The sequence below is a fragment of the Zea mays genome, chromosome 1 (assembly GCF_902167145.1).
Source record: "Zea mays cultivar B73 chromosome 1, Zm-B73-REFERENCE-NAM-5.0, whole genome shotgun sequence".
In the NCBI taxonomy this organism is placed as follows: domain Eukaryota; kingdom Viridiplantae; phylum Streptophyta; class Magnoliopsida; order Poales; family Poaceae; genus Zea; species Zea mays.
In genome coordinates, this window is record NC_050096.1 from 229,379,378 (window position 1) to 229,450,747 (window position 71,370).

Genomic DNA, 71,370 nt, shown 5'->3' on the forward strand with positions numbered 1-71,370 from the left:
AGCACGTAACGTCCAACAAGCCGCACCGCCCCATCCTCCGCCTCACGCACAAAGGCGGCCGGATCGCGGTTTTGCAAATTCAGGGCGAAGGCGGGACTCCGCACCGCCCTACCGCCATGGAAAGGCATCTGGCGAGGGCACACTTCGCCCAACGCCCAGCCATGCGCCAAGGGCCACACCCCGTACGCCACGAATTCTTCAACCAAGTCGCGCTCGCTGCTCAGACCAGCGGCGCACCGAAGGGCCCCTTCGTCCATATCCTCCTCCGCCACTTCAAAGGGCGGGTACGCTGAGTAAAAATGAGAGCACATCTCGGACACGAGGAGTCCCTCATGGCCTTCGACGGTGCCCTCAGCAACGTAAAACCAAAATTCATTCCAGTTGCCCCACTTGTTGCGGGCGCAAGGAACCAACTCGACCACCTGCATCGTGGTTTTGCCAGTCTTCGGCGTGAATGTGCACGACCCAAACTGAGCGACTTCGTCTCCAATCATCCTCTTCTGCCAGTGCAAACAATAATACTTCGCAAAAACTTCGACTGATGGCTGTCCGCCGTACGAAGTCGTCGCCCAGACGTACTTCGATAGAGCCACTATGGCATTCGGTGTCAGCTGATGTATTTGAACGTTGAACTTGCGCAGGACTTCGCCAACAAATCGGTGCGCAGGCAAACAGAGTCCGGCGGCGAAGAACGCCTCGAAAACAACCAACTCGCCCTCCGGCTCGGGGACTTCCTCCGTCCCCGGGACTCGAGCAACTCCGCCGCCGAAGTAACCCAACCGCTGCATATCTTGCACGCGGACCGACGACATCCGCGATACGCCAAAGTCAACAGAATCGCCGGCGCGCAACTCCTCCGCCATTAAACTACTCAGCGTCTCAGACGAGGCGGCGGCCGGCGGCGAGGGAACGGCCGGCGGTGTAGCGGCAGCAGAAGAAGACGAGGACGGCATCACTACGTACCGTCGGCGGCGGCGGGCGGTCTGCTTCACTCGAGCCAGATCTCCGGCGAACAAGAGCGCGGCGGGCGGACGAGCAGCAAGACGGCGGAAAGGGCGGCTAGGGTTTTCGCGGAGCGCGGAAGGTGAATTTCAAAAAGCGCCGACCCCCGCCCCCTTTTATAGGCAGGGCGCGGCTCTTCGGGAAACCCGCAATCCAACAGGGCGCGGCGCTTCGGGAAACCCGCAATCCAACAGTACGACGTCAATCAACGGTCATATCAAAAACCCCCGCGGAACCACTTCGAGCGAGGGCAGCGTCTCCGCCATCTAGCGACGTCTTCAGCACCAGGTGACTTTGTCGAACTGGTCCCTCGGAGGGCAAATGTTGGGGCGAAGGCAAAGGCGCCACCCTTCGCTCGAAGTCTTCGCTGCAGCAGCTGAGCTAACGGAGACAAAACAGGCAGGGACACCCTTCGCATGTACCGCACCAGACGAAGACTGGCGACGAAGGGCGATCCCACAGTGCAGCCCCGTCCAGCTCAGAGGCCCACGTGTGATCCGGCCCATCGTTACAGGCCCGCGTGGCCGCCGTGCTATACGGGCCTAATTTGTAAAGACATCCCTGTAATTACGGTCTGTAATCCCGCTTTATGGGAATATTCTGGGGATAATCTAGGTAGCTGAGGGCACATGCGTCCTTAGCTCAAGGCGCTGCGCGCTCAGGTACCTATAAATACCCCTGCACAGTGCCCGTGAGAGGCCAGATTAACAGAGCTTTTGCCATCTAGCGCGTATGCCCTGTTGACACCACTGTTCACCCTTGTTGGATCCCCTTGCAGCCGAGAGCAAGTTCCAACATCATGAATAGCATCAATATTAATGTCTCTACATCTAGTGCAAATGGAAACATGCTCAACGATAGATGTAGAGGGTTTGCAAGATTTTAGTTCAACAATCTTAGCATGTAAAATGTCATTTTCACTTCTAAGATTGGAAATTGTAATATTGCAAACATCTAAGTCTTTAGCCTTAGCAATTAATTTTTCATTATCATTTCTAAGGCTAGCAAGAGAAACATTCAATTCTTCAATCTTAGCAAGTAAACTAACATTATCATCTCTAAGATTGGAATTTGAATCATCACAAACATTTGAATCGACCTTAGGAATTAATCTAGCATTCTCATTTCTAAGGTTGGCAATAATGTCATGGCAAGTGCTTAGCTCACTAGATAGTTTTTCACATTTTTCTACTTCTAGAGCGTAAGCATTTTTAACCTTAACATGCTTCTTGTTTTCCTTAATTAGGAAGTCCTCTTGGGAATCCAATAGTTCATCCTTCTCATGAATAGCACTAATTAATTCATTTAATTTCTCCTTTTGTTGCATGTTTAGGTTGGCAAAAAGGGTACGTAAATTATCCTCCTCATCACTACAATTATCCTCATCACTAGAGGTTGCATATTTAGTAGAGGATTTTGATTTTACCTTCTTCCTTTTGCCGTCCTTTGCCATGAGGCACTTGTGGCCGACGTTGGGGAAGAGGAGGCCCTTGGTGACGGCGATGTTGGCGGCGTCCTCATCGGAGGAGGAGTCGGTGGAGCTCTCCTCGGAGTCCCACTCGCGGCACACATGGGCATCGTCGCCCCTCTTCTTGTGGTACCTCTTCTTTTCTCTCCTCTTGCCCTTCTTGTCGTCGCCCCTGTCACTATCACTAGATAATGGACATTTAGCAATGAAATGACCGGGCTTACCACACTTGTAGCACACTTTCTTGGAGCGGGATTTGTAGTCCTTCCCCCTCCTTTGCTTGAGGATTTGGCGGAAGCTTTTGATGATGAGCGTCATCTCCTCATTGTTGAGCTTAGAGGCGTCGATGGGTTGTCTACTTGATGTAGACTCCTCCTTTTTCTCCTCCGTTGCCTTGAATGCGACCGGTTGTGCTTCGGACGTGGAGGGGCCATCTAGCTCGATGATTTTCTTTGAGCCTTTGATCATCAACTCAAAGCTCACAAAGTTCCTATTACTTCCTCGGGAGACATTAGTGTATATCTAGGATTACCACGAATTAATTGAACTTGCGTAGGATAAAAAAATGAGGGATCTTAGAATAACCTTGACCATCTCATGGTCATCCCAATTGGTGCTCCCGATGTTGCGGACTTGATTCACCAAGGTCTTCAAGCGGTTGTACATGTCTTGTGGCTCCTCCCCTTGGCGAAGCCAGAAGCGACCGAGCTCTCCCTCGATCGTTTCCCGCTTGGTGATTTTGGTCACCTCATCTCCTTCGTGCGCGGTCTTGAGCACGTCCCAAATCTCCTTGGCGCTTTTTAACCCTTGCACCTTGTTATACTCCTCTCGACTTAGAGAGGCAAGGAGTATAGTGGTGGCTTGAGAGTTGAAGTGTCGGATTTGGGCGACCTCGTCCGAATCATAGTCTTCATCCCCCGGTGATGGTACCTGTACTCCAATCTCAACAACATCCCAAATGCTTGTGTGGAGTGAGGTTAGATGATGCCTCATTTTATCACTCCACATATTATAATCTTCACCATCAAACATAGGTGGTTTGCCTAATGGGACGGAAAGTAATGGAGTACGTTTGGAAATGCGAGGGTAGCGTAAGGGGATCTTACTAAACTTCTTGCGCTCATGGCGCTTAGAAGTTACGGACGGCATGTCGAAGCCGGAGGTGGATGGCGACGAAGAGACGGTCTCGTAGTAGACCACCTTCCTCATCTTCTTCTTCTTGTCACCGCTCCGACATGACTTGTTGTGTGAAGGGGATCCCTTCACCTTGTTGGCGGACTCCCCGGATAGAGCCTTCCCGTGGCTTGTGGCGGACTTCCCGCCAGTCCCGATCTCCCTCTTGGCGGATGCTCCCGACATCACTTCGAGCGGTTAGGCTCTAATGAAGCACCGGGCTCTGATACCAATTGAAAGTCACCTAGAGGGGGGGTGAATAGGGCGAATCTGAAATTTATAAACTTAAGCACAACTATAAGCTAGGTTAGCGTTAGAAATATGAACGAGTCCGAGAGAGAGGGTGAAAAACAAATCGTGGGCAAATAAAGAGTGAGACACGATGATTTGTTTTACCGAGGTTCGGTTCTTGCAAACTTATTCCCCGTTGAGGTGGTCACAAAGACCGGGTCTCTTTCAATCCTTTCCCTCTCTCAAATGGTCACTTAGACCGAGTGAGCTTCTCTTCTCAATCAAACGGAACACAAAGTTCCCGCAAGGACCACCACACAATTGGTGTCTCTTGCCTTGGTTTCAATTGAGTTTGATCACAAGAAAGAATGAGAAAGAAAAGAAGCAATCCAAGCGCAAGAGCTCAAATGAACACAAATGTCACTCTCTCTAGTCACTATTTGATTTGGAGTGATTCCGGACTTGGGAGAGGATTTGATCTCTTTGGTTGTGTCTAGAATTGAATGTTGTAGCTCTTGTAATGTGTTGAAGGTGGAAAACTTGGATGCTATTGAATGTGGGGTGGTTGGGGTATTTATAGCCCCAACCACCAAACTAGCCGTTTGGTGGAGGCTGCTGTCGCATGGCGCATCGGACAGTCCGGTGCGCCAGCCATGTCAGCGGGCCGTTAGGGTTCGACCGTTGGAGCTCTGACTGGTGGGGCCTCTGGTCTGTCCGGTGGGGCACCGGACAGGTCCTGTAGACTGTCCGGTGCGCCAACTACGCGTGCTCTGACTCTGGTGCGTACTGTAGCGCATTGAATGCGGTTGCAGTCGACCGTTGGTGCGAAGTAGTCGTTGCTCCGCTGGCACACCGGACAGTCCGGTGAATTATAGCGGAGCGGCCTCCCATTTTCCCGAAGGTGGCAAGTTCAGCTTCGAGTTCCCTAGTGCACCGGACACTGTCCGGTGCGCCAGACCAGGGTGCCTTTGGGATGTCTTTAGCTCTCTTTATTTGAACCCATCTTTGGTCTTTTTATTGGTTTGTTGTGAACCTTTGGCACCTGTAGAACTCATGATCTAGAGCAAACTAGTTAGTCCAATTATTTGTGTTGGGCAATTCAACCACCAAAATCTATTTGGGAAAAGGTGTAAGCCCATTTCCCTTTCACATCCTTTAGAAGAGTGACATCTAGATGTGTGTGGGTTTATGGTCAGTTTTCCCTTTGGTCTTAGATGTCGTTTCTTCAACAAAAGTTATACTTATGCTCCATCTTGCGCTTTTACACTCGAACAGTTAACCAGTACCTCTGGCATGCCAGTAGGATGTAAATCCAACCGGTCATATCTAGCATGGACTGTGCTACCTTGGCCGATTGGCAAATTCTCCCAGGCTATTGAGCATTGAGTGATGAAAAACAGTGCTGAGACACTGTCAGTGTGTGAGGTGAAATTTATGCTTGGTGTTATATACCTACCATGCTTCACAGCGCATTCTTTGATTCTGAAAATAGCATTGAGCTTAGCCAAGCATGGAGCTGTTTGATGGCCTAATCTTGTGACTGCAAATTCTGAATCTGCAATGCTGGAAGCTCACAAAATATGGCCATTGCAGCAAAGAATCTGCATACATATGTATATTTGTATGCTTATCTGTGTACATATGTCCTTGCTGGTTAGCTAATTCTTTTTTGGTCGTTTTTTCAGTGCTGTGGGTGCTTGCTGCCTCGGTGAATTGTGGCGCAGCGTGGACGAGACCACTCACTAGTTTGCCTTTCCGATCAGCGGTTAGTCTGTGCACCTATGCACGCCATTCTCCTTTTAGCTACACTATATTTTCTTATGTCCAGCCAATAGGAAAAAGTTCCACGCTCAAGAAGCATGTAGCTAGCGATCTCCTAGAGCAAAATCGACTCTCTTCTCAACATTTGGGTATGCCTTGGTCATGATAGCAACACTGTCAGCCAAAGAAGCAAAGTACTTAGAGGGGAACTCAGCAAAGAAATTAGACATTCATAAGCTATTCAAGCTGTTCCAGCTTGTGTAAGGATATTGTCGGGGACCATAATTAGGGGTACCCTCAAGACGCCTAATTCTCAGCTGGTAACCCCCATCAGCATAAAGCTGCAAAGGCCTGATGGGCACGATTAAGTCAGGGATCAGTCCACACGAGTGACTCGATCGCGCTTTACCCGAGCCTAGCCTCGGCCGAAGGCAGCCGACCTCGAGAGACTTCCGTCTCGCCCGAGGCCCCCTTTTTATGGCGGACACATCACCGGCTCGCCCAAGGCCTTGGCTTCGCTCAGAAGCAACCTTGACTAAATCACCACACCGACTGACCAAATTGCAGGGGCATTTAACGCAAAGGTGGCCTGACACCTCTATCCTGACACGCGCCCCCGGCAGAGCCGAGGTGACCGCCGTCACTCCACCGCTCCACTGGCCAGTCTGACAGAAGGACAGCGCCGCCTGCGCCACTCCGACTGCAGTGCCACTCGACAGAGTGAGTCTGACAGGCAATTAGGCCTTGCCAAAGGCGCCACGGCGAACTCCGCTCCGCCCGACCCCAGGGCTCGGACTCGGGCTAAGACCCGGAAGACGGCGAACTCCGCTCCGCCCGACCCCAGGGCTCGGACTCGGGCTAAGACCCGGAAGACGGCGAACTCCGCTCCGCCCGACCCCAGGGCTCGGACTCGGGCTAAGACCCGGAAGACGGCGAACTCCGCTCCGCCCGACCCCAGGGCTCGGACTCGGGCTAAGACCCGGAAGACGGCGAACTCCGCTCCGCCCGACCCCAGGGCTCGGACTCGGGCTAAGACCCGGAAGACGGCGAACTCCGCTCCGCCCGACCCCAGGGCTCGGACTCGGGCTAAGACCCGGAAGACGACGAAACTCCGCCTCGCCCGACCCCAGGGCTCGGACTCCGCCCTGGCCTCGGCCGGACAACTTCCGCCTCGCCCGACCCCCTGGCTCGGGCTCGGCCACGGCAACTGAAGGCAAGACTCAACCTCGGCTTCGGAGGGAACCCCACGTCGCCCTGCCTAGAGCACAGACCGCCACGTCAACAGGAAACGTCATCATCATCCTACCCCGAATCGACTCGGGTCACGGAGAACAAGACCGGCGTCTCGTCCGGCCAGCTCCGCCAGAGGGGCAATGATGGCGCTCCACGAGCTCTATGACGACGGCGGCCCCCAGCTCTCTTACGGCAGCAGGACAACGTCAGCAGGGACTCGACCGCTCCAACAGCTGTCCCTCCATCAGGCTCCGTCGCACCTCCGATAGCCACGACATCACGCCAGCAGGATGCCCAGATCTCTCCGGCTGCCACATCGGCATGTACCTAGGGCACTAGCTCTCCCTCCGCTAGACACGTAGCACTCTGCTACATCCCCATTGTACACCTGGATCCTCTCCTTACAACTATAAAAGGAAGGACCAGGGCCTTCTCAGAGAAGGTTGGCCGCGCGGGACCGAGGACGGGACAGGCGCTCTCTTGGGGCCGCTCGCTTCCCTCACCCGCGTGGACGCTTGTAACCCCCCTACTGCAAGCGCACCTGACCTGGGCGCGGGACGAACACGAAGGCCGCGGGACTTCCACCTCTCTCACGCTCGGCTCCGGCCGCCTCGCCTCTCCCCCCTCCGCGCTCGCCCACGCGCTCGACCCATCTGGGCTGGGGCACGCAGCACACTCACTCGTCGGCTTAGGGACCCCCCTGTCTCGAAACGCCGACAGTTGGCGCGCCAGATAGGGGCCTGCTGCGTGCTGACGAATAGCTCCCCGTCAAGCTCCAGATGGGCAGTCTCCAGCAACCTCTCCGGCCCGGGACGGTGCTTCGTTTCGGGGCTCTCGAGTTCATGTCCTTCGACGGCAGCTACGACATGATACTTCTTCCACCGCCGTGCGACCACGACAATGGCGGCCGACAACCCGCCCGCCGGCGGCGGAATCGACGACGTCTACCCCGCGTGGTGGAAAAGCAACATTCGGGCTCGCTCCGTTCTCTCCCCCGCCAACCGAGGAGGAGGCGGGGCCGTCAAGGCCAGACGGGAGGCCGCGCTTCGCCGGCCGTCGAGCGAATCGACGCCCCCGACGCCCCGACGGAAGGCACGCCGGACATCGACCTCGCGTTCAAGACGGAGGCAAGCGCCGTCCCCCCGCGGCACGACGACCCCGAGCAAGAAGACGACGCCGGCGCGCTCGCGGAAAGCCTGCAGGACGTCGCCCTCGAACCAGAGATGACGGCGCAACCAGTCCCCGATGTGACTACGTCGCTCCTCGTCGACCAAAAGGTAACGACTAACTCCCATCTTGCGTCATTTCGACTCGGCCTCAACCCGCCAAACGACCTCGATTTGGCGGGCGCTCTCATTGAGGCGAGTGCAACCCCACTGAGGTTCTGTATGCGGTCGCCTTGGGACCGACTGACGGACGTCTCGACCTACGGGCCCTCTGGGTCCGAGGAAGATGACGACCCCAGCATCGGTTGGGATTTCTCCGGACTTGGCAACCCCAGTGCCGTGCGGGACTTCATGGCCGCATGTGATTACTGTCTGTCCGACTGTTCCGATGCAAGCCGCAGCCTTGGCGACGAGAGCTGCGGCCCAAGCCGCGAATGTTTCCACATCGAGCTAGGGAATCCCACCGAAGGCAACCATCTTGGCATGCCGGAGGATGGTGATCTCCCTAGGCCGGTGCCTCGCGCCGACATCCCACGGGAGCTAGCTGTGGTCCCCGCTCCGGCGGGGGGTTACGACCCACAACTCGAGCAAGTCCGCGAGGCGCAGGCCAGGCTCAACGAGGGAACGGGAGCGCTTGAGCCGATCCGTCGGGACGTCGGACAGGCATGGGTGGGCCAACCCCTGGCCGGAGAAATACGTCATCTGCCCCAAGGTCTCCAGCACCGCGTCGCCAACGACGTCAGGATCAGGCCGCCGCCCGCATCCAGCGGGGTCGGTCAGAACCTGGCAACCGCAGCAATGCTCATCCGCGCGATGCCGGAGCCGTCAACCACCGAGGGTCGGCGGATCCAGGGAGAACTCAAGAATCTCCTGGAAGGCGCCGCGGCCCGGCGGGCCGAGAGCACTGCATCCCGAAGGCAAGGATATCCCTCGGAACCTCATGCCGCGACTTCCCGATTCATGCGGGAAGCCTCGGTCTACACCGGGCGCACGCGCAACACCGCGCCTGCGGCCCCGGGCCACCTCGGCAACGAGCACCATCGACGCGACCGTCGGGCTCACCTCGACGAAAGGGTGCGCCGAGGCTATCACCCCAGGCGTGGGGGACGTTACGACAGCGGGGAGGATCGGAGTCCTTCGCCCGAACCACCCGGTCCGCAGGCTTTCAGTCGGGCCATCCGACGGGCGCCATTCCCGACCCGGTTCCGACCCCCGACTACTATCGTAAATTACTCGGGGGAAACGAGACCGGAGCTGTGGCTCGCGGACTACCGCCTTGCCTGCCAACTGGGTGGAACGGACGACGACAACCTCATCATCCGCAACCTCCCCCTGTTCCTCTCCGACACTGCTCGTGCCTGGTTGGAGCACCTGCCTCCGGGGCAGATTTCCAACTGGGACGACTTGGTCCAAGCCTTCGCTGGCAATTTCCAGGGCACATACGTGCGCCCCGGGAATTCCTGGGACCTTCGAAGCTGCCGGCAACAGCCGGGGGAGTCGCTCCGGGACTACATCCGGCGATTCTCGAAGCAGCGCACCGAGCTGCCCAACATCACCGACTCGGATGTCATCGGCGCGTTCCTCGCCGGCACCACTTGCCGCGACCTGGTGAGCAAGCTGGGTCGCAAAACCCCCACCAGGGCGAGCGAGCTGATGGACATCGCCACCAAGTTCGCCTCCGGCCAGGAGGCGGTCGAGGCTATCTTCCGAAAGGACAAGCAGCCCCAGGGCCGCCCGTCGGAAGAAGCTCCCGAGACGTCTGCTCCGCGCGGCGCCAAGAAGAAAGGCAAGAAGAAGTCGCAATCGAAACGCGACGCCGCAGACGCGGACCTTGTCGCCGCCGCCGAGTATAAGAACCCTCGGAAGCCCCCCGGAGGTGCAAACCTCTTCGACAAGATGCTCAAGGAGCCGTGCCCCTACCATCAGGGGCCCGTCAAGCACACCCTCGAGGAGTGTGTTATGCTTCGGCGTCATTTCCACAGGGCCGGGCCACCCGCCGAGGGTGGCAGGGCCCACGACGACGACAAGAACGAAGAACACCAAGCAGGAGAATTCCCCGAGGTCCGCGACTGCTTCATGATCTACGGAGGGCATGCGGCGAATGCCTCGGCTCGGCACCGCAAGCAAGAGCGCCGGGAGGTCTGCTCGTTGAAGGTGGCGGCGCCAGTCTACCTAGACTGGTCCGACAAGCCCATCACTTTCGACCGAGCCGACCACCCCGACCATGTGCCGAGCCCGGGGAAATACCCGCTCATCGTCGACCCCGTTGTCGGCGATGTCAGGCTCACCAAGGTCCTGATGGACGGGGGCAGCTGCCTCAACATCATCTACGCCGAGACCCTCAAGCTCCTGCGCGTCGATCCGTCCACCGTCCGAGCAGGCGCTGCGCCCTTCCACGGGATCATCCCTGGGAAGCGTGTCCAGCCCCTCGGGCGACTCGACCTCCCAGTCTGCTTCGGGACACCCTCCAACTTCCGAAGGGAGACCCTGACGTTCGAAGTGGTCGGGTTCCGAGGAACCTACCACGCCGTGTTAGGGAGGCCATGCTACGCGAAGTTCATGGCCGTCCTCAACTACACCTACCTGAAGCTCAAGATGCCGGGCCCCAACGGGGTCATCACCGTCGGCCCCACGTACAAACACGCGTTCGAATGCGACGTGGAGTGCGTGGAGTACGCCGAGGCCCTCGCCGAGTCCGAGGCCCTCATCGCCGACCTGGAGAACCTCTCCAAGGAGGTCCCAGACGTGAAGCGCCATGCCGGCAACTTCGAGCCAGCGGAGACGGTCAAGGCCGTCCCCCTCGACCCCAGCGGCGACACCACCAAGCAGATCCGGATCGGTTCCGGGCTCGACCCCAAATAGGAAGCAGTGCTCGTCGACTTTCTCCGCGCAAACGCCGACGTCTTTGCGTGGAGTCCCTCGGACATGCCCGGCATACCGAGGGATGTCGCCGAGCACTCGCTGGATATTCGGGCCGGAGCCCGACCCGTCAGACAGCCTCTGCGCCGATTCGACGAGGAGAAGCGCAGAGCGATTGGCGAAGAGATCCACAAGCTAATGGCGGCAGGGTTCATCAAAGAGGTATTCCATCCCGAATGGCTTGCCAACCCTGTGCTTGTGAGGAAGAAAGGGGGGAAATGGCGGATGTGTGTAGACTACACTGGTCTCAGCAAAGCATGTCCGAAGGTTCCCTACCCTCTGCCTCGCATCGACCAAATCGTGGATTCCACTGCTGGGTGCGAAACCCTGTCCTTCCTCGATGCCTACTCGGGGTATCACCAGATCCGGATGAAAGAGTCCGACCAGCTCGCGACTTCTTTCATCACGCCGTTCGGCATGTACTGCTACGTCACCATGCCGTTCGGCCTGAGGAATGCAGGCGCGACGTACCAGCGGTGCATGAACCATGTGTTCGGCGAACACATCGGTCGCACAGTCGAGGCCTACGTCGATGACATCGTAGTCAAGACACGGAAGGCTCCCAACCTCCTCTCCGACCTTGAAGTGACATTCCGGTGTCTCAAGGCGAAAGGAGTCAAGCTTAATCCTGAGAAGTGTGTCTTCGGGGTGCCCCGAGGCATGCTCCTAGGGTTCATCGTCTCTGAGCGAGGCATCGAGGCCAACCCGGAGAAGATCGCGGCCATCACCAGCATGGGGCCCATCAAGGACTTAAAAGGGGTACAGAGGGTCATGGGATGCCTCGCGGCCCTGAGCCGCTTCATCTCACGCCTCGGCGAAAGAGGTCTGCCCCTGTACCGCCTTTTAAGGAAAGCCGAGTGTTTCGTTTGGACCCCTGAGGCCGAGGAAGCCCTCGGCAACCTAAAGGCGCTCCTTACAAAGGCGCCAGTCTTGGTGCCGCCGGCGGACGGAGAAACCCTCTTGGTCTACGTCACCGCGACCACTCAGGTGGTCAGCGCCGCGATTGTGGTCGAAAGGCAGGAGGAAGGGCATACATTGCCCGTTCAGAGGCCGGTTTACTTCATCAGCGAAGTGCTGTCCGAGACTAAGATCCGCTACCCACAAGTTCAAAAGCTGCTGTATGCTGTGGTCCTGACGAGGCGGAAGCTACGACACTACTTCGAGTCCCATCCGGTGACTGTGGTGTCATCCTTCCCCCTGGGGGAGATCATCCAGTGCCGAGAGGCCTCGGGCAGGATCGCAAAGTGGGCAGTGGAGATCATGGGCGAAACGGTCTCGTTCGCCCCTCGGAAGGCCATCAAGTCCCAAGTGTTGGCGGATTTCGTGGCTGAATGGGTCGATACCCAACTACCAACGACTCCGATCCAACCGGAGCTCTGGACCATGTTTTTCGACGGGTCGCTGATGAAGACGGGGGCCGGTGCGGGCCTGCTCTTCATCTCGCCCCTCGGAAAGCACTTGCGCTACGTGCTGCGCCTCCACTTCCCGGCGTCCAACAATGTGGCCGAGTACGAAGCTCTGGTCAACGGATTGCGGATCGCCATCGAGCTAGGGGTCAGACGCCTCGATGCACGCGGTGACTCGCAGCTCGTCATCGACCAAGTCATGAAGAACTCCCACTGCCGCGACCCGAAGATGGAAGCCTACTGCGACGAGGTTCGGCGCCTGGAAGACAAGTTCTTCGGGCTCGAGCTCAACCACATCGCTCGGTGCTACAACGAAACCGCAGACGAGCTGGCGAAGATAGCCTCGGGGCGAACGACAGTCCCCCCGGACGTCTTCTCCCGGGATCTGCATCAACCCTCCGTCAAGCTCGACGACGCGCCCGAGCCCGAGGTATCCTCGGCTCAGCCCGAGGTACCCTCGGCTCAGCCCGAGGTACCCTCGGCTCAGCCCGAGGTACCCTCGGTTCAGCCCGAGGCACCCTCGGCCCAGCCCGAGGTACTCTCGGCCCCCGAGGGCGGGGCATTGAACGTCGAGGAAGGGCAGAGCGGGGCCACGCCAGACCAGGATTGGCAGGCCCCGTACCTGCAATATCTCCGTCGAGGAGAGCTACCCCTCGACCAAGTCGAGGCTCGGCGGGTAGCGCGACGCGCCAAGTCATTCGTCTTGCTGGGCGACGAAGAGGAGCTCTACCATCACAGCCCCTCGGGCATCCTCCAGCGATGCATCTCCATCGCCGAAGGTCGGGAACTGCTGCAAGAAGTACACTCGGGGGCTTGCGGCCACCACGCAGCACCCCGAGCCCTTGTTGGAAATGCTTTCCAGCAAGGCTTCTACTGGCCAACGGCGGTGGCTGACGCCACTAGAATTGTCCGCACCTGCGAAGGGTGCCAATTCTATGCGAAGCGGACACACCTGCCCGCTCAGGCTCTGCAGACAATACCCATCACCTGGCCCTTCGCTGTATGGGGCCTGGACCTCGTCGGTCCCTTGCAAAAGGCGCCCGGGGGCTACACGCACCTGCTGGTCGCCATCGACAAATTCTCCAAGTGGATCGAGGTCCGACCTCTGAACAGCATCAGGTCCGAGCAGGCGGTGGCATTCTTCACCAACATCATCCATCGCTTCGGGGTCCCGAACTCCATCATCACCGACAATGGCACCCAGTTCACCGGCAAAAAATTCTTGGATTTTTGCGAGGATCACCATATCCGGGTGGACTGGGCCGCCGTGGCTCATCCCATGTCGAATGGGCAAGTAGAGCGTGCCAACGGCATGATTCTACAAGGGCTCAAGCCTCGGATCTACAACGACCTCAACCAGTTCGGCAGGCGATGGATGAAGGAACTCCCCTCGGTGGTCTGGAGCCTAAGGACGACGCCGAGTCGTGCCACGGGCTTCACGCCGTTTTTCCTGGTCTATGGGGCTGAAGCTATCCTGCCCACTGACCTGGAATACGGCTCCCCAAGGGCGAGGGCCTACACCGAGCAAAGCAACCAAGCCAGCCGAGAGGAATCGCTGGACCAGTTGGAGGAAGCTCGGGACAGGGCCTTACTACACTCGGCGCGGTACCAACAGTCCCTGCGACGTTACCACGCCCGAGGGGTCCGGTCCCGAGAACTCCAGGTGGGCGACCTGGTGCTTCGGCTGCGACAAGACGCCCGAGGGAGGCACAAGCTCACGCCCCCCTGGGAAGGGCCGTTCGTCATCGCCAAAGTTCTGAAGCCCGGAACATACAAGCTGGCCAACAATCAAGGCGAGATCTACGGCAACGCTTGGAACATCAAACAGCTACGTCGCTTCTACCCTTAAGATGTTTTCAAGTTGTTCATATACCTCGCACCTACGCAAAGTTTAGTTGTCAAGGAAGGGTCGGCCTAGCCTCGGCAAGGCCCGACCCTCCCTCGGGGGCTAAAAGGGGGGAGACCCCCTCTGCGTCGAATTTTTTCCTCGAAAAAGGACCTCTTTTTAGCAGGATTTCTTCCGTGCTTCTGGACTACTTTGGAAAGCGGATCCTGGAAACGACGAGGTACACGTAAGCAGCCAAGGCTGACCGAGCCGAGGGACTCCTACGCCTCCGGGATACGGATACCTCACTCGTCCCCTTCTGCGATAAGTAACTTGCGCTCAGATAAAGCGACTCCGTGGACCGAACGAGTCATCACGTTCGGAAGCTCTCCTGCCGAAGCAGTCCTTCAAGCTTTCTCGACTAAATCGGGGACAGGGCCTCATGGACGGGTGAAAGTACGCGTAAGCGGCAAGGCCGACCGAGCCGAGGGATTCCCACGCCTCTGGGATACGGATACCTCACTCGTCCCTTCCGCGAAAAGCAACTCTCGCTCACACAAACATCCCTATTACCGACAGAAGTCCAGATGCTCGAAACAGGAGGAAAAAAGGACGCAGCTTCGCAAGCGCGGCGAGGGCGTGTTCTTCTGGCCTCGGCGGCCGCAGAAAGCGCACGCTACAAGATGATCTGATCCTGCAGGCTCGGGTCTTCACGCCGAAGGGAGCCGTAGCACCCTCGGCATCGGCGACGTCTACAGCAAAGCCCGACCCAGCCTCGGGCGGCGCCGAGGTCCAGGGGCTCCTCCAGGAATCCGGCCCGAGCAGGCGGCTCAACCGGTTACCCCTGGGGCCTCGGGCAACCGCCTTCCAAGGGCGCTAGCCCGATCCGAGGCCTCGACTGACCGACTTGGGCGTCGGCACCGCTGACGGGCGACACGGCTAGGCTCCGGCCAACCAGGTTCCCCATTCTCGAGCCAACTCCGCCTCTGTTCATACTGATATCGCTGCCCCCGGCCTCGATCCACCAAAGGGCGGCCGAGGGGTCCCTTCAACTAAGCTAGAGGAGCCCCAGACAACAAGGCCGAACGGGCCGAGGGATTCCTACGCCTCCGGGATACGGATACCTCACCAGTCACCTTGACACGGGGCAACTCATGCTTGGTAAAGCGGTTCAGATAATAAAACAGGCGAGACTTAGTGCTCGGAAATGGGGAAAAAACACGGCTCCGTGCCGAAATTACATACACGTTCAAGCCTCGACAGCCACAATGAACGAACTCACTGGCATTCGAAGTGCCATTGCAAACGAGACTCCGGTTCCGTCCCCGAGGATACAAGCGACCTCGGGCCTGCGGGGCAACGGCCTCTGCAGTGGCAGCCATGGCCCCAGGTGAACGCAGTCACCGGAAGGCTTTTGTTCACGGTCCCACTCAAGGGATGCGAACAAGCCATCAAAGCCAAAGAGCGGGCTGCCCCCAAGCGCTCCGGTAGATCTTCGCTGCCGTCCTCGCCCCGAATGCGAGGGGGAAGACGGAATGTTGCATCCTAGCTGGACAGCAATAGTTCGCCTTCCCCGGCATGACTGGAGGACGACTCCGTCGCAGCGCGGGAGGACGATTGCCACCACCAGAAGCTGGAAGAGGAGGTGGTTCGCCGACCCGCACGTGAGGTAGAGCCCCGGCTCGCCTCGGCCCCCGCCCCAGCGAGGATGACGAACGCACCCGACGCTGAGGGCGGGACCACAGCCTGGTCTGTCTCTCCCCATCCAGGAGCTGGAGGTCACTGTCTTGGGTGGCCACCGGCGGAAGGGAGCAGCCAGGCTGCGCGATGAAAATCCTTGAAGCCGAACGATGGCTGAGAGGTACCAACTCCCATGGAGTTGCGTTCCTCCAACGAGGAGGCGGAAAGGCGGCGGATATCCCCCATCCGGGGGCTTGGAAGACGGGAAGACCCGGCGCTTAAGGTAGGAAGAAGACATGGTCGCCTTACGAAAGGAGCCTCCCTCCTTTTAAAGGCAACTCCCCCTACGTGCGCCCCCAGGCGCCGCGGACCGAGTCTTCTCCAACACGCTCCAAGGCCCTCCCCTGCGACTCGGGGGCTGGGTCCCGCATGTCATACAAGCCGGCTCAGGGCAGAAGAAGCCAAACCGCCGCGCATGGTGCGCACGACCGTCCAGCGGTTACAGGCGACCCCCCATTTTCGCCCAGACCAACGGGCAGAAGGGGCGAGCAGCCATGCAGGCGGCATGCAACCGCGCCAGATGGACGCGCTTCTCCAACTTCTGACACGCCAGCCTGGGGCCCAGGCCCACGCGTCGAGCAAATGGCACGCCAGCTGCTGCATGCAAGCAACCGCACCGCCACTTGTGCCACCATCGCGCCTCTTCGGTTACGAAGCCTATGCCACGACTCGAGGCGACCCAACAGCGCCAGACTGGCGCGTCGGTCAAAGCGACCGAAAGTGGGCCGGCAGTAATAGCGGTGGCAGGCGGGCGGGCGCAGCGGTCACGTCGTCAGCCAGGCTCACGTCCCATCCTGAGACAGCAAGAGAGCCTCCTCTCACGGCGTGAAGACGGTGCACCCGTGACCCGTTCCTCGAACGGATCACCCGCGCGCAACGGCCGCCCCGCCAACCACTCGCCCCGTCGCATTAACTCCGCGGCGGGACACGCGGCGCTTCTGGCAGGAGGAGCGCGCGGCGCTTCACCTTCGCCTTAATAACCGCGTCAGAAAAGGTACGCCACGTCGTCTGATTTCGTATCCTTTTCCGTTTTCCTCTTTCTCTATCTCTTGCAACAGGGACCGGGGAAGGGGGATACCCCGAGAGGGATCCTTCTCCGCGAAGGAACCGGGCTCCGCGCCCCCCATTACTGATCAGGGGTTCGAAGGCTGGCCCCCCGAGGGTTCAACAGCCGCCTCAGATCGCGTGGGCCCGACACCCACTACTGGTCAGGGGTTCGAAGGCCAGCCCCCCGAAGGGCTCCATGGCCGCCTCAGGCTACTCGGGCTCCGCGCCCATTACTGATCAGGGGTTCGAAGGCTGGCCCCCGAAGGGTTCACAGTCGCCTCAGACACCGAGCGAGGGATGACCAGGGGTACGTTCGATACATAACCGAGGCTCGGGCTGCGCTCCCGAGGTACCCTAGGACATATCCGAGACCAGTGGGAACGATCTTGTAACGGAATCCCATCGGAGGGAGGCATCGAGCCCTCGGACCCCGTCGCCAGGGGACCGGGTCCGGCAAGTCACCCGCAGGTACTTTTGGGCGTGCCTCTGGGCCCCTAGCCGACCCCCAACGAACGGGGCACGGACGTCCACTCGGATTACCCGCTTGCAGCTCACCGGAGACACCATGTTCGGTGCCCATCGAGGGTAACATGGCGCACTCCCCCCCTCCTCCTTGCGGAAAGGCGACGTAGGGGCGTATGTAAAAAGCCGAGTCTGTCCCTGATCGTCCTCTCGCCCTGTGCAGAGGCTCGGGGGCTGCTCTCGCAAAAACCGGCTCCGGCCAAATCGTTGACAGCGTCAACATACCAGCCCGAGAGCTTGGGCCCCGACCGTGCACCCGGGCTACGGCCAGTTCGCATAAGGGAACGACCAGACCAGCCGAAGCGTTAAGCGAAGTATTAAGACCTCGAAGGAGTGTAACCACTCCTCCGAGGCCTCGGGGGCTACACCCGGCGGGTGCGCTCGCGCGCACCCACCGGAACGAAATGCAACCGAGAAAGGCTGGTCCCCTTGCAAAAAAGTGCGACAAAAGCCTCCAAGCGAGTGCTAACACTCCCTTCGAGGCTCGGGGGCTACTGTCGGGGACCATAATTAGGGGTACCCTCAAGACGCCTAATTCTCAGCTGGTAACCCCCATCAGCATAAAGCTGCAAAGGCCTGATGGGCACGATTAAGTCAGGGATCAGTCCACACGAGTGACTCGATCGCGCTTTACCCGAGCCTAGCCTCGGCCGAAGGCAGCCGACCTCGAGAGACTTCCGTCTCGCCCGAGGCCCCCTTTTTATGGCGGACACATCACCGGCTCGCCCAAGGCCTTGGCTTCGCTCAGAAGCAACCTTGACTAAATCACCACACCGACTGACCAAATTGCAGGGGCATTTAACGCAAAGGTGGCCTGACACCTCTATCCTGACACGCGCCCCCGGCAGAGCCGAGGTGACCGCCGTCACTCCACCGCTCCACTGGCCAGTCTGACAGAAGGACAGTGCCGCCTGCGCCACTCCGACTGCAGTGCCACTCGACAGAGTGAGTCTGACAGGCAATTAGGCCTTGCCAAAGGCGCCACGGCGAACTCCGCTCCGCCCGACCCCAGGGCTCGGACTCGGGCTAAGACCCGGAAGACGGCGAACTCCGCTCCGCCCGACCCCAGGGCTCGGACTCGGGCTAAGACCCGGAAGACGGCGAACTCCGCTCCGCCCGACCCCAGGGCTCGGACTCGGGCTAAGACCCGGAAGACGGCGAACTCCGCTCCGCCCGACCCCAGGGCTCGGACTCGGGCTAAGACCCGGAAGACGGCGAACTCCGCTCCGCCCGACCCCAGGGCTCGGACTCGGGCTAAGACCCGGAAGACGGCGAACTCCGCTCCGCCCGACCCCAGGGCTCGGACTCGGGCTAAGACCCGGAAGACGACGAAACTCCGCCTCGCTCGACCCCAGGGCTCGGACTCCGCCCTGGCCTCGGCCGGACGACTTCCGCCTCGCCCGACCCCCTGGCTCGGGCTCGGCCACGGCAACTGAAGGCAAGACTCAACCTCGGCTTCGGAGGGAACCCCACGTCGCCCTGCCTAGAGCACAGACCGCCACGTCAACAGGAAACGTCATCATCATCCTACCCCGAATCGACTCGGGTCACGGAGAACAAGACCGGCGTCTCGTCCGGCCAGCTCCGCCAGAGGGGCAATGATGGCGCTCCACGAGCTCTATGACGACGGCGGCCCCCAGCTCTCTTACGGCAGCAGGACAACGTCAGCAGGGACTCGACCGCTCCAACAGCTGTCCCTCCATCAGGCTCCGTCGCACCTCCGATAGCCACGACATCACGCCAGCAGGATGCCCAGATCTCTCCGGCTGCCACATCGGCATGTACCTAGGGCACTAGCTCTCCCTCCGCTAGACACGTAGCACTCTGCTACATCCCCATTGTACACCTGGATCCTCTCCTTACAACTATAAAAGGAAGGACCAGGGCCTTCTCAGAGAAGGTTGGCCGCGCGGGACCGAGGACGGGACAGGCGCTCTCTTGGGGCCGCTCGCTTCCCTCACCCGCGTGGACGCTTGTAACCCCCCTACTGCAAGCGCACCTGACCTGGGCGCGGGACGAACACGAAGGCCGCGGGACTTCCACCTCTCTCACGCTCGGCTCCGGTCGCCTCGCCTCTCCCCCCTCCGCGCTCGCCCACGCGCTCGACCCATCTGGGCTGGGGCACGCAGCACACTCACTCGTCGGCTTAGGGACCCCCCTGTCTCGAAACACCGACAGATATGATAGATAATTAACAGGATTGCCCCCTATATGTACCTACGTTCATCGCGCTGCTGCTTGCACTTGAACCCTAGAAACTTAAAATTAGGTACCAGCTGGATAGGAATTGGTTTGCTCTGGACACGCTAGCTGTTTGGACTTTAAAATTTTGAAACTTTTTATTCGGAGATGATGTAACATGACATTCGTATTATCAGAGTAATGCTTCAGTCCATTAGGTGTTTAGATTGTGACATTTAGCCACACTTTTCTGAGGCTAAATGATAGACCAGTTTCTATAGCAGATTTATGTCTTACTTTCACAAAATTATTTTAGATTAGGTGAACTCGGTTATCCAGTCGTTGATCACATTTCTGTGGCTTCCTACTTGGGCGTTTCAGCATTTCCAATTTTTTGATGCTTATGTGCAGTTAGATGCTGGGTGGTACCCTCTGATCTAGGTTTCCTGCCTGCTGCCCAGCCTGTTTAGAGCTTACCAATTTTTACTAGGATCTAGATTCTTTGGAATTGATATTTGACATATCAGTCTCTAAAAGAGGCACTAGCCTCTACCTATGTACAGAGATATATCCTTACTGGTTGGCTAATTCTTATGGGCTGTTTTTTTCCAGTGATCTAGGTACTTGCTGTTTGGGGGGAATTTTGTCGCAGCTTGGAGGAGACCGCTCGCCATTTTGCGTTTTCGATCGTCGGTGAGTTTGTGTGCCTATACGCCTGATCTGTTTTATAATGTGTTGTTTGTTACGAGCCGATTTATTCACTAGTGTTATGTGACGTTCTTCCATACTATGCGATATATAGAGCTATGCCTGATTCTCCATGTGTGCGTGTTGCGAGATGCCACGAAGCGAAGCGCCCGAGGCACAATGCAATTGCACAGGGTTAGTCCTCACAAGTTCGCTGCTTTGTTTATGCATGCGATGGCCGGTACCCATCCTAATTTGCGATACTTCTCTTGCGGGCCAAAAAATACGCAGCCTCTTTAGATTGCCCAATCTTTGAGACAACTGATGCCATCGCATTTTTCATGGTGAAGACGAAGTAGACCCATCTAACCTTTCGGGGACCTCTAACCAGCCAATACCTGCGCTACAGGAAACACGTGCGTACACCCATGTTTTTTCAGCCATTACTTCAACAAAAAACAATATGGTGTTAGTGATGCTTATGTCGGCACAGGTAGTAGATCTGTAATGTCATTCCCTTCAACGCTTGCCGCATCCAATAGGCGATGCCGGCGCAGTAGAGTACATCACATGGTACCTGACGAGCCATTGTCAACCACGCTTCCTTTGGACAGGTCATACGTAGATGCTCTAAAAGGTGTGTATTATGCCCAACATTCCTGGTAACATTCTTCCTGCTTTGCTTTGGTGCTACCCTTTCTCTTCTTCCTGTGTAGTGCCTACCCTGAGAGGTCATACTATGGTGGACCTGAACATGTATACCCATACAGCCATGCTGTTTTCTGGTTCCAAGAGCGTGTTAAAAATGATTCCTGCTACACCCAGAGGAAAATTGTGTACAACCTTTGCTGCAGAGGAGGGAAAGTGAACCTAAAACCGTTTGAGCGTCCGCCGCCTTTGCTTGCTAATCTTTTGAGATTTGATGGAGGTACTCGCTCAAGGCGTTTATTGAGGCTTATCCGGTCCTACAATTCATTGTTTGCATTCACCTCTTTCAGTGCAGCTATCGATAGAACGATAAATAACGGCACTGCACCCTACGTTTATGGGGTGGTGCACCATAAGATTGGCACCCTACTTCCACAGCGTGGGACACAACCATAATTTGCCCAGTTGTACACATATGACACGGAACATGAGACCTAGAATAGGCTAGGGATGTTTGAGACCGATGATGGCGCTGGTGGCCAGCCAGACCCTGAAATAGCGTCGGCGCTGCTCGATATGCTGAATGAAAACAACTCGCTTGTCAAAGCGTTCTGATACGCGAGAGAGCGCCTTGAGCGTGAGGGTGATCAAAAGATAACACTCAGATTGCTAGGCTGCAACACACGCCATGATGTACAATACAACCTACCCTCAAATGGCGAGATCGCTGTCATTATAGTTGGCGACTACACGGCTGGGGAATACACATACGATGTTCTTGTGCATGATAGAGAGTGTGGCCTAAAACGTGTTTCATGCTTGCATCCAGCATACATGCCTTTGCAATACCCGTTGTTGTTTCCTTACGGTGAACATGGCTTCCATCTTGGTATTAGGTACTTTGGTGCTGGCGATGTTGGTTCATCAAAGCGAAAATATGTTACGATGCTTGAGTTTGTAAGGAGACACCTGCACTACAGGTTGGACGAGCTGAACCCATATACCTGTTACGGTAGATTAAGTGATCAAATAGATGTCGATGCGTATTCAACTATCGAGGACAACAGGCTACAGTTCATAGCAAGCCATCAAAGCGATCTACGGTCAGAAACTTTGCAGGGCATAGTTGACGCCATTGTTAAGGGCTTCGTTAATGCTGATTCGATTGGTGGTCGGGTAGTTGTTCCTGCCAGCTTCACTGGTGGTAGAAGGTACCATGTCATGAATTACCAGGACACGATGGCTATATGTAGGGTATACAGACCACCAGATCTTTTTGTGACTTTTACTTGTAATACCAAGTGGAGGGAAATAGCATATGCCTTACGCTTTGAACCTGGCCAACAACCATGCGACCGTTCTGACTTGGTCATGCGTGTGTTCCATATGAAAGTAAACGAATTCATAGCAGATATTAGAGAGGGAAAGACATTTGGTTCGATACTTGCGGTCCTATACACTGTTGAATTCCAAAAGCGTGGCTTGCCGCATATACACTGTCTTGTGTGGCTAGCCGATGGGAACAAAGAGTTTCGTGCTTCTATTGTTGACAGATTCATTTGTGCTGAGATTCCTGATATCACCGCTGACCCTTTAGGGTTTGCTTTGGTCGACGAATTCATGATGCATGGTCCCTGTGGTGCTGACAACAGAAGATGCCCATGTATGAAAAATGACAAGTGCAGCAAAAATTTCCCAAAGCCCTTCCAATATGAGACCATCTTAGACGGCTTTGGCTTTACTATCTATAAGCGCAGGCTTGATGGCAGACATGTTCTCAAGAATGGTGTGAGACTTGATAATAGAAACGTTGTTCCATATAATATGCACCTCCTGAAAAAGTATAATGCGCACATTAACGTTGAATGGTGCAACAAGTCAAACATGATTAAATATCTATTCAAGTATGTTACGAAGGGAATCGATAGAGCAAAGGTGTACTTTGAAATCACCGCAAACACGTCTAACGCGTCGCCTGGTGCGCAGGTAGCACCGCCGAATGAAATCCAGGAATACATCGATGCTAGGTATTTGTCTACATGTGAAGCATTGTGGCGCGCATTTTAATATGACATTCACTTTAGAGTGCCTTCTGTTGAGCGGCTTGTTGTACATCTTCCTGGGTTAAACCACATGTGCTACGAACCTGGCGCGGACCTACATGCATTGCTTGCTAGCTCTACGACCAAAAACACAATGCTAACTGAATGGTTTGAGACTAATTTGAGGCATGAACAAGCTAGATGCTTAACGTATTGCGACTTCCCAAAGAAATGGACATGGGATGCCTCAGCCCGATGTTGGAAATCGAGGTCTCGCTGCACAAAAATTGGCCGCATGTACTATGTACATCCTACTGCTGGCGAACTATACTACTTACGCAAGTTGTTGATGATAGTTATGGGTTCGACAAGCTATGTTGATATCAGGACGTACAACGGTCAAGTGTATGACACATTTCGTGATGCGTGCGAGGCGCGTGGGTTGCTTGAGAGCGATAATGAGTGGAAGCTGTTGTTTGACGAGGCGATCATATCTGCGTCGTCGTACCAGCTTAGACAACTTTTTGTGACCGTAGTTATGTTTTGCCCTGTTGGTAACGTGCGTGCATTATTTGATACATACTGGCTATCTTTTACAGATGACATTGGTCGACAACTTAGAGATACATTGGGAAATCCTAACTACAACATACCGCAGGAACAACTCATGTCCCTCCTGATACGCAAACTCTCAGATGCCTTTGCTAATAGCGGCGGGAACATAAATGACTATGGTCTGCCAAAGATAGATGTCCAATGCGCTTTTGTGGATGAGAATAGATTAATTAATGATGAAATTGACCCTGAGCCATTAATGTTGTCGATGCTCGCTGATTCCTTGGTTACACAGTTGAATGCGGACCAACGAACCGTTTATGATACCATAGTTGGCCGTGTTTACAGTAGCTCACCGGATTTTTCTTTGTCTGTGGCCATGGTGGCACAGGCAAAACCTCCTATGGAACACCATAATCGCAAGGTTATGTTTCGAACAAAAAATAGTGCTTGCAGTGGCCTCCTCTGGTGTCGCATCCCTACTTTTGCCCAAAGGGCACACTGCACATTCAGGATTTAAAATACCATTTGATGTAAACGATGCTAGCACATGCAATGTCAATAGGGGTACCATGCTTGCTGAACTTATACAGGTGTCCTCCCTCATTATATGGGACGAGGCGCCAATGACCCATCGTTGGTGCTTTGAGGCTTTAGATAAGACAATGTGTGATATTCTTTCAGAACATACTCCTTCAAATGCGCTCCTCCCATTTGGTGGCAAGCCTGTAGTTCTTGGTGGCGATTTCCGACAAACACTACCTGTTGTTAGAAAAGGATCTCGCTCTTCCATAGTTAACGCCTCTATTACAAACTCTAATCTCTGGCGCCACGTTGTCCTCCTTAAGCTGCGCACCAACATGCGCCTTTTTGATCCCTCTTTACAAGTAGATGCGCGAAACGAGCTCGACATGTTTGCCAAATGGGTACTATCTGTTGGTGATGGTACCTTGCCTGCTGAAAGAAGAGCGAGCGAGCGTGAGGCTACGTGGATTACAATCCCTAAAGATTTGTTGCTCCGGGTTGAGGGTGATAAGGTAGCTGCGCTTGTATCAAAAGTATACCCAGATTTTCTGTTGAATTATCGAGATCCCACGTACCTTTCCTCGCGTGCCATTGTTTGCCGAAATAATGCCACAGTCGATGACGTTAACAACTACGTTCTCTCGCTTGTCCCTGGAGACACCATCCAATACCTGAGTTGTGACGTTATAGCAAAATCATCGAAACACATACCAGACTTCGACATCCTCTACCCTACCGAATTCTTAAACTCAATTGATGCGAACAATTTCCCTACCCACAAACTCGAGCTAAAAAAGGGTGCCATTGTGATGTTGTTGCGCAACCTAAATCAAAGTAAAGGTCTCTGTAATGGCACACGACTTCTTGTCACTCAACTCGGTCAACGCATCTTGCACTGCTTAGCGCTTACAGGATCAAATGTTGGGGAAGAAGTCTTAATACCAAGGATTGCCCTCAACACTACAGATGTGAAGTGGCCCTTCACACTTCAGCGACGCCAATTTCCAGTACGCTTGTGTTATGCAATGACGATAAATAAAAGTCAAGGGCAAACATTATCAAGAGTTGGCATTTACCTCAAAAGACCTATCTTTACATATGGCCAGCTTTATGTGGCTGTCTCCTGTTCAATGTCTAGAAATGGACTTATAATCCTGATTGAAAATGAAGATGGCTCGTGCGGCTCACAGACTCAGAATGTTCTTTACAAGGAAGTCCTTGCCGCCGCTGATGCGGCTGCCACTTAGCCCTTTTTCTACTTGGTTGTTGTAGCGCCCCGTGTGGCGTTTGTAAATAAATAATGTCATCAAGTACCTACGCGTTTGTTTCTTATACTTTTGTTGCTACGTTTGCAGCTGCTGATGTGTGCTATGTATAGGTTGGTACGAGAACCGTGTTTTTTTGGTCATGCTTTGCACATGTTGTTTCATGCATGGGTTCCGATGTCCTTGCTCTTATGTTTTTTCTTCCTGTTTTACCTTGTATATGGGAGACGTGTTGATCCCGGAGCTCCAGCGTGGGAACACTTCTGTGAACATATGCGCTCGTGTTTCTCGTTTATGGGATTTCTGTGATCCTCAGGATGAAGCAAAGTTGCTCCATTATGATATGGTGCTGCTTGACGAAGAGGTACAACATCTGCACGGTTATCTATTTGGTAAAGGGAAGCTGGCATTGGTATGAGATTAATTGTTATTATGTTGTTGTTTCCTCCATCGCTGCTTTGTGCAGGGAAACAGTATCCATGCTGCAATATTCCCACCAATCATACAAAAGTTCAAGCCTCTGATAAAAGAAGGAGTCGTCTACAACATCACATACTTCCGGGTCAGAGCCTCGAACAATTTGTACAAGCCTGTTTTCATTGAGAACATGATTACCTTTACAAACTGGACAAAATTGGAGGAGGTTGTTGAGGTTCCACCAGCATTTCCTGTGCTTACCTACTCACTCACACCGATAGACCAGCTCCATTTGTGTGTCGACCACAGGGAGTACTACACAGGTAGACTTTCTTACTTGTATACTACAAAATTTAAGAGACTATAATTTTGTTGTATTCATTAATTGGATCCAATACATATGCCATTGGAATTGTCACTTCCATCTCGGTCGTGGCGCCGCACCGATCCAGAGGGCAACATACAACCAGCTCTAAGAGGACTATTTCCCTGTGCAATGTTAGGTTCGTTATACATAACTGTTACTGTTTTTTAGCCACGTAGGGATTTGTTTCCTCTGCCTTCATCTACATATGCTTCATTATATGACTCTTCCTACATACTTAAACTAAAAACAACAACAACAACAGTTCGGTAAATGTTGTTCTCTGGGGTGGGTAAGCTAGCTTATTCCCTGGAGAACAGATCTACAACGATGGTCAGTCCTCTCCACAGATCCTGATGTTTGTTGGCACGCTTGTCAAGAAATACGCGGGTATACTAACTTTGAACTTTTGCATTTAGTGCTTTTTTATAGTTGGGACCTAATGCCCTTTGTTTTAGATGGACTGTGCTTGTCTGGAGGCTCACCCTGTAAGTGGTACATTAATCCTGATGTTCCTGAAGCAAGTGCCCTCATGGCTAGGTAATATTCTGCTATGTCTGGTGCACGTATCAGACTAATGTTTGTCTTTGCTCTGTTCTAACCTGAGCTTGACTCATTGTATGTAAAAACCAGTGCGAGAAAAGCGCATAGTCCCATTAAGTGGAACGAGGTTCTATCTTCGAATCAGCCTATGCCTCATGTTCCTGAGGAACAAAAAATCGCTTATATCAGAGATCTGCACCCATTTGAGAATAAGGTATGTTCCATGTTTCATTCACTTAGTCATTGTTGCCTTACCAACTGCCATGGTCTTCTGTTATTGTTTTCCTGCAGTCATGCCATAGTTGGTTGGAACTGGGAATATAGTATGAGTGTATAGTTACATGTTCGTGCAAGATAGGGAATTCTTGGTGACAGTCACTGTAAAAAAGATTGGAGATAGGTGGTGGTATAGTGCATGCAAAAAATGCACCTACACAACTGTGGCTCATGGGGATTCCTACAAGTGCAGCGATCAAGTTTGTGCTACCATTGGCACGCCCAACCAAAGGTTAGGCGGCATCTCTTCACTTCAATTGCCTCATTCTACCTTTGCCTCCCAACAGCTCTCACTGTTTTGACTCCCACTCACATCTAATATGCAGCGGCTACTTTTCTATGCATCACCCTGAGTGACCATTTCCATTTCCTATACGCACAGCCTACCCATTTTCATTGTGCTGACTCAGTATCGCCATGTGTTTTAGGTACAAACTGCTTCTCACTGCAGGGGATGAGACGGGTGACACAGACTTCATCCTCTTTGGTCGGATGGCGCAACACATCATTAAGAAGTCGTGTGATATGCTCATTGCCAACAATCCGACCAGCTTTATTCCTGATCCAATCACAGATCTGCTCGAGAAGACGTATATATGGAATGTGAGTTTCTCTGACCACACAATCAATACTGGAAATATTTGTTTCCAGGTCAACACAGTCGTGGCAGAGATAGGTACTGCAAAGAACTCCATCCAAGCATCTTCATCGGGGCCAAAACAGTCACAACCTGTGCTATTGCAAGGCGCACCCAGAGGCATTGAAGACACTCCTAGCAAAGCCCTAACTTGGTCATGCCTTCGACCCCGCTCACACCACAAAGTTCTGCAACCAGTGTGCATCCCATAGACTTTCAGATTTATGTAGCAAACAGTACGCGCTGTGACTGACCCCTTATATGCAGACTATTGGTATTGGCAACGACACTGTGGTTCCAGGTGCTACTCCCGCTATAACAAAGGAACTGGCAACCACGTCTAGGAAGAGGTAAGTTCCGCTTCGTCGCACTCCAACACAGCTTTATTACAGGCCTTCATGGTTCGTACAAACAAAAAAATGTAACTGATAGTGATTAGTGTCCATATACTCAATTTTAAAGAAAAATGCAAATAGGAAACATTTTGTTGCATCACCGACACAGTCCTCAAGATCATGCCTCTCATGGGGTATAGGTATCTGTTAGCTTCAGTTAGGTTTAGTCTCCATCAGATTTACATAGTGTTCACTGTCGACACAGTTTTCATAGTTTTGACAGTTTATCGGATTTACACACGCTCGATACGCTCAATATAGATTGGCCCAGAGCAGACCTAACAAGGTATGCTGGTTTGATCTTATGCTACATACTTCGTCTAGATCTGTACATTTTATGTGCCACACAATCGTAGTTCCACAACTTAGACTTTACATGATGAATCAACTGTGTCTGCACATTTTGTTACATGTAATAAGTGTTAGACATTTCTACTGACGTTGTTGTACACTTCTATTCTCAATTCATCTTGCCTTGTCGGTGTTCTATTGCTACGATTTTTTTGTATTGATGGCTTACTCCAAAAAAAATTAAGTGTTCTGAATGTTTCTCACAACTGTGTTTCAGGTTACTACTAGATCATGGTTCGCCATCGATGCTATGCGCAGGCCACGCTCGATTTCTATGCTTGTTGACGTGAACGTGCTTCGCTCCCTTCATGTTTAAGCCTAAGCAGCTTGATGTGCTTTTGTGTACAATGATCATTTGCTTGTTGCATCGTACATGTATAGTCTATGGAGCTGCAAACTGTTAGAGTTATGTATTGTTGTACTGATCACCGTTTAACAACTGCATGTACGCTGTCTTTTAGAGACAGTTGTGGAACCTGCGTCCACGCCATATGTATTATATTGTCGTATTGTATCCTACAATATGTTTGTGTTCCTACAACGTGTTTGTGTTCCTAAACTGTGTTTATATATGATGTATTACATACTGTGTCTTTGATCGCCGTAACATACTGTGTTTGTGTTGAATTCTAGCAGTATTTTACTACGGCTGCTTTTTTTGGGTATGTGTGGTTTATGTAACTATCAAGATCTCAAATTGACGCTTCTCTTCCATGATTTAAATTGATTCTGGTGATGTCATTTTTACATCCATTGAGAAATTTTGATATTTCCATGCTAATACTTGTACAGACATCTCATCCTGATGACTGCCACTAAATCACTTTGTTATTGTGTCATGGCACATATTTCAGTACTCCGTTGAGGCTGGGGCTATTGGAATAAGGCATGTGCACAAGGAAGATAGGGCGCCCATAAGGGCGCCACCTGTTCTAGTTTTTTTAAACGTACACGTACCACACCATATTTAAGTGGGCTATAGGCATATATATGCTTGTGGTGTACTATGTATAGATGACAACCGCTTCTTCCCCTCATAAAGATTGGGAACAGCTTGATTGCCATAGCCGCCGCGGAGGCAATGACAATGGTGGAGGAATCCTGCTCACTGTCCTGGTGACAATTAATCAGTTAGATCATCAACCAATTCAGACAGCTCAACATATTCCGAAAACAATTGCATCATCAGCAACTCATGTTCATGTTCCTATAATATTTTAGGGCACGCTCAACCAATTATAAGTTTTTGTGAACGATTCCCTTCAAGAAGTGCATTGCAGCAACCTTATTAATTAATCCATATATACAAAAGATTCAACATGGTACACCTTAATTATGAACTAACCCCTAGGTCATACCTTGCATGTAATATGAAAAACTCCAATAGCTTGCTTGACAGCAAGGGGATCGAAGGGACTAAAATCCCTTACTATTCAAGATCGAATAGTAAGGAATTTTAGCACCCTCGATCGTCTCCTTGAATAGAAAAGAATTTTAGCCCCCTCAGTCCCTTTACCTCATAAATAAACCATATATAAGTGATTGCTTGTTATGGATCTTTGGACTGATTTAACCTTGAAATATAAAACCCTAGTAATGTATATACACGTATACTTAAGGAGCATGTGTATACCTAACCACATATATGTTATACATCCATGTGTATGGCCAAGTAAAAATATGCATGCCTAAATGCCTTGCTGTATAAAAGTCCACCCATCTGGTTGGGTACTTCTTTCGGTTGTAATCCGCTATCCCGAATTTTTTGCAATTTAACTCATTTTTAGAAAAAAAATCTCGTTTAGACCCTTACACAACTTAATGTCATTTTTGTACCCTTTGCTCGACGCCATAAGCCATGGCGCCGAGATAACACGGCTCGACGCCATATCTTACGACGCCGAGGTACACGATGTGTTGGACTCTTTCTGTTGAGCTGACGTCTATGTGGTTGAGCTCGGCACCATGATTCATGACGCCGAGCTGCATGCCACGTGTTGGTTGGGTTCAGCAGAGGGACCTAATGGTCGCTAGGGGACGTCAGGTCAAAAGAAAAGAAAAGGGTGTCGAGCCGATGAGACAGTACCACTAGCCGTCTGTGTACGTCTACGGATGGTAGGCTAGCGTCTACGGATGGCACACAGGCTCGCTTCACAGATGAATTACGAGTACCACTACACACTAGATTTCCACGGCCCCGCATGCACCATACTAGCTAGTGGTAGAGTAGCTAGCTAGCTCTTTCAATGGAAGCTTGTGGTACCCTAGTAGCACCACATCAAGACAACACAAGCCTGTTTGGTTCGTCTTTTTTCTGACCAGCTTTTCTGAAAAGCTGGCTGTGGGGAAAAGCTGGTGGTTAGAATTTAGGTGTTTGGTTCGCCAGCTGTGCAGAAAAGCTGTTCGTGAGAATCTACGTGTTTGGATAATCAGATTCTCATATTGCAGATTCTGTTCGAACAAACGATAAAATTAAACCCAGAACGAACAAAAGGTCATTACACAATAATTAGTGGAGTTGATTACATCATAAGTACCGTTACATTGACATACTTAACTACGACATTAATGCATTAGCAATTGCATCTCGAAAAGCACTCATGTCTAACTCATCAGATGTGCTACTACTACTCTCACCTAAAGGTACATCTTGACTGAGGCTAGGTCCTAGTTCATCAAAGTCTCTATCGTGTAGAGCACTCTCTCTAATGAAGTTATGCAATGTCATACAAGCAATAATTATCTTGGATTGTTTGGTTAGCGAAAAAGAAGGGAGACTTAATAGAACTCTCCACTTCATTTTAAGCACCCCAAACGATCGCTCTATAACATTGCATAGCGAAGAGTGTGCATAGTTGAATACTTCTTTGCTCCCAATAGGTTGCCTCGCATTTTGCCATTCAGAAATGTGGTACTTCTGACCCTTATAAGGCGCAAGGTAGCCCTTTCTATTTGGATAGCCTGAATCGACAAGATAGTATTTACCTGCACAAACATGAAATACAAAAGTAAAATACTTAAGACATTAATTAATAGCATATGACAAAAAAAGTACAACATATTTATATACCTTCTGGTGGCTGCGGGAACCTGTCCGCATAAGTTATCAAAGTATCTTGTAATACTCTAGTGTCATGTACGGATCCTGGCCATCCTATGACAACAAATGTGAACCTCATATCGAAGTCACAAACGGCCATTACATTCTGCGATGCGTAACCGTGTCGTCCAATATATTTGGCTTGCTCCGAGGCCGGGACTGCCGCTGGAAAGTGACTACCATCAATTGCTCCTATGCAATCCTTGAAGTGTGGCCAAAATCTCGCCTCTCACAAACGAGGATGAATCTCGATGAAATTTGGGTCTTTGGGCTTGATTATGTCAGATGACATCTTATACAGTGCATTAAGGACTTCACTATACTTGCGACTAATTGTTTCCAAGGAGTGACCAAACTTATTCCTTATCTGCCTAAATGACTGTGGACCCCCACATGCCCACAAGAAAATGCCAAGAGCTTCCATAGTACTAACACCCCGGCTTGGAAGCAGACCATAATTGTCCACCAATGTGTCATGCAATCGTCTAAAAACAGTTCGTCGCATGCGAAACATATCGAAGCAGTCGTTACTATTCTCCAACGTTCTCTCCACCCATTGAATACTAGTTTCAACCAATGTTCTTCTAGGAACCTGACTCAAACTCCTGCCCCAAATGTCAACAGCATATATTGCAACAAGGAATTCGGCATCTGTGTCATCCATTTCATGATCATATGTGTGTGCAGCAGGGTCACACATCTGCATGTACACAAACAACAGCCACATATTCATATGTAACCACAGTTTATAAGTCACATATTAATGTACAACCATAGTTTACAAGCCACATATATTCATGTTTCAAAGGAGACAGAAAGTTCACAGATTCACATTGTTCACAAGCTGACAACTCTGATTATTGAAATACAAGTTCAACTCGAATATCTCGAAAAATGTTTGAAAGGGAAAATGATGTGTATGACAAGTTTGTGTTCTAAGACGACAATCCTCATAACAAAGAAACGACATGACTCATCAAACAGACAGAAACAACCATAATACTGAACATAAGCCTCTGTTGTCGGACGACCAGCATCTAAGTGCACTTTTTAAGATCTATCTCGTAAGCTTTGCGAAGCCAAGCGATCCTTCCTTCTTTTGTCTGCAGTGTTGCAAATACATCTCTATACTTTTTCTCAATCAATAGATGAGTGGCAAACAAATGTAGTTCGCTGCCTTCTGGTGATCCATCATCGATAACTTGTTGCAACTGCGCCTTAACCTCAACTCGAACTGGGTCATTGTCAGCAGAGGTAATGGACTTGTTAGTGGTCATTGAACGCGACTCAAAAGCCTCCACTAGTCTTTTCATGTACTCTTCCCTCGAATCTTTTTTTTTCTTTGGTTTAGGAGAATCATGCCGCATCTTACGCTTCCCAGTCGCATTTGTGCATGGGTCAGGTGTGCTGTTTTCACCCCCACCTAAAGTGGCTTCGAAATGATCATCAGATGATGAATTAGCATCCTCGACGCCATGAACAAGGGTTCTTTCATTTGTGCAGACAATGGGTCCAAACATAACCTTTAGCTCATCCTCATTCTCTAGGGGGGCTGTTTTGAACATAATACAACCTGGCATTGCCTGCACCAACATGGTAGTTCCTAGTTTGAGATGGCCAATACTATTGTTAGTCTAAAAAAAGATCTACTTACTTCATTTTGCTTGGCCCACCACTCATCTGGCGCACTGATTGAACCAGTATGAGGGTCTCGACCAAGACCTGTAGCCCTTTCATTAAGAGTTTTCCACTGTGTGAACATTCTCTTTAAGGAGTCCCACCTATTCTTCATTTGATCCCTAGTGTAAGTGCGACCAGTGCGTTCCTTAAACTTCCTTATGAGGTTAGCATATCCTTCGGCATTTAGAAACTGTTGTGGCCTGTTCCGAGCATTGACCTCTTCTACACAAATTTCTGTGTAAATTTTGGTTGCTCTACTATCCCACTTTGCAATCACTTTGCCAGACTTGTCCATCTAGTGCAAAACAAGTGTAAAGTTTTGAAAATACGTAGTGCTCTCGGATTAAGAAGAAAACAAAACAAACACTGAACTGACCATAATAACATCAGGAAGTACCATAAGTAGTAAAATTCGGATTAGCTTAATTACACAAAGACAACGTTAATAAACTGCTATTGGACACAAAAGGACAGGACAGACATTTAACAGCAGCCCATTAAGCAAAAGCATGATCATATCCCAGTTTCCCTAAGACCTTACTACAAACTTACCCAAGTTCTAACTTAAACCTCATTGTCACTAAAGGAAGGCATCTGATCGGAGTCATATTCAATACCCCAAAACCTTTCGAAGTGCTCGGCAAAGTCCCAGTCTGGACTAAGGTTGTCTTCACCAGGGGGTGGTGAGGACAACTCTGAGGGTTCGTAGTTGCTGTCAGGCTGGTGGGTTACGTTGTTGACCTTGTCCAAATACTCTTGGAACACCAGAGAATCTTGCTCCATCATGCAAGCAATGTCCTCCAATGCTACACGAAGTTTGGTAGCGTCAAAGGAGGTCAACCCGCGTCCTGGACGGATTGTTTCCCGAGCTACGGAATAAATCTTGTCCGCAATCTCTTGCATCCTTCCAATTGCCTTATCGGCTATGGAGTCTGCTAAATCCATCTGATGTGGATTTAGGTTGGTTAGTGTACTAGACAAGGGGACAATGTACTAACTTCCATGTATTGACATGAATTGCCGACATGGGACAAATGTTGGTTGAAGCAACTAACATACAGCTAGTAACTAACAAATTTATGAACAAAGTATGAACTGAACCCTGATCAGACAGGTTGTGACAAACAAACAAAGTAGTAATCCCTGAACAAATAATACTGATGGAACAGAGCAATGCCATCCTTAGTAAACTGTAAACTCTATTGGGTTGAGCCCATGTTGACAGTAAACTGCGCTACAAAATGTGTATGAGAGTACCTTGGTTGCACTGGAAATTGGAACCGAAGACGAAGACCCCGAGTTGATAAGGGAAATCTGCAGGCAGCATTGGACATACAATTAGGTACTACTACCATCCATACCCTTTTTCATGTACTGAATTAACTGCAGATCAGGCGGCCGTGTACTGAATAACAGGGTACGACGAACCCTAGCTACACTACCGGAGGGGGAGGCGAGGGTTTGGATCGAGTCGAGCAACACCGTACCTGTGCAGATGACGACGCAACGGGGGGAGCAGAGGAAGCTTCACGACGGAGCAGCGGCGCCGGTTTAGGTGCGGCAACCCTAGCGACAGTTTAGGGTCAACGAACGACAGCGCCGACAGTGGTCAATGAGAGGGTACACGGACCGAGGAGAGAAGCCATACCTGCGACGACGACGACGGGGGGAGAGGTTCCTTCGCGACGGGGAGGAGGCTGCGTCCTCGGAGCGCGAACCCTACGGAAGACGAGAATGAGACGCGGCGTAGGAGAAACCACACCGGCGCGGAGGAGGTTGCCCGTACGTACCACGATGCGGGGAGGAGACGGACCGCCGGCGGCGTGATGGGTTCGCGGCGGCGGAGGAGCGTCGCGTGGGCTAGAACCCTAGCGAAGTGGGCGCGGCTTCGAACCGAAGCCAACTAACGGGCGCTTCTTGCGTTAAGTGGCCGGACGGCTTCCTGCGGAAGCGCGTCGCGGAGAAGCGGCGCGAGAAGCTACCCGTTTGGCTCCAGCTTCTGCTTCTGGCGGCCAGAAGCCGCCCAGAAGCTGAACCAAACAGGCACACTGTCACCTAGCAGTTCTCGACCGTAGTGTCGCGTCTAGCTTCCCCAACTCACTTTGCATCGTGTAGGCGGTCTGTAGTATTTTTTATGAACAAAAGAAAGATAACTGCTCACAGAGCAGATGGTACAGAGGCAATGAGGTCGTCGTTCACATGACTGACATGGACAGAAAGGCCAGAGACAAATCCATAGCAGGCAGAGGACCTCGGCGCCAAGATTTATGGCGCCGAGGTCTGCCACGATAGCTGTCAGATTAGCCCACACACGCAAGTGTGTCCAGTATCTCGGCGCCATAGTCTGTGACATCGAGCAATGTTATTTCGGCACCACGAACTATGGCGCTGAAGAGTCCCAAAATAATATTAAGTCATCTCGGCAGATCTGGGCCTTCGTTGCACGGAAAGCACAGTTTTGGGCCGTCCGGTCCGGTAGAATGAAACAAGCCCATCTGCTACAATTACTTGCTATGGAAACTGCTGAGCGGGCTGACAAGACGACACCGCCAAACCTTCTATGAGCTCTCCGTTCCGAGTTCCGGACCAATGTATGTGATCGCCCCTGCAAGCACACAGCAGACTTTGGTCGCCGCTGACTGACGCAGAACAAATCCCACAGGCGCATGTACCCTGCTGGTCCTGGACAGAAGCGCGGACTGTCTGGACCATCGACGCCTCTTCCATAGTTCCAATCCACCGGCACCTTTCTTTTATCTTTCGTACGTACACTCTGTATAAGGGAAGTTTGGTATATGGAGCTAAAAATTAGGGCGTGTTTTGTTTACAGTTCCCGCTCGCCAGTCGCCACAGGGAAAATAGAAACTTGTCCAGCGGGGGGCGCGGCTAGCCGATTTAGCTCTCCACTCCAACACGAGCATATGACAAAACTCGCTGGCAAAGGCGAGCTGTCCAAACGTACAGTTTGAACCTCACATCCTCGCTGGGCAAGGCAACACAGTGTTGTTGGGCGGGGAAATCAAGCAGCTGAGTGCATTTTAGGTAGACTGGCCCATTATTGGCATATTGTCACGAGATGAGCTAGCTTTCTAGCCCTGCAATAATCCAATGGATTGGAACCGTCATGGCATTTTAGACCGTCATATCCTCAGCGACGTTCAACGAATTAATTAAGCGCGGCGGGATCGGAACATGTATGCTACGCAACGGGCAACCCGACCTGTTGTAGAGGGACATTTAAAATAAAAAAAAAGGGTATGATAGGGAGTGGGAGAGACGATAATCTTATTTTGTGCTTCGACATCTTCATCTTTTGCCTGGCAAATGGCCACACGTGTCCTGTTGACGACGGCTGGGGATGCTCGCGACCAATGGCAACAGGATTTTGCCAAGCGCCCATAGCGCCGCCGCAGTAATGCAAAGGCAGGCTGACACCGCGAGCGAGAGCCACTACGCGAGTGGCACAAGGAGGGCGGCGGTGAGGCAGGTAGTAGCACTGACTCCAGCAGAGACCACAAGGGCAGTGAAGCATTCGACGGCGGGACCGAGAGAGAGAGAGAGCGCGCGCGCGCAAATGCACAATAAAAGATGTGTGCCCGCAGGCTGCAGTACTACGAGCTTGGTCGCTATACATACAGTCACAGCCAATCATGTAAACACGCATTATGACCGCCGCAAGGTAGTACATCGTCTTCTTGTTTATAAATAAGCACAAATTAACGTTGTACTACTACTTGTATCTTGAGCTCAAAGCCGAGGTCTCACTCTCACAGGCCCTCATGTTCTTCTGCTCGCCTCTCTGAAACTGGAAGGAAAGGAAGTGATGGCCGATGGGTATCACCCAAGCCCGGTGCGGAACAAACACTAGCGACGAATCCTACTCCTACATGGAACAGTGTCCTTGGGATAATTAATGTAGTTTTACTGACAGCAACCCATGCCTTTTCTTTGCGAGAATCCCTTTCGACAGTTGCCTCTGCTCGGTTTTGAACTTTTGCAGAGTAGAGAAGATGAGACAGGTTGGTTGGTTCTCCTAATCTGCAGCAGCGCGCGTCTCTTATTCTATGGCGCACGATGGACACATGTGGCCTGCAAGTCTACATGTAACATACTACCCGCCCCCCCCCTACAAACATGCCTCTATCAGCGGAAGGGGGGATTTTCAGTGGGTGGGTGCAGAGACAAAACTGCCGCATGCTTGCTTCCTCCCTCGCAGGCCGGATCCAAGGAAACCTGCTAGCTGGTTAGTTAGTACGCCATGCACTCTGCTGGTTTGCTCCAGTGTCATCAGCTTGCCAAAAAAGAAAAAGAAAAAAGATGCTAGCGCTGGCCTAGTTGGCAGCGAGCTCATCAGCAGACTCACCCAGTTGGTTGGTGCCATGCGGTTTGTCCTGATCTGCTGCGTAATTACCTACCGGGTTATTGTTAGTTTAGTGTGACACTGGAGGAGGTTACTTAAATGGGGGGTGACGCTGACGCAGGTGGATTGGATTTTGTGGAAGGAAAAGGAACTCTCCATCAGATGGTGCAGCAGTTCTTCTTCTTTTGTTTCCGCGGTAGAGGATCGCGGAATCTGACCAACCAGTGGTTGCCACCATGTGCCCCGAGATGGCAAGATCCATCCATTATTCTTTCCCCAGTTTTCCATCGCTATTCGCTACTGTGGAACTGGGCAAATGGCAGTGCCAATAAGAATTCACGGCCTGTTCCGCTGAGTTTTGGGGTGGGGGGCACACATGACGCGTACAGTTTTTGTTGGGTGGGTCGTTGGAGTATGAGGTGATGACAGGAGGTCGATCAAAGCAAACGGGCACACACGCCTGATTGCCTGATGCCCTGATTGGAGTGACGGCATCATCGCGTGTAGGACACACATTGTTATAAATAAATGCGACACAAATAGGATCAATCACAGAGGAGACACGGATTTAACGTGGAAAACCCCTCTGAAGTGAAGGGGAAAAAACCACGGGCGCCGGCAGGCAACTTCTCACTATTTTCGGGTGTTTACAGATCGCAGGAGATTTACAATTGAGATGGATATCTCCTGCGGCTTACAAAGATATTTATAGAGGTGAAACCCTAAAACGATCCGTACCGGGGGGGGCGGAGCCCCCCGCACCCCCCCCAGGCGTCCCTGGGCCGCGGGAAGGCCAGTTGGCCTCGCTGCGCTCCGGCCCAAGCCTCCCGACGACGGGCCTCCGCTTCGCTCGCCAACTTGGCCGCCTTCTTCAGAATTTGGATCACAAACTCAACACACATATCAGATGTATGGCCATGTCGGCTTCTGAGAATTATGACTAAAAGACAAAGCTCGAGTCTCCGCATCAGGACGACCAGCCAACAACCACGTTGTGTGTGTCGAGCTATAAGATTGTCTCTGACAACTCTAAATGTCGTCTTCTAAATAAATATTATTCCTACTTTATAGCACACTCTAAAAGATTATGTCATCTATATCTTTATAATGTCCAGCAACGTCCTCTTTATCCTATCCTCCATATTATTCTCAATCATATTAACAGAATTCTTTTTCGCCATTTTTTTCCAAATGGGTCAAGTGAATTAGTCGTGAATTATTGCACACGTTGAATATATTTTTATATGTGACATACTCAAACTTCAATGAAATGGGCTCGTACATCACAGGGACAAATAAAATGAGGTGAGCCCAAACAGTGGACCAGAGCGGACCATGGACAATGATGTGGATCCAAGACAAATCGAAAATAATTCGTGGCACAAGGTGCCAGACTGCCAAGGCTGGAGCGGTGCCGAGACAAGTTTAGCGGACGGCCGTACGAACGCTACGTTTGGCGCCTCTAGCTACGTGAGCTATGTTTATCAGAAGTTATAGCGTTTGCTGACGGAGATCTTCATGTGCTATATTTAGCGAATATGATGATTTATAGATCGTTGTTGGAGACAGTTTAAAAACATTTATCATCTAAATCTAATTAAATAAGATGTATCTTGAGAGGTCTCTCTAGATAGATAAGTGAAAAAATAATCAATATTTTACGATCGCCTTGATGGCGGCTAGTTCATTAACCTGCACTCTGACATGGGTTAGAATAGAAGATAGCGCAACATGCACGTATTTTAAATAGCTACAGCCTACAGCTAATAACAGTTTTTTCATACAAATACTCGGTAACCTCTATCTAGTTCTGACAAACTTATCAATCATGAAATCTATATTTGAGCTTTCAATGTCTATTATTGTTTTTTATAATTATAGAGGTGACCAATTATTTGTAAAACATCGTATGTCCGATGTCTATTATTATTGTAGTGATTAGTGTACGGAATCATAGACCAGTGACTATCAGAGTGTACCGAATTATAGATTTTGCAGCTGCTTTATATTGCTTTCATAATTTTAAAGATGATTAATGATTTATAAAACATCATAGATCCAATGTCTATTATTATCATAGCGATTAGAGTGTACGGTAGCAACGACGCCAGAGTACTAGAGAGAGAAAAAGGCAGAAAGGGAAGCAAGGTATAAGTTATGGCACCGCAGAGTATATCTACAATGATGTAACATTACGATTACTCTCGGGTCGACTGTACTGCAACCCTCTATAAAATAATAGATCATTCTCACAGACTAACACGAGTTTTTTTTCGTGTATTTTTGTCCTCACTTATGTGCACCAAAGGAAAAAAAATCTTGGTTGGTCTCAAAATTACTGTGACCCAAGCACGCTTAATTTAGAGGTTTTTTCGACGCAAACTTATGAAAAAGAAGATGCACCTTATCTATACGAGTATTCTATCAATTCTATTAAGTCTTAAGCTACAATATCACAATCCATCTCCCTTAGAAGACCGACGTCCTCGTCGATCAAGCCCAAGCTAGAACCTCCACTCTTGGACACGTCTGTGTGTCTAGTGTCCTTATATGCAACTCTATGTAACTACTCTGGGCCCACATGCCCCATATGCAGAAACCCTTAGTCCAGACACGCCCATGAAACCGCGAAAGTAGGCTCTGATACCATTTGTAACACCCGTGGTCACTTTTAGACCGACGATACTTACTCATGGCAACCCTCTAGGACCATAGACCATCCCCACAGACCAACACAAGTCTTTTCCGCGTACTTTTTCCACACTCATGCGCACCGAAGAAAAATTCTTGGTTGGTCACCTATTCCAAAATTGCTCTGAGCCAAGCATACTTAACCTAGAGATTCTTTCGAGACAGGCTTCTAAAAAAGAAGGTGCACCTTGTTAGTACAAGTATTCTATCAATTCTACTAAGCCTTAGGCCAGGATATCACAAATGACATCAAAACCTAAAACACATAAATTTATATAGAGTTTGAGGTTGTAATATGCATAATACTATATGCCCTCTTTGATGGATGTATTACTACGGTGAGACAAGTTACCCAACCAGAGAGATCTTGTGCCAAGCTCACTCTACCTGTTTCTAAGTAGGGCTAGGTGTTCAGGTTTACCGAATTTTTTGTTCGAGTTTTTAAAATTTTGGGTATCCAGCAACTTAACCCGAATCTGAACCTGAAAATCGAGTACCCAAGTTTTTGGGTTCAGGTTCAGGTAAAAATGAGACATGCGATATATTAACAGGCATACATCATACAACATGCATAATACTTAGATACGCACATGGTCACACTACACAGAATACTTAGATATTAAAAATGGAGTCAACCTCAACATCATAGAATCACATGAAATAACATAACAAAACCTCACATGTTCAGATATTATGTTAGCCTCAACTCACAGTTCACACTACACACAATACTTAGACATTCAGAATGCAGTACGTGCATACAAAATTACAACCTAGAGCCCTAGAGGCTAGAGCCCACATACACATAAATAAGCAAATGTAACCTCGGGTGCTCAACTAGTTAACCACCAGTACAAGCATACATCCTAGAGGCTAGAGCCTCTACATCATCTAGTGCATGAGAAGATGAGATGAATCAACCTTCCATGACTTCATTGCATGAGATGAGTCAATCTAAAAATGTAAATATGTGAAGTGCTGGTGCTATAATGCTTGCAAATGTAAGTGTTGTACTGCCATTGCTAATATAAGTGCAACCACAAAGAAGTCAAGTGCCACATCCAAGAGTCCACCAAACCATTCAAAAATATCATATGTTGGACATGATTCTTGGAGACATTCATAAAGGAGTAAATACTCATTTTAGAATTGCTAAATTTTGTGAGAATTATTCTTTTGTGTCTTCTATTGAGCCTTTTAGGGTAGTAGACACTTTGAAGGATCCAGATTAGGTGGTGGTGATGCAAGAAGAGCTCAACAATTTCAAGAGGAATGAGGTATGGAATTTAGTACCATGTCCTAGTCAAAAAGTCGTAGAAACCAAGTGGGTCTTCCACACAAACAATATGGATATGGTGTGGTCACAAGGAACAAGGTGTGACTTGTGGCCAAAGGTTATTCACAGGTTCAAGGTTTAGATTTCGATGAAACCTTTGCATGTATATCTAGGCTTGAGTCAATTCACATATTATTGGCATATGTCACTTACCATGATTTCAAGCTCTTTCAAATGGAGCACATTCCTCAATGGACCCATCAAATAACAGGTCTATGTTGAGCAACCTCCCGTTTTGAGGACGATAAGTATCCTAACCACATCTTTAAGTTCAATAAAGCGCTCTTGGGCTTAAGCAAACACCAAGGGCATGGTATGAATGTCGTAGAGACTTCTTAATTACAAATTCATTTAAGGGTTGGAAAGACGACCCTACTTTATTCACTAAGACAATTAATGATGATATATTTTATGCCAAAATTATGTCAATGACATTATCTTTGGTTCTCAAACTGATCGTTTGTGAAAAAATAGTAGAATTATGATAAAAAAGTTTGTGATGTCGATGATGGGAGAGTTGAAGTTCTTTCTAGGATTTCAAATCAAGCAACTCAAGGACGTTACCTTCATTTTTCAAACAAAGTACACTCAAGATATTTTTAAGAAGTTTGGGACGAATGATGTCAAACCCATCAAGACGCCCATGGGAACCAACGAACATCACGACCTTGACATAGGAGATAAATCGATTGATTAAAAGGTATACCAGTTTATTGTTGGCTCTTTACTTTATTTATATGCATCTAGACCGGATATTATGCTGTCTATATGCATGTGTGCAAGATTCCAAACCGATCCTAAAGAATGCCACATTAGGGCAATTAAAGGAATCTCGAGATATTTAGTTCACATTCCTAATTATGGGCTTTGGTATCCAAAGGGTTCAAATTTTGATCTCATTGGTTATTCCGATTCCGATTATGCCGGATGTAATGTTGTCAGGAAGAGTACATCGAAGACTTGCCATTTTTTTTGGAAGATCCTTGGTGTCTTGGGTCTCAAAGAAATAATACTCCATTACCATATCCACTGTCGAGGCAGAGTATATTGCTATAGGACAATGTGGTGCACAATTACTCTGGATGCGGCAAACCATCAAGGACTTTGGCTACAATCTGAGCAAAGTTCCCTTCCTAGAGTGCAATCCGAATGACGAGTAATCCTACTGATCACGACCGCACTAAGCATATAGACATCCGGTATCATTTTTTGAGAGATCGCTCACAAAGGGAAGATATCGTTATAGATCGTGTTAGCACCCATAAATGGTTAGTCTATATCTTCACCAAGCCATTAGATGAGAGAAGATTTTGTGAGCTTAGAATTGAGCTAAATATTATTGATTCTGGCAACGTGGATTGAAATATTGCACTTGCACACATTGCTTGTTTTTATATACTTTTGATCATGCTCCTTCAATTATTACAATTTCATACTTGCTCATATTTTTAGTGTACCAAGGTTCAAACTGTATAAAAATCATCTTTAGGTTAAACAAGTGCTCGTCACTTGTATGCACATGTTTAGGGAGAGGATGGTCTACAAATTGAACTTTGGAGACTAACCATGTTTTCAAGCTTATTTGTGTGTAGTCTTAAATTGGAAGGGAAATGTAAATTTGGGTAAAGGAAAGTGCTTGCACTGTATATTCATCGATATCAAAGACTATTTGCTCCATATTCTTGCTTTTGGATTACTCCAAAGGGAGATGACAATGGGCTTCGATCCCTGACCAGTGAGGAATTTCTCCATTAGGGGATGGGGAAGTTTCTTCCCCCACAGGGATGTAAACAAAGAAAAATCTTCATCTAATGGGTAAACAAGGATGGGAACGGGGAAGCATTGCCCATCCCCGTTCCATCACGGGGACCTGTTAAACTTGCATGTGATGATGTTTTCGTGTACCAACACTAGTTAATGATAAAAATAAATAATTACCTTGTCAAAAGATCACTCATTGTACAAATATGTTCATTTTGATTTACGATAATGTTTTTTTACATTTGACAATGTGTATAAGTGTCAATGGTTTGCATTAATAACAAATGAAGTATGTCCTAATTATAATTTAAGCGAGGACGGGGATCCCCGTCAGGAATTTATCCCCGCGGGGAACGGGGATGGGAAAGAAATGTCACCCAGAAGCATTCGTGGGGATCTCCGCGGGGGGATTTTTTAGTCGCACGGACGAGGATGGGCAGCTATTCACCGACAGGGAATTTCCCATTGCCATCCTACTCCTGTTCATGTCTTTGTTATCATAACTTTTGAGGAGTAACATTAGAGGCCATTTGATTTTTTTGTTTTTGGGGCTTGATGCCAAAAGGAGAGAAATTAGAGACCAGAGAAAATGGACCAACCCACCATTCAAGTTTTCAAAAGTTTTTGAGTTTTGTGAATTTATCAATGTGTATATGAAACCCTTCTTGAAAGGTAAGAGGAGACTCTCTTACGAATTATTTGCCAAAAAAGGAAAATACATTTTTGCCAAAGCAAATGTATTTGAAAAAGGGGGGAGTTTACCAAAAGGCAATTCTTTTATGCCAAAGGGGAAAGTTTTTAATTTATTAAAGGGAGATAAATTTTCAAAACTTTGAAAAGGGTTGTCGTGGTGGGTCTTCCGTAGGTTCGTGCGCAGTCGTACACTTGGTTCGACGTATCGTCTTGCTCATTTGTCACACGTCATCCTGTAGCTAGTCCGTTGCTGACACCTCTACTGAGCGGTTGTGCGTGGCGTGGTTCTGCCTGTCGTCATGGGCCTACGTCAACCCCTAGCATGTGTAGGCATATACCCCGGTGGTGTATCAGTTACATTCTTTTGGGCATGAGGGTCACTGTAGAGACTCCGACGTTGATGGCTTATGGCCGAGGTTGACTGGCCCCATGAGTTTAGTAATGGTATATTCGTGAGAGCATGCGAGGGTGTTTCGTCGCGTCAACAGGACCTTTTGGTAACGCATGTACGGTTAGGACGTGGCTTGACGATGTTGTGTCTTATTGCGACCGCCGCGAGCTCGCAGCGTCGCCCTGTGTTCCCTTCTTATGGATCAACTTGGTGGGTACTTGGTTATTCATCCCACCTCGCAGATTCTCTCGGTGGTGACTTGGTCGTTCGCTCGCCTCGTAGACTTGCTCGGTAGAGACTTGGTTGTTCGCTCCGCCTCAAAGACTTTCTCGACGGAGACTTGATCGTTTGCCCCCTTACAGACTTGCTCGACGGGGCATGGTCGGTAAATGGACTGGAGAGAGGCTTATGGGCCTTGCCTTAGGTACCCGACAGCTAGAGAGAGGCTTATGGGCCTTGCCTTAGGTACCCGACAACCAGAGAGATGCTTATGGGCCTTGCCTTGAGTACCCTGTGTCCGACACTTATGATGCAAGTCTAGCTAGATTAGAATAGAACCAATGCACTCTGAAATTCGAACCAACTAATACGCTTCGCTTTCCTAAGCTCATATAGACTTCGTTTGTGTTACGACATCCATAGCAAATAGTAATAGTAGCTAGTAACTTCGCCCCTTCCCCCAAAAAATGTAATATTACGATAAATTGAAACATCTCATATAGACATATGGAAACAATATACTATAAATATGGTACCAAAGAAAATAATTAATTATGGATTAGTTTATCGTGATGTGATATAGTTATCTATGATTTGTTCATATTAACTAGATCAAGATATTATATGCGGATAAAAATGGAATATTCCGATTTAAAACAGGAAAAATTAGGAAACTATTGGAAAAACACACATATTGTTTCTATCCCATCTTTACATTTGTCAAAAAACAAAAATATCCCGTACGAAATGAGATAATCCCGACCTTTTTCACTTGAACTAAACTTTAGTAAGGGAATCAAACATCCCTTAGAGCATATCCAAGAGTCTTTCTAAATTGCACTATCTAAATTACCATTTAGAGAGTCATTTACATAAAAATCGTTTTCTATATCTTTTCCATCTCCATCATTTTTTCTATATATTGTTTGCACTCTAGGGAGTCATTCACGTTTTATATCTGTCGGCGTTTCGAGACCGGGGGGTCCCCAGACCGACGAGAGAATGTCGCCGCGTGCCCCAGCCCAGATGGGTCGAGCGCGAGGCCGAGCGCGAAGGGGGGAAGTGAGGTGGTCGGAGACCGGCGTGAGAGAGGTGGGAATCCCGCGACCTTCGTGTTCGTCCCGCGCCTAGGTCGGGTGCGCTTGCAGTAGGGGGTTACAAGCGTCCACGCGAGAGAGGGAGCGAGCGGCTTCAAGCGAGTGCGTGTCTCGTCCTCGTCCCCGCGCGGCCAACCCTCTCTAAGAGGGCCCTGGTCCTTCCTTTTATAGGCGTAAGGAGAGGATCCAGATGTACAATGGGGGGGTGTAGCAGAGTGCTACGTGTCTAGCGGGGGAGAGCTAGCGCCCTAAGTACATGCCATCGTGGCAGCCGGAGAGATTTTGGCACCCTGCTGGTGTGATGTCGTGGCTGTCGGAGGAGCGATGGAGCCTGGCGGAGGGACAGCTGTCGGAGCTGTTGAGTCCTTGCTGACGTCCTCTTGCTTCCGTAAGGGGGCTGAGAGCCGCCGTCGTCACAGAGTATGCGGGACGCCATCATCGCCTATCTGGCGGAGCGAGCCAGATGGGACGCCGGTCTTGTCCCCCGTGGCCCGAGTCAGCTCGGGGTAGGGTGATGATGGCGCCTCCTGTCGACGTGGCTGGCCTGCGCCCTGGGTTGGGCGATGTGGAAGCTCCTCCGAAGCCGAGGTCGAGTCTGTCTTCCGTGGCCGAGGTCGAGTCCGAGCCCCTGGTTTGGGCGAGGCGGAGATCGCCGGCTGATGCCGGGGCGGAGTCCGAGCCCTGGGGTCGGGCAAAGCGGAGTTCGTCGTCTTTTGGGGACCGAGCCCAAGTCCGAGCCCTGGGTCGGGCGGAGCGGAGTTCGCCGTCTTCTGGGGCTTAGCCCGAGTCCGAGCCCTAGGTCGGGTGGAGCGGAGTTCGCCGTCTTCCGGGGCTTAGCCCGAGTCCGAGCCCTGGGTCAGGCGGAGTGGAGTTCGCCGTCTTCCGGGGCTTAGCCCGAGTCCGAGCCCTGGGTCGGGCGGAGCGGAGTTCGCCGTCTTCTGGGGCTTAGCCCAAGTCCGAGCCCTGGGTCGGGCGGAGCGGAGTTCGCCGTCTTCCGGGGCTTAGCCCGAGTCCGAGCCCTGGGTCGGGTGGAGTGGAGTTCGCCGTCTTCCGGGGCTTAGCCCGAGTCCGAGCCCTGGGTCGGGCGGAGCGGAGTTTCCTATGGTGCCTGCGGCCGGACCTGACTGCCTGTCAGCCTCACTCTGTCAAGTGGCACTGCAGTCGGAGCGGCACAGGCGGCGCTGTCTTTCTGCCAGGGCGGTCAGAGGAGCGGCGAAGTGACGACGGTCACTTCGGCTCTAGGGGGCGCGCGTCAAGATAAAGGTGTCAGACCACCTTTGCATTAAATGCTCCTGCGACTTGGTCGGTCGGTGCGGCGATTTGGTCAGGATTGCTTCTTGGCGAAGACAGGACCTCGGGCGAGCCGGGAACACGTTCGCCGCTGGAGGGGGGCCTCGGGCGAGACGGAGATCCTCCGGGGTCGGCTGCCCTTGTCCGAGGCCAGGCTCGGGCGAGGCGTGATCGAATCCCTCGTATGGACCGATCCCTGACTTAATCGCACCCATCAGGCCTTTGCAGCTTTATGCTGATGGGGGTTACCAGCTGAGAATTAGGAGCCTTGAGGGTACCCCTAATTATGGTCCCCGACAGTAGCCCCCGAGCCTCAAAGGGAGTGTTAGCACTCGCTTGGAGGCTTTCGTCGCACTTTTTTGCAAGGGGACCAGCCTTTCTCGGTTGCGTTTTGTTCCGGTGGGTGCGCGCGAGCGCACCCGCCGGGTGTAGCCCCCGAGGCCTTCACTCCTCCGAGGTCTTAATGCCTCGCGTAATGCTTCGGCTGGTCTGGTTGTCCCTCATGCGAGCTGGCCGTAGCCCGGGTGTACGGTCGGGTACCAAGTTCTCGGGCTGGTATGTTGACGCTGTCAACGGTTCGACCGGAGCCGGGTTTGCGAGAGCAGCCCCCGAGCCTCTGCACAGGGCGAGAGGGCGATCAGGGACAAACTCGACTTTTTTACATACGCCCCTGCGTCGCCTTTCTGCAAGGAGGAGGGGGGAAAGCGCCATGTTGCCCTCGATGGGCGCCGAACATGGTGTCTCCGGTGAGCTGCAAGCGGGTAATCCGAGTGGACGTTCGTGCCCCGTTCGTTGGGGGTCGGCTAGGGGCCCAGAGGAACGCCCAAAAGTATCTGCGGGTGATCTGTCGGACCCGGTCCCCTGGCGACGGGGTCCGAGGGCTCGATGCCTCCCTCCGATGGGATTCCGTTACAAGATCGTTCCCGCTGGTCTCGGAAATGTTCTAGGGTACCTCGGGAGCACAGCCCGAGCCTCGGTTATGTATCGAGCGTACCCATGGTCATCCCTCGCTCGGCGTCTGAGGCGGCTGTGAACCCTTCGGGGGCCAGCCTTCGAACCCCTGATCAGTAATGGGCGCGGAGCCCGAGTAGCCTGAGGTGGCCATTGAACCCTTCCGAGGGGCCGGCCTTCGAACCTCTGACCAGTAGTGGGTGCGGAGCCCACGCGATCTGAGGCGGCTGTCGAACCCTTCCGAGGGGCCAGCCTTCGAACCTCTGATCAGTAGGGAGGCTCGAAGCCTGGTTCGTTCACGGGGAAGGATCCTTTTCGGGGTATCCCCCTTTCCCGGTCCCTGTTGCAAGAGAGAGAAAGAGGAAAAACGAAAAGGATACGAAATCGAATGACGCAGCGTACCTTTTTTGACGCGGTCATTATGGCGAAGGCGAAGCGTCGTCCGCTTCTCCTGCCAGAGGCGCCGCATGTCCCGCCGCGGAGTTAATGTGACGGGGCGAGTGGTTGGCGGGGCGGTCGTTGCGCGTGCGCGAGCCGTTCGAGGAACAGATCACGGGCGCGTTGTCTTCACGCCGTGAGGGAGGGTTCTCTCGCTGCCCCCGGACGGGACGTGAGCTTGGCTGACGACGTGGCCGCTGCTCCTGTCCGCCTGCCACCGCCATTACTGCCGGCCCATTTTTGGCTGCATTGACCGCCGCGCCAGGCTGGCGCTGCTGGGTCGTGCGTTGGGTCGCCTCGAGTCGCGGTATTGGTTCCGCAGTCGAGGAGGCGCGGTAGTGGCGCAAGTGGCGGTGCTGTTGCATGCACGAAGCATTCGGCGCGCTGGTGGCATGACGCGTGGGCCTGGGCCTCCATGCTGGGCGTGCTGGGAGTCGGAGAAGTGCGCCCACTTGGCGCGGTTGCATGCCGCCTGCGTGGCTGCCCGCCCCTTTCGCCCGTTGGTCTGGGCAAAAGTGGAGAGTCGCTTGTAACCGCTGGGCGGTTGTACGCACCGCGTACGGCGGTTTGGCTTTTTCTGCTTTGAGCCAGCTTGCATGACGTGTGGGACCCAGCCCCCGCGCCGTAGGGGAGGACCTTGGAGTGTGTTGGAGAAGACTCAGCCCATGACGGCTGGGGACGCAAGTAGGGAGAGCCGCCTTTAAAAGGAGGGTGACCCCCTTGGAAGGCGACCATGTCTTCGTGCTCCCTTATGCATCGTGCCTTTCCACCTTCCAAGCCCCCGGATGGGGGATATCCGCCGTCTTTCCGCCTCGTCGTTGGAGGAACGCAACTCTGTGGGAGTTGGTACCTTTCAGCCATCGCTCGGCTTCAAGGATTTTCATCAGCCAGCCCGGCTGTACCCTCCCGCCGGCGGTCACCCAAGACGGTGACCACCAGCCCCTAGGTGGGGACAAGCAAGCCGGGCTGCGATCTTGGTCCCACCCTCAGCTTCAAGGATGTTCATCATCCTCGCTGGGGTGGAGGCCAGGCTGAGCCGGAGCTCTACCTCCCGCGCGGGTTCGTGGGTCACCCTCTCCTGCGGCGTTCGAGGGAGAGGGCGCTCGCTGGCCCTGCGGGCGGGTCGGACTTCGACAACGCGGGGCCGGTCGACGGCAGGCGTCGTCAGCCCCAGCGCGTCGGGCTCGTCGGCTTGGCTCCCGGTGCCCCCTCCTGCCGGAAGGCGGCTGCCGCGCCGTGTGCACGGGAGGACCGCCCAAGATGTCGCGCGCTGCTAGGGCGGCGTTCGTGTTCTGGGGCGGTCCTGCCTTTGCACCGGTACGGTGCCTCCGCGCGGAGGTCGGTGCCCTGCTCGTCCGAGAGGATCCGAGTGGGGATCTGCTGACGGGCTGACGGCCCCTGTCGTCGGTGCCGAGGCGGAGGCGGCTCGAGAAGTCCCCGTCGCCGACGGGATCACCGCCACCATCCGCGCTTCGGGCCTCCGGCCCTTTGTACTTGTCCTCGCCCCTCGAGCGTCGGCGTGGGCGAGGGCAGGGTTGCAGCGGCGTTCGCCCTGAGGCCATCGCCGCTGCAGTTTGGCCACCCGTAGAGGGGGTCGTTGTTGCTGCTGCTGGAGCGGGCGATGGTGAGCCGTCCGTCGGTCTTCTGTTGCTCCGCAGCCCCCCCATCGAGTGGGGTTGTTCGTGCCTGCGGAGGTGGAACCGGAGTTCCGTTTGTAATGGCACTTTGAATGCCAGTGTTTTTGTTCATTGTGGCTGTCGAGGCCTGAACATGTATGTATTTTCGGCACGGAGCCGTGTTTTTTCCTCATTTTCGAGCGCTAAGACTCGCATATTGGTTGTCCGAACCGCTTCACCAAGCGTGAGTCGCCCCATGTAAAGGTGACGAGTGAGGTATCCGTATCCCGGAGGCGTAGGAGTCCCTCGGATCGGTCAGCTTTGTTGCCCGAGGTTTCTCTTGCTCAGTTAAAGGAACCCCTCGGCCGCTCTCCGATGAGCCGAGGCTAGGGGTAGCGGTGTCAGCACGAACGGAGGCAGAGTTGGCTCGGTGAGAAGACCTGGTCGGCCGGAGCCTGGCAGGGCCGTCCGTTAGCGGGACCGACGCCGGGATTGACCTGCCGAGGCCTCGGGTCGGGCTGACGTCCTCGGGGGACAGCTGGCCGAGGGCTCGGGGGTGGCCAGCCGAGCCGCCTGCCAGAGCCGGATTCTTGGAGAAGACCCTGGCGGCGACGGCCCGGGCTTGGTGATGACGCCGTCCTTCAGAGTGGGGATCTTCGGACCGCGTCGCCGTCCGAGGCTAGGTCGGGCCTCGCCGAAGGTGTTGCCGACGCCGAGGGTGCTGCTGCTCCCTTCAGCCGTCAAGATCCGAGCCTGCAGGATCGGATTGTCTTGTAGCGTGGGTTTCCTGCGGCCGCCGAGGCCAAAACACACCCTTGCTATGTTGTAAAGCTGCGTCTCTTTTCCTCTTGTTTCGAGTATCTGAACTTTTTTGTTGGTAACGGAATCGCTTGTGCGAGCGAGAGTTGCTTCTCACGGAAGGTGATGAGTGAGGTATCCGTATCCCAGAGGCGTAGGAGTCCCTCGGCTCGGCTCGGTCGGCCTTGCCGCTTACGCGTACTCTTACCCGTCCATGGGGTTCTGTTCCCGACGCAGTCAAGAAGGCTCGAAGAATCGCTTCAGCAGAAGAGCTTCCGAACGTGAAGACTTGTTCGGTCCGCGGAATCGCTTATCCGAACGCGAGTTACTTATCGCAGAAGGTGATGAGTGAGGTATCCATATCCCGGAGGCGTAGGAGTCCCTCGGCTCGGTCAGCCTTGGCTGCTTACGTGTACTCCGTCGTTTTCAGGATCAGCTTTCGAAGCAGTCAAAAAGCACGAAAGACATTCTGGCAGAAAGGATCTTTTTTTCCAGGAAAAAATTCGACGCAGAGGGGGTTCCCCCCCTTTTAGCCCCCGAGGGAGGGTCGGGCTTTGCCGAGGCAAGGCCGACCCTTCCTTGATGACTAAACTTTGCATGGGAGCGAGGTATATGAACAACTTGAAAACATCTTAAGGGTAGAAACGACGTAGCTGTTGGATGTTCCAAGCGTTGTTGTAGACCTCGCCTTGACTGTTGGCCAGCTTGTACGTTCCGGGCTTCAGAACTTTGGCGATGACGAACGGCCCCTCCCAGGGGGCGTGAGCTTGTGCCGCCCTCGGGCGTCTTGTCGCAGCCGAAGCACTAGGTCGCCCACCTGGAGGTCTCGGGACCGGACCCCTCGGGCGTGGTAGCGTCGCAGGGACTGCTGGTACCGCACCGAGTGTAGTAAGGCATTATCCCAAGCCTCCTCCAGCTGGTCCAGCGAGTCTTCTCGGCTAGCTTGGTTGCTTTGGTCGGTGTAGGCCCTCGTCCTCGGGGAGCCGTATTCCAGGTCTGTGGGCAAGACGGCCTCGACCCCGTAGACTAGGAAGAACGGCGTGAAGCCCGTGGCTCGGCTCGGCGTTGTCCTCAGGCTCCAGACCACCGAGGGGAGTTCCTTCATCCATCGCTTGCCGAACTTGTTGAGGTCGTTGTAGATCCGAGGCTTGAGCCCCTGTAGAATCATGTTGTTGGCACGTTCTACTTGCCCATTCGTCATGGGGTGAGCCACAGCGGCCCAGTCCACCCGGATGTGGTGATCTTCGCAGAAGTCCAGGAACTTTCCGCCGGTGAACTGGGTGCCGTTGTCGGTGATGATGGAGTTCGGGACCCCGAAGCGATGGATGATGTTGGTGAAGAACGCCACCGCCTGCTCGGACCTGATGCTGTTTAGGGGTCGGACCTCGATCCACTTGGAGAATTTGTCGATGGCGACCAACAGGTGCGTGTAGCCCCCGGGTGCCTTCTGCAAGGGGCCGACGAGGTCCAGACCCCACACAGCAAAAGGCCAGGTGATGGGTATCGTCTGCAGAGCCTGAGCGGGCAGGTGGGTTTGCCTTGCGTAGAATTGACACCCTTCGTAGGTGCGGACAATTCTAGTGGCGTCGGCCACCGCCGTCGGCCAATAGAAGCCTTGTCGGAAAGCATTCCCGACCAGGGCTCGAGGCGCTGCGTGATGGCCGCAAGCCTTCGAGTGTATTTCTTGCAGGAGTTCCTGACCTTCGGCGATGGAGATGCATCGCTGGAGGATGCCCGAGGGGCTGCGGTGGTAGAGCTCCTTCTCATCTCCCAGCAAGACGAACGACTTGGCGCGCCGCGCCAGCCGCCGAGCTTCGGCTCGGTCGGAGGGTAGCTCTCCTTGGTGGAGATATTGCAGGTACGGGGTCTGCCAGCTTTGATCAGGCGTGACCCCACTTCGCTCCCCCAACATGCAACGTCTCGCCCTCGGGGGCCGAGGGTACCTCGGGCTGAACCGAGGATGCCTCGGACCGAGCCGAGGGTGCCTCGGGCTGGGCCGAGGGTGCCTCGGGCTCGGGCGTGTCGTCGATCTTGATGAAGGGTTGATGCAGATCTCGGGAGAAGACGTCTGGGGGAACCGTCGTTCGCCCCGAGGCTATTTTAGCCAGCTCGTCCGCAGTCTCGTTGTAGCGCCGAGCGATGTGGTTGAGCTCGGGCCCGTAGAACTTGTCTTCCAGGCGCCGAACCTCATCGCAGTAGGCCTCCATCTTCGGGTCGCGGCAGTGGGAGTTCTTCATGACTTGGTCGATGACGAGCTGCGAGTCACCGCGAGCGTCGAGGCGTCGGACCCCTAGCTCGATGGCGATCCGCAATCCGTTGACCAAAGCTTCGTACTCAGCCACATTGTTGGATGCCAGGAAATGGAGGCGTAGCACGTAGCGTAGGTGCTTCCCGAGGGGCGAGATGAAGAGTAGGCCTGCGCCGGCTCCTGTCTTCATCAGCGACCCGTCGAAGAACATGGTCCAGAGCTCCGGTTGGATCGGAGCCGTCGGTAGCTGGGTGTCGACCCATTCAGCTATGAAGTCCGCCAAGACCTGGGACTTGATGGCCTTCCGAGGAGCGAACGAGATCGTCTCGCCCATGATTTCCACCGCCCACTTTGCAATCCTACCCGAGGCCTCCCGGCACTGGATGATCTCCCCCAGGGGGAAGGATGACACCACAGTTACCGGGTGAGACTCGAAGTAGTGTCGCAGCTTCCGCCGCGTTAGGATCACCGCGTACAGCAGCTTCTGAACTTGTGGGTAGCGGATCTTGGTTTCAGACAGTACCTCGCTGACAAAGTAAACTGGCCTCTGAACGGGCAATGCATGCCCCTCTTCTTGCCTCTCGACCACAATCGCGGCGCTAACCACCTGAGTGGTCGCGGCGACATAGACCAAGAGGGCTTCTCCGGTAGCTGGGGGTACCAAGATAGGCGCCTTCGTGAGGAGCGCCTTCAGGTTCCCGAGGGCTTCCTCAGCCTCAGGGGTCCAAGTGAAGTACTCGGCCTTCCTTAAGAGGCGGTACAGAGGTAGACCTCTTTCGTCGAGTCGTGAGATGAAGCGGCTCAGAGCCGCGAGGCATCCCATGACCCTCTGTACGCCTTTCAAGTCCTTGATGGGCCCCATGCTGGTGATGGCTGCGATCTTCTCCGGGTTGGCTTCGATGCCCTGCTCGGAGACGATGAACCCCAAGAACATGCCTCGGGGCACCCCGAAAACACACTTTTCGGGATTGAGCTTGACGCCCTTCGCCTTAAGACATCAGAATGTCACTTCAAGGTCAGAAAGGAGGTCGGAGGCTTTCCTCGTCTTGACTACGATGTCATCGACGTAGGCCTCGACCGTGCGGCCAATGTGTTCGCCGAACACATGGTTCATGCACCGCTGGTACGTCGCGCCCGCATTCCTCAAGCCGAACGGCATAGTGACATAGCAGTACATGCCGAAGGGTGTGATGAAAGAAGTCGCGAGCTGGTCGGACTCTTTCATCCTGATTTGGTGATACCCTGAGTAGGCATCGAGGAAAGACAGGGTTTGACACCCAGCAGTGGAATCCACGATTTGGTCGATGCGAGGCAGAGGGTAGGGAACCTTCGGACATGCTTTGTTGAGACCAGTGTAGTCTACACACATCCGCCATTTCCCCCCTTTCTTTCTCACAAGCACAGGGTTGGCAAGCCATTCGGGATGGAATACCTCCTTGATGAACCCTGCCGCCATTAGCTTGTGGATCTCCTCGCCTATGGCTCTGCGCTTCTCCTCGTCGAATCGGCGCAGAGGCTGCTTGACGGGTCGGGCTCCGGCTCGGATGTCCAGCGAGTGCTCGGCGACATCCCTCGGTATGCCGAGCATGTCCGAGGGACTCCACGCGAAGACGTCGACGTTCGCGCGGAGAAAGTCGACGAGCACTGCTTCCTATTTGGGACCGAGCTCGGAGCCGATCCGGACTTGCTTGGAGGCGTCACTGCTGGGGTCGAGGGGGACAGACTTAACCATCTCCACTGGCTCGAAGTTGCCGGCATGACGCTTCATGTCCGGCACCTCCTTAGAGAGGCTTTCCAGGTCGGCGATGAGGGCCTCGGCGTACTCCACGCACTCCACGTCGCATTCGAACGCGTGTTTGTACGTGGGGCCGACGGTGATGACCCCGTTGGGGCCCGGCATCTTGAGCTTCAGGTAGGTGTAGTTGGGGACAGCCATGAACTTCGCGTAGCATGGCCTCCCTAGTACCGCGTGGTAGGTTCCTCGGAACCCGACCACCTCGAACGTCAGGGTCTCCCTTCGGAAGTTGGAGGGTGTTCCGAAGCAGACGGGAAGGTCGAGCTGTCCGAGGGGCTGGACGCGCTTCCCGGGAATGATCCCATGGAAGGGCGCAGCAGCTGCCCCGACGGAGGACAGATCGACATGCAGGAGCCCGAGGGTCTCGGCGTAGATGATGTTGAGGTTGCTGCCTCCGTCCATGAGGACCTTGGTGAGCCTGACGTCGCCGATGACGGGGTCGACGACGAGCGGGTATTTCCCCGGGCTCGGCACATGGTCGGGATGGTCGGCTTGGTCGAAGGTGATGGGCTTGTCGGACCAGTCTAGGTAGACTGGTGCCGCCACCTTCACCGAACAGACCTCCCAACGCTCTTGCTTGCAATGCCGAGCCGAGGCATTCGCCGCTTGCCCACCATAGATCATGAAGCAGCCGCGGACCTCGGGGAACTCTCCTGCCTGGTGATCTTCCTTCTTGTCGTCGTTGTTGGCCCTGCCACCTGAAAGTCGCCTAGAGGGGGGGTGAATAGGGCGAAACTGAAATTTACAAATATAAACACAACTACAAGCCGGGTTAGCGTTAGTAATAAAGAAATGAGTCCGCGAGAGAGGGTGGAAAACAAATCGCAACCAAATGGAGAGTGTGACACGCGGATTTGTTTTACCGAGGTTCGGTTCTTGCAAACCTACTCCCCGTTGAGGAGGCCACAAAGGCCGGGTCTCTTTCAACCCTTCCCTCTCTCAAACGATCCACGGATCGAGTGAGCTTTCTTTTCTCAATCACTTGGAACACAAAGTTCCTACAAGGATCACCACAAGATTGGTGTCTCTTGCCTCAATTACAAGTGAGTTTGATCGCAATGAAAGAATCAAGAAAGCACGATTAAAAAGCCAAGCAACAAGAGCGACAAATGACACACGGATCACTTTCTCTCTCAAGCCACTAATCACTAATGATCTCTTATTTCAATAGTGAAACTTGGAGAGATGGAGGCTTTGAATGTGTCTTGGAATGGATTGCTAGCTCTTGTATTGAATGTTGAAGGTTGGAATGCTTGGATGAAGTGAATGGAGGTGGTTGGGGTTGTATTTATAGCCACCAACCACTTCCTAGCCGTTGGGCCATTCTGTCGAGCGCGGACGGTCCGCGAGCCAGGTCCGGACGGTCCGCCCCTGTAGATCAACGGCTGAAAATGCAACGGTCAGCAGTAACGGCTATATCAACGGCTATATTGCATTTAATGCGTCGTCAGATGTCAGACAGAGCCAGTCGCGGACGGTCCGGTCGTGCACCCCGGACGGTCCGCGAGGCCCCCTATAATTCATTTCTCCGAACCCGTCACCTTCGGGTTTTTCGGTTTCTTACCGACCGGACGGTCCGCGCCTGAGGCCGGACGGTCCGCGCGAGGGCTCGGACGGTCTTCGCTTTTCCTCCGGACAGTCTGTAGTGGAAACTTGTGTTTTTGCATTGGTTCTGTCCGAGGATCATTCTTCTGTCACGGACGGTCCGCCGCAGGGGCCCGGACGGTCTGCGCTTGGCCTGTTTTTCCAAAAAGCTTCTCCTGTCCGGAATAATCTACGGTATTCCGGACAGTCGAATTAGTATAGTTGTAGATGAACCTTTGGCACCTATAGAACGTATAATCTAGAGCAAACTAGTTAGTTCATCAATTTGTGTTGGGCAATTCAACCACCAAAATAATTTAGGAACTAGGTGTAAGCCTAATTCCCTTTCAATCTCCCCCTTTTTGGTGATTGATGCCAACACAAACCAAAGCAAATATAAAAGTGCATAATTGAACTAGTTTGCATAATGTAAGTGCAAAGTTTGCTTGGAATTGAGTCAATATAAATACTTACAAAATATGCATGAATTGTTTCTTTCTTATATAACATTTTGGACCACGCTTGCACCACATGTTTTGTTTTTGCAAATTCTTTTGTAAATCCTTTTCAAGGTTCTTTTGCAAATAGTCAAAGGCAAATGAATAAGATTTTGAGAAGCATTTTCAAGATTTGAAACTTTCTCCCCCCGTTTCAAATGCTTTTCCTTTAACTAAACAAAACTCCCCCTAAATGAGATCCTCCTCTTAGTGTTCAAGAGGGTTTTGATATATTTTTGAAATACTACTTTCTCCCCCTTTTGAACACAGTAGGAAAACCAATTGATAATATTCTTGGAAACACGAAGTTTTTGAAATTGGTGGTGGTGCGGTCCGTTTGCTTTCGGCTCTTACTTTCTCCCCCTTTGGCATGAATCGCCAAAAACGGAATCATTAGAGCCCTCTAAGTGCTATCTTCCTCTTTGGTCATAAATAAATGAGTTAAGATTATACCAAAGACGAAGTCCGGTCCTTTTGCTTTGGGCTTCTTTCTTTCTCCCCCAAAGACAAAGTCCTTTTCTTTGATGCTCATGCTTTTCTCCCCCAAGAATGGAGAGTTGCTTGGAGTGACGGCGAAGGATGAGTTACGGAGTGGAAGCCTTTGTCTTCGCCGAAGACTCCAATTCCCTTTCAATACACCTATGACTTGGTTTGAAATAGACTTGAAAACACATTAGTCATAGCATATGAAGGAGATATGATCAAAGGTATACAAATGAGCTATGAGTGCAAGTTAACAAAAGAAATTCCTAGAATCAAGAATATTTAACTCATGCCTAAGTTTGTTAAAGGTTTGTTCATCAAGAGGCTTGGTAAAGATATCGGCTAATTGATCTTTAGTATTAATGTAAGAAATCTCGATATCCCCCTTTTGTTGGTGATCCCTCAAAAAGTGATACCGAATGGCTATGTGTTTAGTGCGGCTATGCTCGACGGGATTGTCGGCCATTTTGATTGCACTCTCATTATCACATAGCAAAGGGACTTTGGTTAATTTGTAACCGTAGTCCCGCATAGTTTGCCTCATCCAAAGCAATTGCGCGCAACAATGGCCTGCGGCAATGTACTCGGCTTCGGCGGTGGAAAGAGCGACCGAATTTTGCTTCTTTGAAGCCCAAGACACCAAGGATCTTCCCAAGAACTGGCAAGTCCCCGATGTGCTCTTCCTATTGATTTTACACCCCGCCCAATCGGCATCGGAACAACCAATTAAATCAAATGTGGATCCCTTAGGATACCAAAGCCCAAACTTAGGAGTATAAGCCAAATATCTCAAGATTCGTTTTACGGCCGTAAGGTGAGCTTCCTTAGGGTCGGCTTGGAATCTTGCACACATGCATACGGAAAGCATAATATCCGGTCGAGATGCACATAAGTAGAGTAAAGAACCTATCATCGACCGGTATACCTTTTGATCTACGGACTTACCTCCCGTGTCGAGGTCGAGATGCCCATTTGTTCCCATGGGTGTCTTGATGGGTTTGGCATCCTTCATCCCAAACTTGTTTAGAATGTCTTGAGTGTACTTCGTTTGGCTAATGAAGGTGCCCTCTTGGAGTTGCTTCACTTGGAATCCTAAGAAATACTTCAACTCCCCCATCATAGACATCTCGAATTTCTGTGTCATAATCCTACTAAACTCTTCACAAGTAGACTCGTTAGTAGACCCAAATATAATATCATCAACATAAATTTGGCATACAAACAAGTCATTTTCAAGAGTTTTAGTAAAGAGCGTAGGATCGGCTTTACCGACTTTGAATCCATTTGCAATAAGAAAATCTCTAAGGCATTCATACCATGCTCTTGGGGCTTGCTTGAGCCCATAAAGCGCCTTAGAGAGCCTATAGACATGGTTAGGGTACTCACTGTCTTCAAAGCCGGGAGGTTGCTCAACATAGACCTCTTCCTTGATTGGTCCGTTGAGGAAGGCACTTTTCACGTCCATTTGATAAAGCTTAAAGCCATGGTAAGTAGCATAGGCCAATAATATGCGAATTGACTCAAGCCTAGCTACGGGTGCATAGGTTTCACCGAAATCCAAACCTTCGACTTGAGAATATCCCTTGGCCACAAGTCGTGCTTTGTTCCTTGTCACCACACCATGCTCATCTTGCTTGTTGCGGAAGACCCATTTGGTTCCTACAACATTTTGGTTAGGACGTGGAACCAAGTGCCATACCTCATTCCTAGTGAAGTTGTTGAGCTCCTCTTGCATCGCCACCACCCAATCCGAATCTTGAAGTGCTTCCTCCACCCTGTGTGGCTCAATAGAGGAAACAAAAGAGTAATGCTCACAGAAATGTGCAACCCGAGATCGAGTAGTTACCCCCTTATGAATGTCGCCGAGGATGGTGTCGACGGGGTGATCTCTTTGTATTGCTTGGTGGACTCTTGGGTGTGGCGGCCTTGGTTCTTCCTCATCCTCCTTTTCTTGATCAATTGCATCTCCCCCTTGATCATTGCCAGCATCGTGAGGTGGCTCATCTTCCTGATTTTGCCCTTCATCAACTTGAGCTTCATCCTCATTTTGAGTTGGTGGAGATGCTTGCATGGAGGAGGACGGTTGATCTTGTGCACTTGGAGGCTCTTCGGATTCCTTAGGACACACATCCCCAATGGACATGTTCCTTAGCGCTATGCATGGAGCCTGTTCTTCACCTATCTCATCAAGATCAACTTGCTCTACTTGAGAGCCGTTAGTTTCATCAAACACAACGTCACATGAGACTTCAACTAGTCCAGTGGACTTGTTAAAGACCCTATATGCCCTTGTGTTTGAGTCATAACCAAGTAAAAAGCCTTCTACAGTTTTAGGAGCAAATTTAGATTTTCTACCTCTTTTAACAAGAATAAAGCATTTGCTACCAAAAACTCTAAAGTATGAAATGTTGGGCTTTTTACCGGTTAGGAGTTCATAGGATGTCTTCTTGAGGATTCAGTGAAGATATAACCGATTGATGGCGTAGCAGGTGGTGTTGACCGCTTCGGCCCAAAACCGGTCCGGTGTCTTGTACTCATCAAGCATGGTTCTTGCCATGTCCAAAAGAGTTCGATTCTTCCTCTCCACTACACCATTTTGTTGAGGTGTGTAGGGAGAAGAGAACTCATGCTTGATGCCCTCCTCCTCAAGGAAATCTTCAATTTGAGAGTTCTTGAACTCCGTCCCGTTGTCGCTTCTTATTTTCTTGATCCTTAAGCCGAACTCATTTTGAGCCCGTCTCAAGAATCCCTTTAAAGTCTCTTGGGTTTGAGATTTTTCCTGTAAAAAGAATACCCAAGTGAAGCGAGAATAATCATCCACTATTACAAGACAATACTTACTCCCGCCGATGCTTATGTAAGTAATCGGGCCGAATAGATCCATGTGGAGCAGCTCAAGCGGCCTGTCGGTCGTCATGATGTTCTTGTGTGGATGATGGATTCCAACTTGCTTCCCTGCCTGGCATGCGCTACAAATCCTGTCTTTCTCAAAGTGAACATTTGTTAATCCTAAAATGTGCTCTCCCTTTAGAAGCTTGTGAAGATTCTTCATCCCAACATGGGCTAGTCGGCGGTGCCAGAGCCAACCCATGTTAGTCTTAGCAATTAAGCAAGTGTCGAGTTCAGCTCTATCAAAATCTACCAGGTATAGCTGACCCTCTAACACTCCCTTAAATGCTATTGAATCATCACTTCTTCTAAAGACAGTGACACCTACATCAGTAAAAAGACAGTTGTAGCCCATTTGACATAATTGAGAAACAGAAAGCAAGTTGTAATCTAAAGAATCTACAAGAAAAACATTGGAAATAGAATGGTCAGGAGATATAGCAATTTTACCCAATCCTTTGACCAAACCTTGATTTCCATCCCCGAATGTGATAGCTCGTTGGGGATCTTGGTTTTTCTCATATGAGGAGAACATCCTTTTCTCCCCTGTCATGTGGTTTGTGCACCCGCTGTCGAGGATCCAACTTGAGCCCCCGGATGCATAAACCTACAAAACAATTTTAGTTCTTGACTTTAGGTACCCAAACTGTTTTGGGTCCTTTGGCATTAGAAACAAGAACTTTGGGTACCCAAACACAAGTCTTGGAACCCTTGTGTTTGCCCCCAACAAACTTGGCAACCACTTTGCCGGATTTGTTAGTAAGCACATAAGAAGCATCAAAAGTTTTAAATGAAATGGCATGATCATTTGATGCATTAGGAGTTTTCTTTCTAGGCAACTTGGCACGGGTTGGTTGCCTAGAGCTAGATGTCTCACCCTTATACATAAAAGCATGATTAGGGCCAGAGTGAGACTTCCTAAAATGAATTCTCCTAATTTTGCTCTCGGGATAACCGGCAGGGTATAAAATGTAACCCTCGTTATCCTGAGGCATGGGAGCCTTACCCTTAACAAAATTTGACAATCTTTTAGGAGGGGCACTAATTTTGACATTGTCTCCCCTTTGGAAGCCAATGCCATCCTTAATGCCAGGGCGTCTCCCATTATAAAGCATGCTACGAGCAAATTTAAATTTCTCATTTTCTAAGTTGTGCTCGGCAATTTTAGCATCTAGTTTTGCTATATGATCATTTTGTTGTTTAATTAAAGCCATGTGATCATGAATAGTATTAACATCAATATCTCTACATCTATCACAAATAGACACATGCTCAATAGTAGATGTAGACGGTCTGCAGGAATTAAGTTCAACAATCTTAGCATGAAGAATATCATTTTTATCTCTAAGATCGGCAATTGTAACTTTGCAAACATCAAAATCTTTAGCCTTAGCAATCAAATTTTCATTCTCTATTCTAAGGCTAGCAAGAGAAATGTTTAATTCTTCAATCCTAGTAAGCAAATCATCATTATTATCTCTAGGATTGGGAATTGAAACATTACAAACATGAGAATCAACCTTAGCATTTAAACTAGCATTTTCATTTCTAAGGTTGTCAATCATCTCACGGCAAGTGCTTAGCTCACTAGATAATTTTTCACATTTCTCAATTTCAAGAGCATAAGCCTTTTTAACCTTAACATGTTTCTTGTTTTCCTTAATAAGGAGGTCCTCTTGGGAATCCAAAAGATCATCCTTTTCATGAATAGCACTAACCAATTCATTTAATTTTTCTTTTTGAGCTATGTTAAGGTTGGCAAAAAGGGAACGCAAATTATCTTCCTCATCACTAGCATTGTCATCACTAGAGGATTCATATTTAGTGGAGGATTTAGATTTAACCTTCTTTTTGCCGTCCTTTGCCATGAGGCACTTGTGGCCGACGTTGGGGAAGAGGAGTCCCTTGGTGACGGCGATGTTGGCGGCGTCCTCGTCGTCGGAGGAGTCGCTTGAGCTCTCGTCGGAATCCCATTCCCGACAAACATGGGCATCACTGCCCTTCTTCTTGTAGTACCTTTTCTTCTCCTTTCTTCTCCCCTTCTTGTCGTCGCCTCGGTCACTGTCACTAGATATAGGACATTTAGCAATAAAATGACCGGGCTTACCACATTTGTAGCAAACCTTCTTGGAGCGGGACTTGTAGTCTTTCCCCTTCCTTTGTTTGAGGATTTGGCGGAAGCTCTTGATGACGAGCGCCATCTCCTCATTGTCAAGCTTGGAGGCGTCTATTGGTTGTCGACTTGGTGTAGACTCCTCCTTCTTCTCCTCCGTTGCCTTGAATGCAACGGGTTGGGCTTCAGATGAGTCACCAAGCTCGTTGATTTTCCTCGAGCCTTCTATCATGCACTCAAAACTTACAAAATGCCCGATAACTTCCTCGGGGGTCATTTTAGTATATCTAGGATTACCACGAATCAATTGAACTTGAGTGGGATTAAGAAAAATGAGAGATCTTAAAATAACATTTACCACTTCGTGATCGTCCCACTTCTTGCTCCCGAGGTTGCGCACTTGGTTCACCAAAGTCTTGAGCCGGTTGTACATGTGTTGTGGCTCCTCCCCTTTGTGAAGCCGGAACCGACCGAGCTCCCCCTCGATCGTTTCCCGCTTGGTGATCTTGGTGAGCTCGTCTCCCTCGTGCGCGGTTTTGAGTACATCCCAAACCTCCTTGGCGTTCTTCAACCCTTGTACTTTGTTATATTCCTCTCTACTTAGTGAGGCGAGGAGAATTGTTGTGGCTTGTGAGTTGAAGTGCTCGATTTGGGCCACCTCATCCTCATCATAGTCTTGATCCCCTATTGACGGTACCTGCGCACCAAACTCAACAACATCCCATATACCTTTGTGGAGCGAGGTTAGATGAAATCGCATTAAATCGCTCCACCTAGCATAATCTTCACCATCAAAAGTTGGTGGTTTGCCTAATGGGACGGAAAGTAAAGGTGTATGCTTTGAAATGCGAGAGTAGCGTAGGGGGATCTTACTATACTTCTTGCGCTCTTGGCGCTTAGAAGTGACGGATGCCGCGTCGGAGCCGAAGGTGGATGGTGATGAAGTGTCGGTCTCGTAGCAGACCACCTTCCTCATCCTCTTGTGCTTGTCACCGCTCCGATGCGGCTTGTGGGAAGAAGATTTTTCTTTCTTCTCTTTGTGATGAGAAGAAGATTTCTTCTCCTTCCCTTTGTTGGAGGAGATCTTCTTCTTCTCCTTCCTCTTGGTGCGGGACTCTTCCGATGAAGTGCTCCCTAGGCTTGTAGTGGGCTTTTCGCCGGTCTCCATCTCCTTCTTGGCGTGATCTCCCGACATCACTTCGAGCGGTTAGGCTCTAATGAAGCACCGGGCTTTGATACCAATTGAAAGTCGCCTAGAGGGGGGGGGGTGAATAGGGCGAAACTGAAATTTACAAATATAAACACAACTACAAGCCGGGTTAGCGTTAGTAATAAAGAAATGAGTCCGCGAGAGAGGGTGGAAAACAAATCGCAACCAAATGGAGAGTGTGACACGCGGATTTGTTTTACCGAGGTTCGGTTCTTGCAAACCTACTCCCCGTTGAGGAGGCCACAAAGGCCGGGTCTCTTTCAACCCTTCCCTCTCTCAAACGATCCACGGATCGAGTGAGCTTTCTTTTCTCAATCACTTGGAACACAAAGTTCCTACAAGGATCACCACAAGATTGGTGTCTCTTGCCTCAATTACAAGTGAGTTTGATCGCAATGAAAGAATCAAGAAAGCACGATTAAAAAGCCAAGCAACAAGAGCGACAAATGACACACGGATCACTTTCTCTCTCAAGCCACTAATCACTAATGATCTCTTATTTCAATAGTGAAACTTGGAGAGATGGAGGCTTTGAATGTGTCTTGGAATGGATTGCTAGCTCTTGTATTGAATGTTGAAGGTTGGAATGCTTGGATGAAGTGAATGGAGGTGGTTGGGGTTGTATTTATAGCCACCAACCACTTCCTAGCCGTTGGGCCATTCTGTCGAGCGCGGACGGTCCGCGAGCCAGGTCCGGACGGTCCGCCCCTGTAGATCAACGGCTGAAAATGCAACGGTCAGCAGTAACGGCTATATCAACGGCTATATTGCATTTAATGCGTCGTCAGATGTCAGACAGAGCCAGTCGCGGACGGTCCGGTCGTGCACCCCGGACGGTCCGCGAGGCCCCCTATAATTCATTTCTCCGAACCCGTCACCTTCGGGTTTTTCGGTTTCTTACCGACCGGACGGTCCGCGCCTGAGGCCGGACGGTCCGCGCGAGGGCTCGGACGGTCTTCGCTTTTCCTCCGGACAGTCTGTAGTGGAAACTTGTGTTTTTGCATTGGTTCTGTCCGAGGATCATTCTTCTGTCACGGACGGTCCGCCGCAGGGGCCCGGACGGTCCGCGCTTGGCCTGTTTTTCCAAAAAGCTTCTCCTGTCCGGAATAATCTACGGTATTCCGGACAGTCGAATTAGTATAGTTGTAGATGAACCTTTGGCACCTGTAGAACGTATAATCTAGAGCAAACTAGTTAGTTCATCAATTTGTGTTGGGCAATTCAACCACCAAAATAATTTAGGAACTAGGTGTAAGCCTAATTCCCTTTCACCACCCTCCGCGGGCGGCCCGGTCCTGTGGAAGTGGCACCGAAGCATGACGCACTCCTCAAGGGTGTGCTTGACGGGCCCCTGGTGGTAGGGGCACGGCTCCTTGAGCATCTTGTTGAAGAGGTTGGCACCTCCGGGGGGTTTTCGAGGGTTCTTGTACTCGGCGGCGGCGACAAGGTCTGCGTCGGCGGCGTCGCGTTTCGCTTGCGACTTCTTCTTGCCCTTCTTCTTGGCGCCGCGCTGAGTTGACGCCTCGGGGGCATCTTCCGAAGGGCGGCCCTGGGGCTGCTTGTCCTTCCGGAAGATAGCCTCGACCGCCTCCTGGCTGGAGGCGAACTTGGTGGCGATGTCCATCAGCTCGCTCGCCCTGGTGGGGGTCTTGCGACCCAGCTTGCTCACCAGGTCGCGGCAGGTGCTGCCAGCGAGGAACGCACCGATGACATCCGAGTCGGTGATGTTGGGCAGCTCGGTGCGCTGCTTCGAGAATCGCCGGATGTAGTCCCGGAGAGACTCTCCCGGCTGTTGTCGGCAGCTTCGAAGGTCCCAGGAATTCCCAGGGCGCACGTAAGTGCCCTGGAAATTCCCGGCAAAAGCTTGGACTAGGTCGTCCCAATTAGAGATCTACCCCGGAGGCAGGTGCTCTAACCAGGCGCGAGCGGTGTCGGAGAGGAACAGGGGGAGGTTGCGGATGATGAGGTTGTCATCGTCCGTTCCACCCAGTTGACAGGCCAGACGGTAGTCCGCGAGCCACAGTTCCGGTCTCGTCTCCCCCGAGTACTTCGTGATAGTAGTCGGGGGTCGGAACCGGGTCGGGAACGGCGCCCGTCGTATGGCTCGACTGAAGGCCTGCGGACCGGGTGGCTCGGGCGAGGGACTCCGATCCTCCCGGATGTCGTAGCGTCCCCCACGCCTGGGGTGGTAGCCTCGGCGCACCCTCTCGTCGAGGTGGGCCCGACGGTCGCGGTGATGGTGCTCGTTGCCGAGGCGACCCAGGGCCGCAGGCGCTGTGTTGCGCGTGCGCCCGGGGCAGACCGAGGCTTCCCGCATGAATCGGGAAGTCGCGGCGTGAGGTTCCGAGGGGTACCCCTGCCTTCGGGAGGCGGAGCTCTCGGCCCGTCGGACCGCGGTGCCTTCCAGGAGATTCTTGAGCTCTCCCTGGATTCGCCGCCCCTCGGTGGTTGATGGCTCCGGCATGGCGCGGAGGATCATTGCTGTTGCCGCCAGGTTCTGGCCGACCCCACTAGATGTGGGTGGCGGCCTGACCCTGACGTCGTCGGCGATGCGGTGCTGGAAGCCCTGGGGCAGATGACGTATTTTCTCCTGCCGGAGGTTGGCCCACCCATGCCTGCCCGACGGATCGGCTCAAGCGCTCCTGCTCCCTCGTTGAGCCTGGCCTGTACCCCGCGGATTTGCTCGAGCTGTGGGTCATGGCCCCCCGCCTGAACGGGGACCACAGCTAGCTCCCGTGGGATGTCAACGCGAGGCACCGGCCTAGGGAGATCACCGTCCTCCGGCATGCCGAGATGGTTGCCTTCGGAGAGACCCCCCCAGATCGACGTGGAAGCATTCGCGACTTGGGCCGCAGTCCTCGTCGCCGAGGCTACGGCTACCGTCGGAACAGTCGGAAAGGCAGTAGTCGCATGCGGTCATGAAGTCCCGCATGGCACTGGGGTTGCCAAGTCCAGAGAAATCCCAACGGATGTTGGGCTCGTCGTCTTCCTCGGACCCGGAGGGCCCGTAGGTCGAGACGTCCGTCAGCCGGTCCCAGGGTGACCGCATACGAAACCCCAGAGGGTTTGGACTTGCCTCTACGAGAGCACCCGCCAAAGCGAAGCCGCTAGGCGGGTCGAGGCTGAATCAGAAAGACGTGGGATGAGAATCGGTCGGTACCTTTTGGTCGACAGGCGGCGATGAGGTCACGTCGGGGACTGACTGCACCGTCGTCTCAGGTACAAGGGTGACGTCCAGCAAGCCTTTCGCGAGCGCGCTGGCGTTGTCCGTTTGCCCGGAATCGGCACGTTGCGGGGAGACGGTGCTCGTCTTCGTCTCAAGCGCGGGGTCGATGCTCGGTGCGCCCCCCGTTGGGGCGCTGGGGCCGTCGACTCGCGCGACAGCCGACGAGGCGCTGCCTCCTGCTTGGCCTTGGTTGCCCCGCCTCCTCCTCCGTCGGCGGAGGAGAGGACGGGGTGAGCTCGAACATTGTTCTTCCACCACGCGGGGAAGACGTCGTCGATTCCGCCGCCGGCGGGCGGGCTGTCGGCCGCCATTGTCGTTGTCGCACGGCGGTGGAAGGAGTATCATGTCGTAGCTGCCGTCGAGGGACATGAACTCAAGACTCCCGAAACGGAGCACCATCCCGGGTTGGAGAGGTTGCTGGAGACTACCCATCTGGAGCTTGACGGGAAGCTGTTCGTCAGCACGCAGCAGGCCCCTACCTGGCGCGCCAACTGTCGGCGTTTCGAGACCGGGGGGTCCCCAGGCCGACGAGTGAATGTCGCCGCGTGCCCCAGCCCAGATGGGTCGAGTGCGAGGCCGAGCGCGAAGGGAGGAAGCGAGGTGGCCGGAGACCAGCGTGAGAGAGGTGGGAATCCCGCGACCTTCGTGTTCGTCCCGCGCCCAGGTCGGGTGCGCTTGCAGTAGGGGGTTACAAGCGTCCACGCGGGAGAGGGAGCGAGCGGCTTCAAGCGAGCGCGTGTCTCGTCCTCATCCCCGCGCGGCCAACCCTCTTTCAAGAGGGCCCTGGTCCTTCCTTTTATAGGCGTAAGGAGAGGATCCAGGTGTACAATGGGGGGTGTAGCAGAGTGCTACGTGTCTAGCGGGGGAGAGCTAGCGCCCTAAGTACATGCTGTCGTGGCAGCCGGAGAGATTTTGGCACCCTGCTGGTGTGATGTCGTGGCCGTCGGAGGAGCGATGGAGCCTGGCGGAGGGACAGCTGTCGGAGCTGTTGAGTCCTTGCTGATGTCCTCTTGCTTCCGTAAGGGGGCTGAGAGCCGCCGTCGTCACAGAGTATGCGGGGCGCCATCATCGCCTATCTGGCGGAGCGAGCCAGATGGGACGCCGGTCTTGTCCCCCGTGGCCCGAGTCAGCTCGGGGTAGGGTGATGATGGCGCCTCCTGTCGACGTGGCTGACCTGCGCCCTGGGTTGGGCGATGTGGAAGCTCCTCCGAAGCCAAGGTCGAGTCTGTCTTCCGTGGCCGAGGTCGAGTCCGAGCCCCTGGTTCGGGCGAGGCGGAGATCGCCGGCTGATGCCGGGGCGGAGTCCGAGCCCTAGAGTCGGGCGAAGCGGACTTCGTCGTCTTCTGGGGCCGAGCCCAAGTCCGAGCCCTGGGTCGGGCGGAGCGGAGTTCGCCGTCTTCTGGGGCTTAGCCTGAGTCCGAGCCCTGGGTCGGGCGGAGGGGAGTTCGCCGTCTTCCGGGGCTTAGCCCGAGTCCGAGCCCTGGGTCGGGCGGAGCGGAGTTCGCCGTCTTCTGGGGCTTAGCCCGAGTCCGAGCCCTGGGTCGGGCGGAGCGGAGTTCGCCGTCTTCCGGGGCTTAGCCCGAGTCCGAGCCCTGGGTCGGGTGGAGTGGAGTTCGCCGTCTTCCGGGGCTTAGCCCGAGTCCGAGCCCTGGGTCGGACGGAGCAAAGTTTCCTATGGTGCCTGCGGCCGGGCCTGACTGCCTGTCAGCCTCACTCTGTCAAGTGACACTGCAGTCGGAGCGGCGCAGGCGGCACTGTCTTTCTGCCAGGACGGTCAGGGGAGCGGCGAAGTGACGGCGGTCACTTCGGCTCTGGGGTGCGCGCGTCAGGATAAAGGTGTCAGACCACCTTTGCATTAAATGCTCCTGCGACTTGGTCGGTCGGTGCGGCAATTTGGTCAGGATTGCTTCTTGGCGAAGACAGGACCTCGGGCGAGCTGGGAACACGTTCGCCACTGGAGGGGGGCCTCGGGCGAGACGGAGATCCTCCGGGGTCGGCTGCCCTTGTCCGAGGCCAGGCTCGGGCGAGTCGTGATCGAATCCCTCGTATGGACCGATCCCTGACTTAATCGCACCCATCAGACCTTTGCAGCTTTATGCTGATGGAGGTTACCAGCTGAGAATTAGGAACCTTGAGGGTACCCCTAATTATGATCCCCGACAATATCTTTGACTAGTGAGAAACCGAGACTAGAGGACGAGTATATTTAGATAACTATTTAAATAAGTTGTTTGAAGCTATTTTTATACAAACATCTATATTTATATTAATTAAGAAGAATATAAAGAGTCTCTTGGAGTTGATCTTAAAGGGTTTGTTTTTTAGTTTGGAGTGAATTGAAAAAGGATTATTTTTTTTGCTAGTTAGAATTGAATAAAAACAATTTGATCTCTTTTAATTTTTATACAACCAAACAAATCCTAAGAGTTAGTTTGATGATCACGAAAATGGAAGGGATATATGAGAAATAAATCATCTTGCTATTCAATTTTGAATAGCAAAAGAATTTCTCTCTATAAATACTCTTTATTACACTTGTCACTAAACTAGCTCAAAGCGACTATTAAACGAGACACAATGCTACAGCCCAATAGACCGTGCCACCACAGCGGCACACCCATACCGACACCGTGAGACTATCTCCAAAAGACTCTTTATTTCACTTTCTATCTCACTCACTATTTTAAATTTTACTCTACAAATATTACAGTGTAAAATAGTATACAGTGCAAAAAAGTATTTTACATAACTATTTACACTATTAGTGTTAGCGGGCCAGAGGTAGATCGCTGATCGCTTGCGTCGCGCCGTCGCCTGAAAAGGCGCAGGGTGCCGTGCCAGACTGCCACTGCTACGCTTGCCAACGCTCGTGTTCACCCCTCTACCTTTTCGTGCGTTTTTTTTTTCATTCACCGCCGCCCCCGCCGCTTCTCTGCCGTATGGACCCCACGTTCCCCTGTTCCCAACAAAAGTTTTAAAAAATTTCCGCAAGAAACCAGATACGCCGCAGTTATTCCCGCCCACCACGCGCACTTCCCCACCCAACCCTCCAGTTCAAATTACCGAGCCCACCGGCCCTGAGGCGTGCGGGCCCCACGAAGGAGCGGGGCTCAGATGTCAGTGTGACTGAGGTCGCCACGTGGAAGCGGTGATCCCCGCCTCCGCGCAACCCCTCCCGCCTACGGCAGCAGAAGGAGCAGAAGCTATAGCACAGTGCCGCCTCCCACCTCCTGTCGTCTTGGCCTCGCTTTAAAATCCCGCGACGCAGTGGCCGCTCGCCTCTTTTGGAGCAGGCCATGTGATGTGAAGCCTCTGACCTCCCGATACCTTCCCCTTCCTCCCGTGCTGCTGCAGCAGGACAGCGCGGCGTTCGCGGTTCGCCTCACGGGGCGGTGGAGTTCCGCGAGATCCGTGTGCAATGTCGTCGCGGCCGTCGTCGTCGTCGTCCTCGCGGCGGAGCAGCTCGCCGTTCTCCGCGGGGCACCGCCGCCCGCCCACCGCGTCATCCTCCTCCTCAAGCTCGTACTTCAGCTCCGGCCGCCTCATTCCGCGGTCGTCCCCGTCCTCCGCCAGCTCCAGCTTCTACGGCGGCGGGGGCGGGGGCAGCACTCGGTCCACCACGCCTGGCCGCCGCAGCTCATCTGTAGCGCCTGCGCCGACGCCGGCGCCCGCGCTTGCGCCAGTGCCGTTCTCGAGCTCGGACGAGCTCGTCATCGAGGACACCTCCCGATCCGGCGACAGCATCTCCGTCACCATCCGCTTCCGACCGCTCAGGTGGGGATCTCGGAAGGAATACGCGGATCTTCTTGCGAGGGGTTGTGAGTAGGCTTGTGGGAGTGCTTGAACTGGTTTTGAGGTGGATTTGATGTGGCTGCAGCGAGCGCGAGTTCCAGCGCGGGGACGAGATCTCGTGGTATCCAGATGGGGATCGGCTTGTGCGGTGCGAGTACAACCCGGCAACGGCTTATGCTTATGGTGAGTAGCCTTCATTCAGTTCCACCTTCATTCAATTAGGCAATGCAGATAGCGGGATTGAGGATTTGGATAATTTAGGTATTGGAATTTCATCCCGAGCGTTTTTTATTTGAGGTTTCCTAAATTAATTATTATGGATTCGAACAATTAATGCACATCTGGAACTAGCACACATGGCCTTTGATTGGGCTGCATGATGAAACCAAATTTAGGTCCTGGTCTGCAATTTTGGAAACCGCCTGTTTCTGTGGAAGTCTGTAGTTAATAAACAGCGCCTGTTTCTGTGGAAGTCTGTAGTTAATAAAAAAGTAATTGTTATGAGGTTTGCACTATTCCATACCCTTTGAAGCATATTGTAGAGGTTTTCTTGCTGCTGGTTCTTCATTGGTTAGTTATACAAAATCCCATGAATTTTTGGTATTCTGACTGCCTGGGATGGTCAAGCAAACTTCATTTAGCAGTATTGGTTTCAGCTGCAACCTGCCCAATTTGTTTTCGATTCTTAAATGTTTGGTAGTGGTGGCACACATGTCTGAAAGTTGGGTTCACA

General features: G+C 52.1%; 2 protein-coding genes and 1 pseudogene across 3 annotated transcripts in view; 2 read left to right on the forward strand and 1 right to left on the reverse strand.

Moving 5' to 3' along the window:
* Window positions 1-5,558: 5,558 nt before the first annotated feature.
* LOC103643371 (replication protein A pseudogene) lies at window positions 5,559-28,727 on the forward strand (annotated as a pseudogene). Its single transcript, NR_163188.1, has 9 exons — window positions 5,559-5,639; window positions 20,287-20,367; window positions 25,624-25,760; window positions 25,863-26,567; window positions 26,636-26,717; window positions 26,811-26,934; window positions 27,012-27,228; window positions 27,425-27,983; window positions 28,597-28,727. The product of NR_163188.1 is annotated as a replication protein A pseudogene (transcript).
* A 3,789-nt stretch (window positions 28,728-32,516) lies between these two features.
* On the reverse strand, window positions 32,517-33,454 carry LOC103643372 (L10-interacting MYB domain-containing protein-like). The gene is made up of 2 exons (XM_020543544.1): window positions 33,134-33,454; window positions 32,517-33,062 (listed from the first exon to the last, which is right to left on the reverse strand). The coding sequence occupies exons 1-2, from the start codon at window positions 33,452-33,454 to the stop codon at window positions 32,517-32,519; spliced, it is 867 nt and encodes a 288-aa protein (XP_020399133.1).
* Window positions 33,455-69,842: 36,388 nt separating this feature from the next.
* Window positions 69,843-71,370, forward strand: part of LOC103643373 (kinesin-like protein KIN-7K, chloroplastic) — a 14,288-nt gene continuing 12,760 nt past the window's right edge. The window contains exons 1-2 of the mRNA XM_008666535.3: window positions 69,843-70,619; window positions 70,723-70,820. Coding sequence (XP_008664757.1) covers window positions 70,264-70,619; window positions 70,723-70,820 — 454 coding nt within the window. The 5' untranslated portion in view covers window positions 69,843-70,263. The remainder of the gene's footprint in view (window positions 70,620-70,722; window positions 70,821-71,370) is intronic.

What these genes read in the sequence shown, in the direction of transcription:
- LOC103643372 (XM_020543544.1), bottom strand. Translation starts at nt 33,454, where the DNA reads ATGGACAAGTCTGGCAAAGTGATTGCAAAGTGGGATAGTAGAGCAACC. An exon ending in GGTGGGCCAAGCAAAATGAA is followed by an intron (nt 33,063 to 33,133) that starts GTAAGTAGATCT and finishes ATGTTGGTGCAG; the next exon opens with GCAATGCCAGGTTGTATTAT.